Raw genomic sequence first — 72089 nt, 5'->3', positions numbered from 1 at the left:
GAAAACATTTAGTATTTTTAAAAGCAAAAATAGCTAACATTTCCTTCCACCTTTTCTGTTTCTTACAAACAATCAACAGAGACCAACATGTAAAAGAACACTGTGTATTTTAGAAGTCTCCGCATATTCCAAGTCCCAAATTCCCTGTGTTCAGACCTCCCATGAGAAATTACCACAACATTTTTAAGGATGTAGAAGGATGTTCTGGTTATGGTTAGTACCTCTGCATAGTGACATTTTTTTTTTTTTTTTGAGACAGAGTCTCACTTTGTTGCCCAGGCTAGAGTGAGTGCCGTGGCGTCAGCCTAGCTCACAGCAACCTCAAACTCCTGGGCTCGAGTGATCCTTCTGCCTCAGCCTCCCGAGTAGCTGGGACTACAGGCATGCGCCACCATGCCCGGCTAATTTTTTTTTATATATATATCAGTTGGCCAATTAATTTCTTTCTATTTATAGTAGAGACGGGGTCTCGCTCTTGCTCAGGCTGGTTTTGAACTCCTGACCTTGAGCAATCCGCCCGCCTCGGCCTCCCAAGAGCTAGGATTACAGGCGTGAGCCACAGCGCCCGGCCTGCATAGTGACATTTTTATTGAGAGTAAAGAGTGCTAAAGAAAGAGCCCTGCCCCCAAAAACCCATAAAATTTTTAGCAGTAAATGTACCTATTGTCTCCAACTTATTCTCAAATGGTTCTGGGAAAAAAATGTAGCATTTAAGAAAGAATGATAAAGCAAAAGTGGCAAAACATCAATAACCGATGACTACAGGGGACGTTACTTCTCTTCCGACCTTTTTAAAGTTTGAAGCTGTGTCCAAATAAAATGGGAAAGAACATGGATTAGCAGGTTGAGTACACAAAAGAGTTATTTACAACATGGGCTGTTCCCATACACGGGCTCTACCCTTTCTTCCCTCTGGTGTCCAAACCACCTTCCTAATCAAGCTCCTAGGAAGAGCAGTCTCTCACCTCCTACTCCCTGCTCCAAATAGCCTCCAAACGTGGTTTCCGTCTCCCTCTCCCAATTAAAACTGTTCTCACCAAAGTCATCCACGACGTCCTGGTCCCCGGATCCTCCAACACACGACAGCTCCCGTAGCATCTGACTTTTCCCGGCAGGGATGCGGATTCGACCTGCTGCTCTGGTCAGTCTCTCCACGCAGTTCTCTTCCTCTGACCCCTATTATCAGTATTTTGCAGCTGCACATGAGATCCACATTTTGCCCCAACTCTTGTCAACTTCCGGTGCACTGCCTCGAGGGAATCCTGACGGCCCCACGGGCTCAGGGAGAGCCGGCAGGACAGCAGTGTGCCCCCTGGGACTCGGTGTCCCCTTCCCGCTCCACCTGGAGTTTGACTTCCTGCTCTCAAGGTTCTCCTTCTGTAAACACATCTCCTCCTACCATTCCCACCACTTACTGCCAATGCTTATTGCCAAATCCTTACCGCTGTGTTCCAACTGCCTACGGTATTCAGTACGGCAACATGTACAGGTTTGTAGCCTGGAAGGAATAGTCTATACCATTCAGCCAGGCGTACAGTGGGCTATACCATCCGGATTGTGTAAGTAGACTCCGATATGTCCACACAACATTGTGAAATTGGCCAACAAGACGTTTCTCAGAATGTATCCCCTTTGACTATACATGAAATGAAGGGGGGAATCGCATAGACCAGATCGTGGACCCATCCCACCGTCGGCCAACAGTTGCTCACCACCCATCACCGGTGGGCTGCCACTTCTCTTTGACCCCTCATGGGGTCATCTCTGCATCACTCTCACCCTACATGTTCCAAACATGACAACATCTGCTCCCAAAATGCATCATGCTGTTTCACACCTCTGGATTTCATATGGTTTTCCTTTGGCTAAAAGTCCTTGTGCCACAGGCAAACTCCTATTTGTCTTTTAAAACTCTGTCCAGACATGAAGTCCTACAGCAGACCTCCCTAATCCCCTCCAAAGCACCTCCACCAAGATGATCTGTATGTGAGTCCAGGCTACTCATTTCACCATCTTTTCATCATGAAGCCCTCTCCCCCACCACGCTGTGACCAGATACATAGCTGATGGCTAATAAACGGTGAATTAATTTTATGTCCTTTTAATGACTCACATTATTTCTGCTTCAAAGTTCTAAGCTTAATAGTCAAGGCTACCTAATTTGTCCCTTATTTAGTTCTCCAACTTTAATTTATACTATGACCTATACATCTGTATCTTCCACTAAACCAACGTGCTCATGAACCACTCGCTCGGTGCTCAGCACCCGAGAGGGCCGTGCACGCCATTCCTCTTGCCTGGAAAGCCTCCCTGCTCTCGTGTGCGCGCTGGAGCTCTGTTCCCTTAAACCCAACTCCCACCTAGTGCCTTCATTCAGAGAACCCAGGACGGGGCCCCTTCCTTCACAACTGCTCAGTGCTCATCTAAACAGCTCGTTTGACATCTAGCCCCTGCCACTCATAATTGTTAATTATCTCTGAACATGAGCGCCATTTCTCCAACCAACACTGTAGTCCCTTGCAGGGCAACGAGCCCTGACTTGAGACATCTGCACGGCCCAAGACAGCATCAGCACCCTACACGTCAGGAGTGGAGTGACACTCTTTGCTTATCATGTAGGTTACGTGACATCTCTAGCCCCCTGTTAGACCCAGGGCCACTCTCACTACTGCTTTCCTCAGCCTTTTAAATCAGTATTCAAAAATATAGCAATGAATCTAACTTCTTTAAAATTATTTCATCATTTTAAACTATAATGAGAACTTTTCCTGCCATAGTCTTTTATAACATTGGGTATTCCCTTATGTCTGATCACCTTAAATCATACAGCCAAGTTTGTTTTCCAGAGAAACATTTCTTTTGTGAGTAAAAAGATAATTAACTTCATTTACTGAAATGGACTTTATTAAAGGTTCTATGCCTTAAAATACGAGACATCAGGATTAACTCTTACCAAATTTATGCTAATAACCTACTGCTTGTGCCATTTAGAAGTCCATTTTCTAAGCTAAAGTCACAGTAATAGAGCACTAAAACTAAGAAAATAAGAAGTGGACACAGCGCAGGTGCAGAGGAAAAGAAACTCGGTGCCACTCTCTAGGGGCACAAACTTAACATCTGGGACAGCTCTTATTCCTCTTGTCACTGCTTCACCCAAAGTGAAAGTATTTTCAAAGAAGCTGTTTCTGCTTCTTTGCTAATAGTAGCTTAAGAGCCAACTTGGGAGGAAGGAAATAGAGGATGTAAACAAATGGAAGACCATACCATGTTCATGGGTTGGCAGAATCAACATTGTTAAAATGTCTAAACTACCCAAAGTGATCCACATAGTCAATGCAATCCTTATTAAAATACCATCATCATTTTTTCACAGATATAGAAAAATAATTTTACAATTCTTATGGAACCAGAGAAGACCCCATACAGCAAAATAAATCCTAGGCAATAAAAACAAAAAGGGGAGTTATCAACTTACCAGACTTCAAACTATACTACAAGGCTATAGTAATTAAAACAGCATAGTATTGACACAAGAACAGGGACAGTAGAATGGAACAGAGAACCCAGATATAAACACATCCTCATATAGCCATCTCATCTTTGACAAAGCAGACAAAAACATACACTAGGGAAAAGAATCCTTATTCAATAAATGGTGCTGGGAAAACTGGATAGCCACATGTAGAAGACTGAAACAGGATCCACACCTTTCACCTCTCACAAAAATAAACAAACACTGTATATAAGACTTAAACCTAAGGTGTGAAACTATTAGAATTCTAGAGGAAAATGTTGGAAATACTCTTCTAGACGTTGGCCTAGGCAAAGAATTTATGAAGATGGCCCCAAAGGCAATCACAGCATCAACAAAAATAAATGGGACCTGATCAAATTAAAAAGCTTCTGCACAACCAAAGAAACTGTCACAAGAGCAAACAGACAACCTACATAATGGGAGAAAATTTTCACAAGCTACGCATCTGATAAAGGGCTGATAACTAGAATCTATTTAGAACTCAGGAAAATCAGCAAGGAAAAAATCAAACAACCCTATCAAAAAGTGGTCAAAAGACATGAACAGAAACTTTCCAAAAGAAGACAGAATAATGGCCAAACATGAAAAAATGCTTAACATCTCTAATAAGGAAAATGCAAATCAAAACCACAATGAGGTATCATTTATCTCCAGTGAGAATGGCCTTTATTAAAAAGTCCCCAAACAATAAATGTTGGCATGGATGTAGAGAGAGAGGAACTGTCTCCTACATTGCTGGTGGGACTGCAAACTAGTTCAACTTCTGTGGAAAGCAATATGGAGATACCTTAAAACGATACAAGTAGATCTACCATGGGATCAGCAATCCCATTACTGGGTATCTACCCAAAAGAACAAAAGACATTCCATAAAAGAGACACCTGCACTCAAATGTTTATAGCACCACAATTCACAATTGCAAAGTTGTGGAAACAACCCAAGTGCCCATCAATACATGAGTGGATTAATAAAATGTGGTATATGTATACCATGGAGTACTATTCAGCTATAAGAAACAATGGTGATCTAGCACCTCTTGTATTTTCCTGGATAGAGCTGGAACCCATTCTACTAAGTGAAGTATCCTAAGAATGGAAAAATAAGCACCACATGTACTCACCAGCAAATTTGTATTAACTGATCAAAACCTAAGTGGACATATAGGAGTAACATTTATTGGGTGTCGGGCAGGTGGGAGGGGGTGGGTATATCCATACATAACGAGTGTAATGCGCACCATCTAGGGAATGGACAAGCTTGAAGCTCTGATTCCGGGGAGAGAAGTGGGGAAAGGCAACACACATAACCTAAACATTTATACCCCCCTAATATACTGAAATAAAAAAAATAAAAAAATAAAAAAAAATAAAAAGCCAACTTGTTCTCAGCTCACAATGGCTCCATTCTGCAGCAGGGTACAACAAGGCCGTACTCAGAAGGAAGGGGCCACAACACCTGTCAGTGCTGTACAACCCCCCACCCTCATGCCAATGGGGACCGTTCCAGCTCCTTAAGGACTACTCTGCCTTTATATGATATCTTGGGCGAATGAGACCTTACAGGGAAGTGCTGCCATCAATATAGCATGAACTCTGGATTGGCAATTGCAATACTCTCAGCTGGAGAAAAAATCCACATCAATATAATAGGCATAAGAGGACCCATGCTTAAACATCTCTACGGGAACGCTGCTACAACAAACTGATGTGTGAAAAGAGATGTCTTAAAATAGCGATGCCATGTGAAAAATCTAGACATATTTCGGCTTAGTTAATTTCTAAGTTAAACCAGCTCTCGCACAGCATAATTAGCAAGCATTATTAACCCAGGTAAGTAGTGCATATCGGAAGTAAAGATGATAAGGACTGGAGTCCCAGCGTGCACAATTATCTGTCATTCTACGGCGAAATCTGCTGCAGGCGACATCTCTGCTGCCCAGAATCTCTGTCTTTCCAGGAGCCGCGTGTGAAGTCTCCTCTCCCCACAGGTGATTTCCAGTGCTGAGCTGAGCCGGGAGCCGCATCTACAGCACGCACGAGCCGCACTCACACACGCAAAGCTGCCTCTGCAGGCGCTTTGAGGGGAGAAGAGGCGTGTGTGGACGGCGTGGGGACTCGGGGTCTAGAGCAGGGGTGGCCACCCCCAGCCCCGGCTGTGCGGTGAGTCACGCTGCCTGCACAGCCAGGCCTCCTGCATCTTGCTTCTCAGGTACAAAGTCAAGGTTGAACAAGAGACAGAGACCACGTGGCCCTTTCCGGAAAAAATCTGCAGGCCTTTGCTCCAGAGCCAAGGAAAAGGCCAAGACTGGACAGACATGTTGGGAATCATCTGCGTACTTGGGAGTGCAGATGCAATTCTCCAGAAAAATAGGATGTCTATGGCAAATTAATTTGCAAGAGGTGTGGAGGGAAAAAGAACCAGAGCCACGCCTGACTGCTTCTGGAATAGTCCCCCTCTCTTCTTACTCCCATCTCCAAGTTCCATCCTCCCAAAGCTGCTCTCTTCTAAGTAAAGAGTAAGTACCTTAGCTCTTATAACCTGCTGGTAAGAAATGCCACGAGAAACAGGAAATAATCATATACAGCTTTTTCAAAACAGTTGGTTTAAGGCCGGGCGCGGTGGCTCACGTCTCTAATCCTAGCACTCTGGGAGGCCGAGGTGGGCGGATTGCTCAAGGTCAGGAGTTCAAAACCAGACTGAGCAAGAGTGAGACCCCATCTCTAGTATAAATAGAAAGAAATTAATTGGCCAACTAATATATATAGAAAAAATTAGCTGGGCATGGTGGTGCATGCCTGTAGTCCCAGCTACTCAGGAGGCTGAGGCAGGAGGATTGCTTGAGCCCAGGAGTTTGAGGTTGCTGTGAGCTAGGCTGATGCCACGGCACTCACTCTAGCCTGGGCAACAAAGTGAGACTCTGTCTCAAAAAAACAACAACCAAAAAAACCAAAACAACAACAACAAAAAAATGGTTTTAAAAAATAGTATTCCATTCTTTTTATCCACATATGTAAGAAATACATGGATATATTATTTAAGACTCTCTTACCCTCCAATGCTAATTATCTCAAGAAATTTCCAACATTAGACAGTAAGGAAAGTCATTTATATAATCCAAATATATATATTTTTAAATGCATGCACTTTGCTCATATGAAAACTTTTAAAATCTTTACTCACTAGCATCTTACAATGCCTTTGCACACAATTTTAATAATTTTTGACAAAGTATGTGTGTATCTGTTTTGTGTATGGTAGAAGCTGACATAGTCCTAATGGGGCTAGTTAAAGAAATCTATAAAGAAAGGCATTTTTATCCTCATTTTACAAACAGAAGCTGAGGTTTAGAGAGGTGAAAGTGTGCAAGGTCACCAGCCATAATGGTAGGAAAACTGAGATTCGAACCCAAGTCTGTTGGATTTCAAAGGAGTAAAACATTTTAATGATTGGAAAATGCTTATGAAAAGGTATTAAGTGAAAAAAATGGGAAAATCCATAAATACAGGATAACCTCAAGCATCTACAAAAATATGAGAAAGAATAAATTGGGAGGAAATATACAAAATGTTAAAGGTGATTATGTGAGGGATGGGATTCAGTGTTCATATTCCTATGGTAAGCATTTACTATTGCTATAAACAAAACAAATATTGCTTTTAAAATCAATGTTTCTAGAAGTATAGTCTTTCAGGCCAATGGAAAGTCATAGTAAATACTCAGTCAAGGCTACAGATTGCTCTACATTTCAACGCACTTAAATAACTGATGAATCACCAAGGAGGAGACTGTGAACTTAAATAAGATCCTAAGTCCCCCCCAACCACCGAATGAACAGACAGACCCCCTTTTGGCCAAGGGAACCCTGGAAAAGTTCTAAAACTCAGTTGCCAACCAGGAAGACAAGGGAGGTCAGACAAGACTCATCACACCCCCTCCCTTTCAGAGTTGTTCTTTGTAACAGAAGATACTACATCATTAACAGGACCCGAGGCCATGTAAGGCACAGACTGAACCACACCTGCAGCCATCAATTTAATTAACAGCTCATTTGAGGCCCCCTGTAACCCTAAAGCCCCCTCTTTGAGGTGTCCCACCTATCTGGGCCAAAGCAATGTTCACCTTCCATGTACTGATTTGTGATTTTATGTGTAATTCCTGTTTTTGTGACTGTACAAAACCCAACCGTAACCCGGTCAGCTCGGGCACATTTTCTCAGGGCCTCTTGAGGCCATGTGCTCCCGGCCATAGGTCATACACATTAGTCTCAGAATAAACCCCTTTAATTACAGACTTTGGTTTTTTTTTTTTTTCCTGTAACAAGTTGAATCTTGCTTAAAGGATTCTGCACTAAAAAACAAGAGAGCCCATCATGTGTGCCATATACTCAATTTCAAAACTGAAATGGACCTCAGAGACCTTCAATCCCCTTTACAGACAGACAAAGTAGGGCCTAAAAGTTTAAAGAACTTCCCAAGGACTTGCCATTTAGCTAGTGCTTTGACTACATCATATTAGAATGGCTTCCATCAAATATAGTTAAAATTAAAGGGTTCAAGCATTTAAAGTGGCAAGCTTCAATTCTTAGGAAAAATCATAAGTATGCAAGTCACTTCATTCCCCAATTGAGCCAATAAATGAGACATTTCTCATTATCTCGAAGTGGTTATCAAAATAAATGGAAGTGATTACTATTTCCTCACTGCCTTTTTAATTTCATTATATCTTCCTCTTCCTCTACTGCCAGACTGCTTGCCCCGCATGGCTATTTTCTATATTTGCTGCTGGAGCTCAGAACAACATCTGTGTATTCCGAGTGTCCTTCTCCAAGCTAGAGAAAGACATGATTCCTTTCGATGCTAGCTCACTCTTTCTTTCCCTTTCTTGGCAAAACTGGATCTGTGGATACTGAGAGAGAGAGAGACCTGGATTTTATAATTCTATTCTATGACTCTTAGTGGCAGGGAGAAGTGTTAAGAGAGGTAAGGGCCTCAAAAAAGGTAAAATGTTTTACAAGCTGTCTCTGTAAAACCCCCTCACCCTTCTGGGGAATTAAAACCTCCATTCCTGCCCGAAACCATTAATCAGAAGGGCAGGGGAATGTTCTTTGTTTTCTTCATATCCACAGGAGATGGCTCAACAGAATTGTCAGGGCAGAGGAACTGTCTGGGCAGAAGTCAGGAGATGCTACAGTTAAACAGCAATAGTCCAAAGATGAAAACTCCCTTTAAAGCTCTGTATCTCTGCTTAAAAGGAGGACAATGGCCCTTTAAGATGAGAGTCTGACATCCTCCTCATTTGCCAGCAAATTAACAAACTTCTCTTTCCTTTTCCTCAAACTACTTGTCCTCATTCTTAGTTCAGGTGCAGGGACAACTACTGAACTTTAGGTAACAGAGGGAGTCAGCATTTGTTTCCTGCCCCACCCCCCACTTTTCCTGCAGCAGGTGTGTGTGTGACACATGCACCCACAGTGACCCGAGTGTGCAGTTCAGGTACAGGTGGGCAGGCTTACGGAGATTAGGCAATACAGCGTCACCCTGCAGAGACGAAAGGGCAGCCCTTGCTATTCTCCAACCTCTGAATTCTGAGCACTGATCTAAGCAGGATCAAGAAATCCCACAGTGGGTTGTTAAACATTTCCCTCAAGAAACGCGGGTGAAATTCCATCACAGTGAACAGTTAGGAATTCCTGAGCCATTCTGCAGAAGTTGGAAAGTGGGCTGGGAACCTGCCCTAAGCAAAGGGAAGGAGCTCAGGAAATTTCACCCCAAAAATATGACTCTTTGGCATAAAGAATATTTTGAATTGAAGGCCATTCAAGATCAGAAAGCACTAGAGGAGCGGTCCCTCTAGCTGCCTAAACTGGACTAACCAATCAAATGGGCAACTGACTTTCCTTCCTCTCCCTGTTATCTCAATATAGGGAAGGAAAGAAGATTAAGAATGCAACCAGGCCAGGCCTAAATCATGTAAATATAATACCTGTCTCTCGGGTTAATTTAATTTGCAAAAAGACTCATTTACAGGTCAATCTGTTTCCCTGTCCATTTATCCTCCCTAGCTCCATCTGTTGCCCCTACACAGAATTACCTGTACTCATCTTCCCATCCCTCCAAAAGGAAAAAAATCTGAACTTCAATGGGATATTGGGTCATCACTGTGTGATTCTCCCCACATACATGGTAAATAAACGTTTTCCTCATTAATCTGCCTTAATTGTGAGTTGGTCTTAAGCGAACTTTCCGGAAAAGGTAAGTCTCCCCTCACCCCTACAAAGGTAACTCACTGAACTGTGTTTTCATGAATACCTTTAAGAACCTAAAGCAAACTAGAATAAAGAACTAACTTCAGGGCAGGAATGAATCGTTGAGGATCATCCAGTTTAATTCCACTAGCAGATGCACAGAAGGCATGAGGCACCAGCCCCGGGTCCTGCAGCCAAGAGTGACAGGCCTGAGCAGAGCAGGGGCGCCCAGCTCTCTTCCCTGGTGCTAGAAAACCCAGCCTCCAAAGACACGAGACAGAGCACAGCGGGAGAAAAGCCCTCTCTCGCAGCAGAGGAGAGTGGTGGGCTGCCCCACAGGGGCACACAGCGACACCCTGTATCCGTCACAGGCAGGCGCCCTCTTCTGTTTATGGTCGGGGGAAGGAGGGTGAAATGGAGGCACCTCAAGCCCAGGAAAGTCAAGTAAGGACACCTCGAGGGGACTGGGCCTTTCCTAGTCACAGAGAACACCGTTTAGAGATCCTCTTTGATTCTCCCACCAAAGCAATGAAACCGAATCAGACAGGTCACGAGGCTTTTCAAACCTCAGAGTTTTCTGAAAGGGGTGGCCTTGCAAAAATAACAGGAAAATACCTGATCCCACCATTTCCCCAGGAAATGATCAATCCTAGGAGGTCTCCCACTAACGGGTACCCTGCAGAGGTTCTGTTTTGCACAACTTCTGAAAAGAGCCAAGTGGATGCAAAAGAGATGTAAATCTTTGTTTCAAAATTGTTTTTTTGAGAATCTGCTTTCACAGAGTTCCTGAGTAAACGGCAGGAGAGTGAGCTCCAAGCCTCGACCGTATCTGAGCACAGAGACACGTCTCCTGTGAGAATCCTGTCTCCCAGGAAGGAAGGGCAGGAAACCAACTCTTGGACTGTGACATCCTGGCAGTCTGTGTTATCAACTGACAGCCATCGCCGTTTTCTTTCTCTTCATCCTCCCTAGGTTTTAATCAGTGAGCCAGTTGGCCTGGCTGCTGGCACCCCCTTCTCTTTCTTTGGGATGCCACTCCATCTCCCTGCTCTCTCTCCCCTTTCTCGCTCTTTCTTCTCCTCTAAGATGATAAAATAAACTTTACTTTTATGTCTTAATCTCTGCATGAGAAATCTTTCTCCACCCTCACGATGAGCACCTAACTAGGTTTTCCACCCTAACATTTTCTGCTTCTGTAAATTCCCAAATGGACCCAGGCACTCTAGCATAGAGTGCTGGTAGGAAGTGTAAGGTCTAGGGCAGACAATTTGGAAATAACTATCAAAGTTAAAAATCGGGCTGGGAGCAGTGGCTCACACCTATAATCCCAGCGTGAGGATTACTTGAGGAGGCCTTGGGAGGCCTAGGTGAGAGGATTACTTGAGGCCAGGAGTTCAAGACCAGCCTGGGCACCACAGTAAGACTTTGTCTCTGCAAAAAATTAGCCAGGTGTGGTGGCACGCACCTGTAGTTCAACTTATGTAAGAGGATTGTTTGAGATCAGGAGATTGAGGTTGCAGTGAGCTATGGTGACACCACTGCACTCTAGCCCGGTGAGAGCAAGACCTTGTCTCAAAAAGAAAAAAAAATACACACACACATACACCCCACTTCCTCTTCCAAGATGGAGTAGTTGTATTTCTCTCTATTCCTCCCACTAAATACAACTAAAATTCCTGGACATTATATATAAAACAAACATAAGACAACTCTAAGAGGTGGAAAGAAAGCAGCAGACTGGCAAGGGACACCAGGACAAGAGGAATGACATAGTGGTGACCCCGCTGGGTTTTCTTTTTGCTTCATGTATCTCAGATTAGAGCTGAAGAAATGGACAACCTGAAAATATAAACTGGTGCAGCCTGCTTGCTCCAACCAAAGGAACAGAAAGGGGCCCCACTAGCAAGACAGAAAACTTTTAGACCATAACGGCTATACCAGAGACAGGGACCCGAGACTGTGGCCCCTGCCCCATGCACAACAATAACAGCCAAGTGTGAGGCCTGAACTTCTGCCCTTGTGAAGCGGGAATGAGATGTCCCAACACCCCTGCCAGGGGAAGGTCCAAGGAGGCCAAGTAGGGAACTGGGAGTTTCATCTTCCACTGGCAGTGACCACCCCCCACCCCCACCTCCAGCCCCAGCCCCAACCCCACTGAACTATCCATAAAAACTATGTGAAGAGCGGGACTCCCACCAGCCCCCTGAATGTCAACAGAGGCTAAGTGAGGAACCTAAACTTCTGTCTCCACCTGCCAGCAACAAGGCATCCATCTCTAGGATGTTCCTCCCTTCCTGCCAGGGTGATGTCATCAGTCAATTAAAACAGAAATTTTAAATAAGATCTGGGGTCTCATAACGTAATAAGAAAATGTCTGGGTTTCAATTTTAAAAAATGACTCATCACACCAAGAAGATGGAAGATCTCAGACTGAATGAAATGAAGATAGTACATGCAAGCATCAAGATGACAGAGATGCTAAAATTATCTGACAGATTTTAAAGCATCTATGATAAAATTCCTCCATGAGTGATTATGAACACACTTGAAACACATGAAAAAATAGCAGCACCAAGGGAAACATCTCAGCAAAGAAATAAAAGATATAAACAAGCACCGAATGGAAATGTTAGAATTAAAAAATATAACAATGGAAATAAAAAGCTCAGTAGATGGGCTCAACAGCAGAATGGACGGAATAGAGGAAAAATTCAGTGAATTGAAAGAACAAAAGAAATCACCCACACTCAACAACAGAGAGAAACAGACTAGAATTTTAAACAATTAATAAAGGCACAGAACCTTGTGGGATTATGACAAAAAAGCAAACATTTCTGTCACTGGAGTTCCAAGGGAGAAAAGATAGAAGGCAGAGCTTTTCTGAAAAGTATATGAAGAAATGATGGCTGGAAAGTTCTCAAATTTGGCAAGAAACATAAACCCACAAATTCAAAAAGCTAAGTGAATCTTAAATAGCATAAACCCAAGGAAACCCATGTCAATGCACATCATAGTTTAATTTCTAAAATCTAAAGGCAGAAAAATTCTCGAAAGCAGGCAAAGAAAGATGACACCTACCTACAGGGGAAAAAACAATTTGAATGCCAGCAGAGCATTCGTCAGAAAACACGAAAGCCAGAAGAGAGTGGCAAGATGTTTTTCAGAGGTTAGAAGGAAACTGTCATCTGGAATCCTATAGTCAGTGAAAATATCTTTCAGGAATGAAGAGGAAATGAAGACATCCTAATGAAACTAAGGGAATCTGTTGCCAGCAGACCCAATTCAAAAGAATGACAAAAAGAAGGTTGTTTTTTTTTTTTTTTGAGACAGAGTCTCGCTTTGTTGCCCAGGCTAGAGTGAGTGCCGTGGCGTCAGCCTATCTGACGGCAACCTCAAACTCCTGGGCTCAAGCGATCCTCCTGCCTCAGCCTTCTGGGTAGCTGGGACTACAGGCATGCGCCACCATGCCCAGCTAATTTTTTCCTATACATTTTAATTGGCCAATTAATTTCTTTCTCTTTTTAGTAGAGATGGGGGTCTCACTCTTGCTCAGGCTGGTTTTGAACTCCTGACTTTGAATGATCTGCCTGCCTTGGCCTCCCAGAGTGTTAGGATTATGGGCGTCAGCCACTGCGCCCGGACAAGAAGTTTTTTGTAAACAGAAAGGAAGTGATAGAAGAAGGAACAAACCTTGGAACATCAGGAAGGAAGAAGGAAGAGGGATGCAAAATAATGGGGAAATACAAAAGCGTTTCTTCCTCCTCTTGAATTTTCCAAATTACATCTGACAGTGAAAGCAAAGAGTTTAACACTGTCATTTAGCTCCCACATATATGAAATGACGTGTTATGGACAAAGACATTTCCTGAATAATAGTGAATGGTTGGAAACAACTTAAATGTCTACTGGCATGGGACTGGTTAAATAAAAGGTGATGTAGCCAGACAGAAGAGTATTACATAACTATTAAAAATAAGGTTAGAAATTTGCATACCAGGTACGAAAAGAACCCTTAAGACATGTTGCATGGATGGTAAGCAGAGGCAAGGCAGTGTGTACTGCACGCTACCATTTGTATGAAGATAAAGACACATTTACATCTGTGCTTCTGTAACTGCAGAGACGTCTCTGGAGAGACACAGAAGCTGCGAGAGTGTTTGCCTGCAAGCAGAGAACTGGCATCTGGAGACCAGAGGAGGTTGCGGGGACAAATTTCTCCCCATAGTATCTTCATTCCTTTGCATTTTTAAATTATCTACTTAGTATTATCTAATTTTAAAACTTTTTAAAGGAAAGTGAAAAATACCCAACCTGAAAATAAGACCTAGAAGGATTCAGCTAAAGCTTGGGGGAAACATACAACCACAGCGAGGTGTTCACATTTACGAAACACGGCTACAGACTTTACAACATCCTTGAAATAAGCCTCTTCTCACTACAGTCCTATCAGCTTCATTTAAAAGGATATTTTTACTAATGAAACAATAATTACATGGAAAAGCATTCTATGTATGTTGGTCCTAAGCCCACAGCTAGGAAAAAATACGATTTCAAATCTCCAGGCCTTTGCCTGAAGACACAGGGCAAATGCGACAGACCCTATGTATGTATTTTGGCATTTCAGACTCAATTCCATACAGTGATGCCAAATACAAAACTTAAAAATGAATATTATAGATTATGAATCTGTAAACCGGGTCAGCAATAGGGAAGGGAAGAACAGGAAAAAGATGAACTCATTTTAAGCTTTCTGAAAATCCCATTGTCAGAATGGAATGGAATGGAAATAAACCATCGTGGAATGGAAAGAAACCAAAGTCGGGACTAGTTCTAAAGTAACATTTATCCGAGGATCTCAAACGCAAGCAAGAGCACGGCACGTGTGGTAAGAGCACAGAGCTCCTCGGGCGTCCTCCCACCGCTGTGACAGAGCCAGCCTGGGGAACGTGGGACCATCACAGCACTCCTCCCTGGAGCCGGAAGGAGCGGCACGGGACGCGGGCGTGGGGACTGGTCACCGGCAGCTCAGGTGAGGCGGGTCCTCTGGCAGTCGCCCACCGGAGACCCGTGAAACCCTCAGCCAAGTGCGGGGCAACGCGAGCAAGGACAGCGCGCAAACCCCACACTGCAGTCGGGGGCAAGAGCTGAGGTCGCAAGGGCTGGCTCTGACACAGGGAGGGCTGTGGTCGCTTTGTGCCCAAGACAGTCGTCCTGGACACCTGCCGGGGAGGAGGACACGTGAGCATCAGCCCAACACACCCCTCCTGCCCCTCTTCCCGGCACTCCAGGCCCAACGACTCCCTCCCTCCTGCCCACTGTCCCTCACGCCAGTGCTGACCCGTTTACCTTTCACATAAAGTGTTGTGCCCTATAATACAATGTGTGTAAGATTACTTATCCTCAGGTAGACCCAGTCCTCCATGCAGGTGGCCACGGGGCCCATGAGACAGCCGGTCTGAGACCCACTGGGCCACCCTGCTCCCCGGGGTATGGGGGGGGGCAGGTTTGTTCCACACGCCCTTCTTAAGCCCACATAAGGGCCTTCATGTACATTGTACCTTATTTCAGCTTCGCATGAGCCTGTAAACAGGTGGAATGCATACTTATTTTCACAATTGTACAGATAAGGAAAGTATTAATAATGACCTGCCACTTTCAATAGCCTAAGGAGAATGAAATAATCGAAGTTTATTTCCAGCAAAGAAGATCCACAGGCAGGCTCCTGTTACCCTTCCTTCTCTGTCACAAGATTGCAAAATGACTGACGACACTCACGTTGACATGCAAGGAGACACTGCCAATGATAGTCACTTCTTATGGTAAAAAGCATCACTTTCAAAAACAATGATTTCTTAAGACAGTGGAACCCAGATGAATGTATATATTGTGCATTGAAAAATCTGTGTTTCCATCTTTTATCCATAATAATGGACCTGCTTAATTATTCTACTTTGGAACACTGAACATCATTTCCCGCACCTTCTCTTTGACAGTAGATGTGTTGCACACTATTTGACAAGAATCTGTCAAATAATTGCAACTGACGTGAGATCTTATGGCACTGAAGTTTGAAAAGAAATCCCCAAAAAGTACCTTTGTTCAATAAAAATGAAAAGGCTGAAAAAAGTTCTAGAAGTTAAAAAGGATAAATTTTAAAGCTGGGAAAAAGAATACAAAGGAAAAAATATTGGATTTCACTCAAGAAGTTTTACGACAGAAGGGGGAGGGAGATAATCTGGGGAAAACTAATCACTTTAAATGACATGCAGCATAAGGAGACACTGACCACACATCCATGTGCCAAGTCCGAATCCTCCCTCGGCTGGTAAGACCAGGTGGTAATGGTGATGCTAACGGCAAGGCAGCCCAGTCCAAAATGTTTGATAATGTTTTACCACATTCCAGACACATTAAGGATCAAATAAAAAGGTGCTGACAAAAAGACAAGCAAACGCTGGGCGCCCTGCAGCACTGCCTACTCAGAAGGCCAGCGAGACCCAGAGGCCAGGCTCTGCCCCTGACCAGCTGTGACCTCTCCGAGCGCCAGATTCCTCAGCTGTGAAACCAGAGGATTAAACCAGATGTTCTGTCAAGGTTACCTTCCCGTTTTAAAAGTACACACACACACACACACACGTAAAAAAGAAACTGAGGGAGGTAACAGAAAATCTATTGGGGCTCTTGCCCTTTCTTACACTGTATAATGGAAATGTTTGTCCTTCACATTCTAATAATGGACTTTTCTTAGGGAGAAAGGAAAAGTTTACTACTTTTCAGAAGATGTGTTAATTTATAAACTTAGCCACGATTTATGAAACCCCAAATGTGAACTTGCTTGTGTTTTCATATTAAAGAGATTTTTATTTTGTGATCCCTAAGGTTTCACTAGAAACAAAAAATTATTTCTCTCAAAGATGACTGATCTATAAATTAGTATATCCTCTACCAGACATAACATTAGGAACAGATGAGGAAGTACTTAAATATTACACAAACAAAAGTATCGTGATTTTATGTCCAAAGCATAATGCGGCCTGTTCAGTCATTCTGAAATCAATACGGAAATTATATGAAGATCTGACTAAAGTTCAAAGTTTCAGTCAAAGGTAAGCAGTTAGATAGAAACCTTGGTTATTTACTTACAAAATTTAGACAATTCTCACTTATTAGGGCTTACTATGTATTATGCACTATCAGGTTCTTTCACATAAGCTCATTTAATCATTCCAACAGACTTCTGAGCTAGCTATTATTATTCTCATTTTAAGAATCAGGAAACTTAAGCTGAGAAAAATTAAAATATCTTTTCCCAAAGTAAAACAGCAAGTAATGGGGCCAGGATTACAACACAGCTCACCTGGCCCAAATCCAGTGCTCTTCTCCTACCCACAGATGATCAGTATTAGCTTATACGAATAAAAATGTGCCACATGACTCACATTTTGATACACCAAGAAGATTCTCACACTGATAGTCTCTCTATAATATGATTTCCCTATCTGTCCCAGTGCCCTTCCTCATTAGGAGAAAAAGGACCATAATTTTCCTGGCCACTGCACTAAGTAGTTTATCCACCTCAACACCAACAAATCCACGATGTAGACATTGCTGTATCCATTTTACAGATGAGAAAACAGAGGACGATAATAAAAGGCTAAGCAGGCCACACCCTGTAAATGGTAGAACCAGGGGTCTAACCCAGCCTATGGCCGAAATTATTAATATAATTTACTCGGCCTTCATTAATCTGGCCCCTGCCTCCTACCTCTCGAGGCTCACCCTCTCCCCCAACCCCAGCCTGACCGGCTCTCCTGCAGTCCCTGGACGGCGACAACACACAGGCCTTTCCCTCTACTCAACCCCCCACACCACTGCTGTACGCCTGACCCACCCTTCTATCTCAGTTCAACCTTCCTGTCTTCAGCAAAACCTCCCCAGAGCCCCAGTCACTGAAGGTTCTCTCTGTTCTAGATTCTCTGGGACCGCACCTGGCACTCAGCGCCACGGCCTGATGTGGGTGGTTAACGCCCATCTCTCCCCCTAGACTACAAACACAAGATCAGTGACAATTGTTTTTGTTCAACATTTTAACCCGATGCCTAGAATAAAGTACATAATATCCATTAAACGAATCAAAGGACAGCACGCATCTCGCAGAATGTACTTACATACGTACAGAGGGAATGAGTCCATCAAGGGAGTTGGGCCAAGTCCCTCTCCCCACCGTCATCACTAGGTATCAGCAGGTGTCGCACCAGAAGGAAGGGAAGTTGAGATGTCCTGGCTAAGTGGCCCTGGCCAAGAGCCACTGCCAGGCACGCCACAGGGTCCAGGACACACCTGGAGGGACTAGGATCCTCTCAGCTACTGGCACCTGACAGCATGTGGTTTGCTGCTCTCCCCTAAATCTCAGGGGAGAACATAACCTGACCTCAGCCTGTCTTACCAAGGACCCTTGACAGGTTCCTGCTGACTTTGTACCTTACTTTCCTGTAACTCTTAAAAGATGGTTTTAACCTCCTTGTGACCTATTTATTTACACACATATCTGTGGTTCACAACAAATTTTCCTTATACATGTAATATGTGTGTGCCCTATAAATGTTGTTGCATTTATATAGACACAGATTCAATAAAATTACAGAGTACTCAGAAGCCAGGCCGAACACTAAAGGTTTTCCATGCAATATTTCAGTTAATTCTTACCACATGGCTTTTAGGAATATTCTATTATCAGACCCATTTTAAAATGGAGAAACCAAGGATTAGAGGAAACATGTAACTTAAGCACCCAATGCCACAAGCCGGTAGGTGGCACAGCACCACTCAACCTGGCTGCACATTGGATTGGTCACACCTGGGAAGTTTTAAAAAGTCCTGACAACTATATGAGGATGGTTTTATATCTGGGTTCTCTGTTCTGTTCTGGGTTCACTGGTAAATGTCCTTGTTCTTGTGCCAGTACCAAGCTGTTTTGATTACTATAGCCTTGTAGTATAGTTTGAAATATGGTAAATTGATATCTATTTTGTTTTTATTGCCTAGGCTTGATTTTGCTATATGGGGTCTTCTCTGGTTCCATACGAACCATAAAACTATTTTTTCTATATCTGTGAAAAATGAGAATGGTATTTTAATAGGGATTGCATTGACTCTATAGGTCACTTTGGGTAGAGTAGACATTTTAATAATGTTGATTCTGCCAACCCATGAAGTATCTCAAGAATGGAAAAACAAGCACCACATGTACTCACACCAGCAAATTGGTATTAATGGATCAACACCTAAGTGGACGTATAGGAAAAACATTTATCGGGTGTCAGAGGAGAGGAGAGGAGAGGATGGGTATATACAAACATAATGACATGTGCAATGTTTGGGGGATGGTCACGCTTCAAGTTCTGACTTGAGGGGGGAGGGGGGAATGGGCAATATACGTAACCTTAACATTTGTACCCCCATAATATGCTGAAATAAAAAAAATTAAAAAAAAATCCTGCCAACGGGTGGCAGACCGGGGTGGGCTCAGGCAGAGCAGACGGCAGAGCCAGCGGGGGACTGATTCCACAGGTAGCACTGGAAAGAGCAATGCCTGGGGTGAGCCTCTGGGCAGGTGCTACACGCACCCAGAGAGGGTCACAGGCCCCACGGAGGCCACAACCTCTAATGCCCGCCCCGCTCCTCAGTCTGCCCAGGTGCCAACTATGTTCAACTGCCAACTTTCATTCTATGGAGCTCGCCCCGGAGCAGCCAGTGCTGTGGCTTTTGCAGATTTTCCCGTGATGCTTAACGCATCTGTGATGGGGTCTGCTGCATTTAATTACAGTTTAAGGCCCTCAACTATTAAAAGGATCTATTTCTGCTCTGCAGAACACACAAACATACTTTTAAAGAGTGCACCTAGGTGTCTGAGACACTGTTTCAGCAACTGTGGTTCCATCTATCTGGGCCAAGACAGGGCGCCCAGAGGCACAATGGCTTCTCATTACTATTCAATCTAACAACAAGGAACGAACAGCAAAGCCCATTGTAATACTCAGGCAGTGAAAACGTGGCTCCTTCCTTAGAACAAAACCAAGAAGTCTTTTTCTGTCAGTGTTTGCCCGGGCAGAGATGCTAATTTAGAACACTGCACCAGGGGGGAAGGGTTTCCAGAAGATTTCTGGCCTCAAGTTAACATTTACATTGTAGACAAAGCGGTCCAGGAATATAGACAGCAGCTTTAAAGTCAGTGAAACCACTGGTTCAGCATCAGGGAACTTCCAGATAACTGACACTTGAATACACCCCATTGGTGAAGAAATTTTAATAACATTTTTAATTACACACGATCCTGCCTTCCTAAACAGAGCATTTTAGACAGAATTTTGCCCGTTCTTGACAAGAGGCAAAATATTACAGTTTACAATCACGTTGGAAGGTGACGCCCACCCAAAGTCGTCACCATAAACCAAAGGGACTGCGTGTTGACACGGTGCCAGGGCTGCCGCCCTGCGGTGTGCAGTCAGTGGCAACGCTGCGTGGCGTGTGGACTGCGTGTCCTGGGGTCTCGGTTTGCATTTCTATAGTTCCTCTGTCTCCCTCTTCACCATCAGGCCTTCTTATTATAATACCCTGTTGCCAGCTAGGAAACCGGACAACGCAGCACGTTTGCAGAGGAGATTTCAGAACACAGGCTTCACTGCTACTCAGTGTGTGCACGGGACTGCGTGTGTGACAATGGGCTGTGAGCGTGCGTGAGCGTGCGTGAGCGTGCGTGAGCGTGAGCGCGCGTGAGCGCGCGTGAGCGTGAGCGCGCGTGAGCGCGCGTGAGCGTGCGTGAGCGTGCGTGAGCGGTGAAAGGGGAAGAGGAGCCGGGGTTTGATGCCAACAGGGCCCCGGGTGGCAGAAGACTGAGCAGGCTCCAGGGCCAACGGCCTCCCCAAGGGCGAGCGGGAAGTCACCGGCCCTTCCTGAAACCTCTCCGGGCAGCATAAAGGTGGACAAAGTGCCCTCCCAGGGGCAACCAGGGTCACCGTTGGTCACTGAGGGCACTGGCTGAGTCACTGACAAGGGAAAATCTTTTTGGCTTTTAGGTTTTCTGACTGCAAAAGCAATACATGCAACTAAACATTTCATCCCTACCAAAATATAAAATTTACAAAGTAGAAAGTCCTCACGATAACGTTACATTCCCTCCACCATGTACACTACGGCTTTCAACTACTAAAACACATTTTTCTAAATCGAATCGCTCACTTCACCCATGGTGTTCTCTTTCTACTCGTGTTGTAGAGGAACGCTGGTTCGTTCTTCCCTTACTGCTCCTCAGCGAACCTTTCTTACTTATTTTGGGTACCTTTTCCTATCTGCATGTATAAAATTCATTTCAAGCCACATATAATATTCCATTCTATGAACATACCATCATTTATTTCACCAATCTCCTAGTAAAGCGTGATTATAAACAATGCTGTGACGAATTCCGAGACCTTTGCAAACGTGTATGAGTATTCCTGGAATAAATCCCTTGGAGTGGAAATTCCTAGGTCAAAGCACACGAATCAGGTTGTATCCATTTATCAGACCTGATTGTTTTTATCTAACATGACAGCAACGCAATCATCTTCTGCCTATCCAAGGTTTCCGATTAAAACAAGAGAAACAACAGAGGAAGTCAGATAACCGCGCTGCATCGCTAAGTGCTGTGGCGCTGTGATCCCCAAGCCAGTCCTGTTGGAGCAGCAGCGGCTCCCACGCCAGCCTGGCCGCGTCTGGAGCAGAGCGACTGCGCACGCGTCCCGGGCACCCGGGAGGCAGGACTGCGCGTGCGCAGCCGGAAAAGTGAAAATTTCACAGCCACTCCCGGAACACAGCACCCGGCATCGGGTCCTCTTCAGAACCACAAAGAAATCCCAGGGGCTAAGGTCCCGGCCATTTTACTGGGGCAGAAGGACGTTCATAGAGGCAAAAACCACAGGTCTGTTTTTTCACAACCAGTGCTGCCCCTCACGTTGTCACCTGCTCTCCCCCAAGCTGGTATGGCTGCAGGACAGCGCAGATTAGACATTTCCCTAAAGTTGTACCCCAAAACGAACAGGTTCTCGGCAAAGGCTTGAGGGACTTTCTGAAAAACAAACAGGCCGGTCGCAGTGGCTCACGCCTGTAATCTTGGAACCCTGGGAGGCCAAGGCGGGCGGATTGATCGAGGTCAGGAGTTCGAAACCAGCCTGAGCAAGAGCGAGACCCCGTCTCTACTATAAATAGAAAGAAATTAATTGGCCAACTAAAAATATATAGAAAAAAATAGCTGGGCATGGTGGCGCATGCCTGTAGTCCCAGCTACTCGGAGGCTGAGGCAGGAGGATTGCTTGAGCCCAGGAGTTTGAGGTTGCTGTGAGCTAGGCTGATGCCACAGCACTCTAGCCCAGGCAACAGAGCGAGACTCTGACTAACACAAAAAACAAAAAACAAAAAAAATAATAAAATTGTACCCCAAAACAAACAGGTTCTCGGCAAAGGCTTGAGGGACTTTCTAAAAAACAAACAATACAGGAGTTTTAAAGCATGAATTTTCTATCTTTATGTGCCTGCAAAGGCACATTTTGGGCCATAAACTTTAATTCGCAGCTGGACTCTTGAAAGTTGCAAAACTGGGGTCTGGTCGTGCCACATGAGAGCAGGGTGACCCTGGGCAAGGACTCAATAACATCAGACACACCTCCAGGAGATTTCCCTACAAGCATCAAGCGAGATGATGATCAAGAAAACACTCTGTAGGCCATGAGGCACTGCGGAAATGTGAGGGGTTATTTGCTACCGTCATTATAAAACAACGAACATTTGAGAACTCACGGCGAGCTGGGTCCTGGTCAGAGTGCTCGGTGTGTACCGACTTATTCAGTCCTCGCAACTCCTTTTGGGAGATGAGGAAACGAGGATCTGAGAGTCAAGCAACTTACCCAAGTCTCCAAAGCCTTTAAATAGCTGGGCCAGCTTGTTGCGTTAACTCACGTGAACCGGCTAACTCAGCCTGGGAGCAATTAGGCCAGATGGAAAGAATATTCCAGAGATCAGAGGTTTCAGAGAGCCAGACTCTGGAGCCAGGTTTTCTGACTTCAGACCCTGATCCTCCTACTTTGCAACTTAATAACCCAAGGCAGTTCCTTACCTCTCTGTACCTTGGTTTATCATCTGCAAAATGGAGATAATATGATCACCTGCCCGACAAGGTTGTTACGGAGCTGAGTTTAAATTCACGCAAGACTGAGAGCAGTGTCTGGCCTATAGAAATTACTATACTTGCGTTCACTGTTAAGAAAGACACCTGAAGAGAATGCAGAATTACTTGATTCAGAACCAACGGGGCTGGTTATCTGGGCAAGAACAGAAAGCAGGGAAGTACTGGAAACAAACGATGTGCTGCAAAGAAGGACATCCTCCGCAAGGACAAGTGTGTCCGGTACAGCCCCAGGTCAGCGGGCTCCTGCTGGCAGAACGTCAGGCCACCGAGCAAGACCACCAGGGCGGCTCTGAAGCCAAAAGGGGCTGACACAATGTCCTGGACAAAAACCACCTGACTCTTTTGAATCCCAAATGGAGGCAAAAGAAAATTACAGGGCCTTAGACTAGAAGTGAGAAAATGAAGGCAGCCCGGGCAAGTTCTGTGTTATCGTGGTCAGGGGTTCTAGAAGAACACAGAAATGGGGCACGTGGACAGGCTGGGAGGCACTGGGGCAGTAACCTGCAGCACTGGGCAACAGCAGTGTAGAGCTGGGGCTCCCTCGATTAAAGAAAGAGCAGTGCCAAACACCCATGTCGTGTTAAAGACTAACTGTGCCTTCCCACTTTGTACAGCATGCAGCCAGAAACTTCTCGGGAAGAGAGAGTAACAAGGGGTCCACAAAACCAGAAATGCATACTAGAGAACAAATTTCCTGTCCTCTTACACTTGACCTTAGAGAGGTAACCCAAGAACAACACCTAAGTGGGCTGTCCCCGGGGGTAAAACATGAAATTGGGGAAGAATTTGGTGACTGTCTCATAACTTGCTTTCAAATTCTAGCAAGTGGTTCCTTTTTTCCCCTTAAAGTGCCTGTGAGTTGGGTGCATAAAGCAGCACCCTGTCCTGCACCCATTGTGCACCTACTGTAACCGCTCATTTATTGCATTCTAAAAGCATCTGTCTCCCTGCTAAAGGCGGGAACCCATTAACTTTATCTTGATTGCATTCCCAGAGTTCTCATTAGTTGCTCCTTACAATTGCAATGAATAAATCCTCATGACTCCATGAAGTAGGCATCCACTTCTCCAGTTTGAAGATAAGAAAACAAGCTCAGATGGGTTCATATTCGCTCAAGGTCAAACATAAAACAGTGGCTGGAACCAGAACTGAACCCGGGTCCTCTAACCTTGAACTTTGTGCTATTTCCCTCCAAATGACTTCTTTGACTACCAGTGGCTACTCTGATGAGTATTTTTTTTTTTTTTTGAGACAGAGTCTCGCTTGTTGCCCAGGCTATAGTGAGTGCCGTGGCGTCAGCTTAGCTCACAGCAACCTCAAACTCCTGGGCTCAAGCGATCCTCCTGCCTCAGCCTCCCGAGTAGCTGGGACTACAGGCATGTGCCACCATGCCCGGCTAATTTATATATATATATATTAGTTGGCCAATTAATTTCTTTCTATTTATAGTAGAGACTGGGTCTGGGCTATCCGCCCGCCTCGGCCTCCCAGAGTGCTAGGATTACAGGCGTGAGCCACCTCGCCCGGCCTGATGAGTATTTTTTAATTGATTTGAACTCTAAGAAATAAAAAAATTCCCATCCGTTGAAAGGAATAGGCGTATTTGTGGCCAGCGCAGAGCCCCCTGCTGGACACATGGGGATACTTCTACGTCCCCGCCCTGCAGTGGGACTTCAGCCCCTGAGCTAGCTGTCACGTGCCGCCGTTGCTGGGAGGCTGCATGTGGTGACTTGGGCCATGTGCATGCCCTAGGAAGGATTTCTGGGCATTTTAGTAACTTTCAAAATGAGGTCCTTGACCAGAGGTGCAAGTGAACTAGAAAGAGGGAGGAATTGATCGGGGAGGGCTTGTGTGTCCTGACACAGAGGCTGCTGCTGGCTACCCCGCTAAACCTTGGCGTCCAGTGGCCTCTTTCTTTGCTTTATTCTTCTCCTTAGCACTTGTCACTGTCTAATTAATAACTCAGTTTGCTGAAGATATTTATGTTATTTAGTGCCGGTCCTTCCTACTAGAATGCAAGTGCAGCCAGGGCAGGGATTTTTATCTGTTCCATTCTCTGCCATTTCCCCAGTGCCAAGAACAGTGCCCGAGACATAATAGGTGCTCAGTAAACACTTCTTATATTAGTTGTGGCCATCCCACCATCAGTGAGATTTTGAAAGTTGTCCACAGGTCAAAGAGTGTTGATAGAAACAGTGACAAGGAAGAGAATGATTCCTTCCCATCTGGACAGTGAGAAAACGTATCAGGTTTGATTTTTATGGATTATCACAGAAAGGGTGTTCTGGTATATGCTCAGGACCCGCAAACCAAAAAGCAAGCTAGTGGTGGAGTCTTTGCTTTCTTCACAGAGAACACCCAATTCCCAGTGACTACTGGGGACTTGTGTACCCTTCCTGCCTGCACGATCTTTCTGCTCAGTTTCTGAAGGGTACCTTCAAAAGATTTCCATGGAAACGTTAAAATAATACAATTTCAAACACTTAAAGGGATAATATTGTGCTACCCAGATCACTGTATTTCTTTAACATCCTGGACAATTGAAACATTTTTTTTGTACTTAAGTTATGGATCAAAACTTCTGTGGCCCGGGGGGGGGGGGGGACGACGACGACACCAAATGCCTTTGAAGCTGTGTACTGAGGCTGGGGGTCTTGGCCACATGTTCATGTCACCTATAAGACTGGAAAGGTGGACTAAAGAGATTTTAAAGTGACTTCCATTTCCAAATTTGCATGGGTCAGCTAGTCTGTGGAAAATGGAATTTTGGGGGGGTCTATATGTTCTCCATTGGGGCCCTGTGAAATGTGATGTAGCTAATTGCTTAATAGCCTCAGGAGTCAGGTGTTTGTTGACTGTTTTTTCATCCGACCTGTTTGCATTTGACAGGAAGTTGTTTTAGTGAATGGCTTCCCTGGCAAGATCTTGGCGGGGTCTTCTTTGGCAAGCACGCCCTCCTGTGGCTTGGGGAGGAGGCATCATCTTGTCAGGACTGAGAAGATAGATTTGTGTCCTTCCAATGTCTCTGAGAAGACGTCACCAAAGCTTATTCAAGTTCAAGTTCAGAACAGTGGTTGGAAGTTCTTTATCTCCTTTGGGACAGGAGCCACGCCTCTCTGCTTAGAAGAACGAGCACAAATGACGCAAAGACAGATCCCGGGGTGGGGGTGGGGCTCTCTGGATGCCATCTTGGCAGGGGGAAGATATCGGGATGCTGGGAAGTTGAGTTGAGCCGCAGTTGAAAATACAGTCCAACAAGGACAGCTTGGGGACCTTCAGAGAAGGAAAAGTCTCAGCTGAAGAAAAGTGTGTCCTTGTACCAGTTGCTAATTTTTAGCTATGCATCTCCTGTGTGTGTGGGGGGGTGTCTGTAGGTGTAGACTGAGGGGAGGAGCTACACAGAGCGGGTTCATCCTGGAGTTCCTACGCCTGCAGGGAAACTAGACTGGGAAACTAGACTGGGGGGGAAGTAATTGGTTAGAATCTACTTTGTTGGTAGATTTGCATATGCAGATGGCATGCAAATGTATGCCTGATGAATCTGTTGTGTGGGTGCAGATGCTGGACGCTTGCTTCCTATCCACAGTCCTGAAAAAGTCACGTAAATCCTGATAACAAGTAAAACGTTCATTTCTCAAATCAGATAATTAAGCTGTTCCTTAAACACACACACACATGCTGAAACAAAACAGATGTCCTCATTTCCCAGCTGACTTCCCTGGGGTCCCCTTCTCTGGCCAGCTTTCTGGGCTGAAAGATGAGGACCCACCGTCTGGAGACAGGGCCACTCCAAGAGCACTGGGCTTTCACTGGTACCTCAATCTTGGCAGCTAGTAAGAAGGAAAGTCCAGTTACTGGGGACACATTATTGGCTGGGCACAGTTCTGTATGCTGTAGGCATCTTCTCATTTATTCATCACCATGGTTTTAGGGCAGGCGTCCTCAAACTATGGCCCGCGGGCCACATGCGGCCCGCCGAGGATATTTATCTGGCCCACCGGGTGTTTTTGCCGCCGCTGCCTGTCCTGCTTAGCAGCCGACTCCTCCGGGGCCCACAGTGCGCATGTGTGGAATGTGGGCCGCACTCTCCAACGGCCCTCCAACGGTCTGAGGGACAGAGAACTGGCCCCCTGTTGAAAAAGTTTGAGGATCCCTGTTCTAGGGGTTGGGACCTGTGATTTTGCAATGAGGAAACTGAGCTAAGTAGCTCCCTCAAGATCACAGTCATGAAGCTGGAATTTTAATCCAGGCTGTCAGAACCCAGAGCTCATGTCCTTAACCTTGATATCAGGCTGCCTCCGTCGTAATTTGTTATCCAGAACAGATGTTTTCTAACATTTCTTTTTAGATGCAGATTCCTTTATTCAAGGGGAGTCCTGGCCAAAGCATAAAAACCAACCCAGATAGCAGTGGAGGTGTCTGACCGAAGTAGGAGGGGCAGGGAGAGGGTCTGGGTCCTCGGCCCCTCCTCTACTTTTTATGACCCTTGAGTCCCTGGGGTTCTCAGGGACACGTTTCTCTTCTGAATTGACCCTTCCTTGGACTCACCTGCTCTTCTTTCTATTAGTAGTAGATCTCTATCATTAAATGCAGTCAGGCCAGGCATAGTGGCTCACATCTGAAATCCTAGCACTTTGTGAGGCGAGGCCAAGTGGGAAGATCCCTGGAACCCAGGAGTTCGAGACCAGCCTTGGCAACATAGCAAGACCCATCTCTAAATAATTTTTTTAAAAAAATTAGCCAGATGTGGTGGTATGTGCCTGTAAGCCCAGCTACATGGGAAGCTGAGGCAGGAGGACACTTGAGCGTAAGAGTTGGAGACCAGCCTGAGCAATATAGTGAGACCCCCATTTCTATACAAAAAAATTAAAAATTAGCTGGGGATGGCAGCATGCACCTGTAGTCCCAGCTACTTGGGAAACTGAGGTGGGAGGCTCACTTGAGCCCGGGAGTTCGAGGTTACAAAGAGGTATGATCACACCATTGCACTCCAGCCTGGGCTAGACAGAGCAAGACCCTGTCTCAAAAAAAACAAAAAGTTAAATGCAGTCAGTTCTCATTATTCACAGATTTTTGTGTGTGCAAATTCCCTTGCTTGCCAAAATTTATTTGTAACCCAGAAATCAAACACTCTTAGTGTTTTGCTTTTGCAGTTATTTGCTGACATGCGCAGAAGCAGTGGGACATTTGTGTCACCCGACACCACGTGTCCAGCAGAAGTGGGGCGAGGCGATGCTCTGTCTTCTTGTTTCCGCTTTCATACTGTAAGGGACCATGTTTTCCCCATGGTCTATTTAGTGCCCCGGCTGTTGCATTTTTGTCGGCGATTTCGGCATTTAAAATGGTCCTTTGCACATTACTGGGCTGCTGTCGCATGTGCCCCAGCGCAGGAAGGCTGTGACGAGCCTTGCAGAGAAAGCACACGTGGTAGATGAGCTTCACTCAGGCATGAGTCATAGTGCTCTTGGCCATGAGTTAGGATATATTCAGTAAATACAAAATATATTAAATAAGGTGTCTTTGAACAGAAACGCACATAAAACACACTTATGAATTCATTGGTTGACAAAAGTTGTCACCTAACCGTGTGTTTCCCCAAGGAGCCGCTAGTATTCACTACTCCAGAGTCTGTGACAACTTTATAGCCGATAACTACCACAAATAAAGAGAATTGACTGAAGTTATCATGTTTTGAGAGCCTCTTAGAGGCCAAATATTGTGCTAGAACCTTATTTAAGTGAACCGTAATTCTATACTCTGTAGGTTAAGTATCATTCTCCCCAACTTACAGAAGGGAAAACTGAGACCTGAATAATTTGTTAATGTCACTAAGCTGGATCGAGGTGAAGCCAAGGCTGGATAGCATGTAGCTCTATCGTTCTCTTTCCTGTTTGTGAACTGCTTGCATTTTACAGACTAATCCCAGTTTGGCATGTTGGATAATTCAGTCACATCCAGGCTCCTGAGTGAGGCTGGTGGGTGGAGCACTGAGGTCTCCCAGCCTGTCTCTCTGCTCCGTAGACAAGCATTCGGGAACCTCCCCAAGGACGCTGGGCTGCTCTTGGGGACATCCAGGTGTTCATGCTCTGGCCACCTCTTCCTCTTCCTCCTCTCCTGTCCTGATCTGGCTTCTGGGAGCCACTGGGTTAGGATTTCCAGGTAAGGCAAAAAGTGGTCTCCTAGCAGGAGAGAGAGAAAAAAAGAAGACAGAGGGAAAAAGACAAGGATGGGGTAGATTTAGAGGAGGAAGAGCAAACGTGACCAGGGTGCGGAGGGAGACAGGCAGCGCTGGCTGTTCAGAGGATGCCCTTGAGCAAAAGGAAAGACACAGGTGGGCACCCCATGGAGCAGACCCTGAGATGTACCCTGTCTATTGCTGACACTTGGGTACATCGTTAAATCTTTAAGTCATTTTCACCCCTCTGGTCTTGTTTTGCATCTCACAGCCCCTCTGAGTAGGTGAAGGGCATATTTTTTCCTCTACTGATGAGAAAACCGAGGCATGAAAAACTCTAGTAATTTGCTCAAGGTCATGCGATTCCTAATTTATTCGACACTCCGGTTAGGCTGTTTCTATCTCACCGCACAATCCAGTAATCGCTCTCCTGGTATTTCAGTTTTTTAAGCCAATATCATGAACAGTCTATCAGGAGACAAAGAGACTATCCTTTATTTGTTGCTTGTACCATATGACTATTTCAATATTTTTACTTAACTACAGTTTCTCCAATTTCACAGCCCACGTTGAGGCATTTGACTAAAATGCAGCAAGACGACCGTTCCTTTCAAGGGGGTCAGAATGTTTTCCGTGGATGGGAGTGTGTCATTGGAGGAAAGATGAAAGCAGCTTTGTTGCACTCGTCTTCTGGGAATCTTTCTAGGGATATTACGAAAGTCAAGAATAGATCAGAAATGAAGAAAAGATAGGAATATAAAGGAATAGCTTTCATGGAAAATTGAAATCATTCCTTTTAAAGTTCACAATTTCCACCCTGATGATAGATCCCCAACCTTGCAAGATGGGTTCTTCCCAGATATAAAGGTGGCCGTCACCATAGGATTTTGATGCAGCTGTGATTGATGTCGGCAGGTCCAGACGGTGATATTTTATTACAAATTTAACAGACATTTATTAAGTAGATTCAATGAGAGCAGCCCCGGGCTAGATAGGACTGGGAGATTCAAAGGGAAGATGTAACCTAGGAAGGCTGCACGGGCCAGTTGGGGACTGAAACCCCACTGAGCTGAGCCATTGCACGTCCTCTACACGCTAGGTGCTTGCTTGCATTTCATGCCATCTTTTCACGTAAGCTTCTTGCAAATGCCAACAAGAATGGCATGATTCTCTTTATTGCAAGATGAGGATATCTAGAGAGATCTAGTAACTTCCTCCGTGAGTGAGGGGCTGCCCTGAGCTTTGCACCCAGGCCTTTTGCCTCCGAGTAAAGAGCTGTCATCACTAACCCACACAAGAAGCAGGTGGATAGTAACCGAGCCACGGTCTACAGTTGGGACATGCCACAGTGGCGTGGATTTCCGCTTGCAGCAAGAGTATAGCAACTCCGAATAAAGGCAAGATCCCTGTGGGTTAGTGTCATGGTGGGGTGGTGAGTCTTAGAGAAGACAAAACACGAACACTGCAGGGGCTTTTTGCAAAAGTGCAGTCGTTGTGCAAATGCTTTTTTAACAGAGAAATTTGCTTGACTGGTTAACAGAAGTTTTTCTTTCTTGGGTTAAAAGTAGTTGCTACTATTATATCCAGAAGCATCTGGCTGTCCTGGCAGGGACATATGAGCTTTGCCACGGGGCCGGGAATATCCCGAGAGGGTAAGAATAGCCCACGATGAGAGATGACTCGTGCTGTTCTGGTCACTGCAGTTGTCAGGAATGCTTCGCCTCAGAGGCAAACGGCTTAGGGCCATCCCAACTCGGAGACACGGAAACTCACCTCCTGCTCCCGGGCTCAAACCTTTGCTTTCGGATCTCTGACTCTCACCGTTAAGTCTTTTGTAGCTAAAAATCCATTTATTCCTGCAAAGATTTCCCACCTCCTTTGGAGAACACAGGACTCTGGCAGTCTCGAGTCCGTGCCATTTGGAAGCATGGAAAGCTGGGACTTTCTGGGGTTCCTCGTCATCACGTTAAACTGCAACGTGACCATTGTGGGTGAGTATTGGGACAGCCTCCAAACTCCTGGGCTGTTGTTGTTTTTGTTGTCGCGTTCAGTTCGAATCGAGTACTTCCTAAAGGGTTAAGCTATTTCCTCGTCTTGGGTTTGCCTGTCCCCCTCCCCCTTCCCGTGTCTGGCCGGGAGGAAGGGAGCTGTGACTTCAAGTTTCCTCCAATGTCCCCACGGTTGCTCCATCATGTAAGGAAGGGTGTGAGCCTTGTCCCCCACCCCCACCCCCCAGGGTCTCTTGTCGCTGACATGCGAGTGCTGAGGCTGAAGACTGAAGCAGGTGGAAGGGGGGTGTTTTTGAGTAACCCTTCTGTGGCCACGTTACCAGGAAAAGGAGCAAGACAGTGAAATTTCATAAGAAAGTCATGTCTGGATTGTGGCTTTCTTCTCGTTCCCCTTTTTAGGTTTGATTCTTGAAGCTTAACTTGTAAAGATAACTCATTTCTCCAATGCATTTAAAAGCAAATCTCTTTATCTTTCTAATAAAGAAAATAATAAAGATCTCTGTTTGATACAGATGAGTCTAATTTTCAGAGCGACCTGGGTGTCACAGAAAAATGGCTTGAGGAGAAAGGACTGATATATATGAGATGTGGTGGACACTTCATTTATTTTGTAGAATTTCAACAAAATCAACTTGGTGTTCAATGTCCAAGTCAATGATTTTTAACACACGATGATGTTATTCTTTGAGTCTGACAGCCTGCATTTATAACAGAGTTTTGTTTTTTTGATGCCAGATGATGTTTTCTCTATATCACCACGAAATGCAACGCTTACAAGTTATTTTGGTTGCATTTTAAGCGTGTTCCAAAACAGTTGGCCTCTGACGTGAAAATAGGGCTTTGAAGTTATTTTGGTTTCCTGGTTTGGTCTCATTCATTCATGATAAATTGAAGAAAGAGAAGCCTCATTAATTCATAGGAACTGGAAGAAGGGAAAAGAAATTCTGAACTATTAAAAAATCTGGAAAATGGAATGTTCTTTAAAAAAATTCAATTTCAAGGACCAGAGGCCAGCATTAAATAAAAGCCCTGTGATTAAATAGAGATCTTGGTGGGCCATTATCACAAGTAAAGATGACTAAATGAAATTAATAACTTGAATTGGCTCTACATTTACAGGAATATGCTAAAATCCTTTAAAAAGCTTATTCTCTTAAGGAGAGGAAGATCTTATTTAAATCATTAATCTGCTCGGCCAAACTTTCTTTCTAGACCTTTCAGTCCAGGAGACATTACCAAAAGTCTGAACTAGTGGAGTCAGATTAGAACATTTTTAGTAGATTACGCTTTTGAAAAATCTGCTCATCTTTAAGCATTTTATAAACAAGTAGTTTCGATATCACGTGTTGTAATGTAACATCAATAATCATTTTAATGCATGTTCCTGTATGGTTTTGGCCACCCTCTAGATTTCCATTCATTTTGAATGTTAATAATGAATAAAAATGAACTTTCATGGTCTGTGGTCGCATTTTAGGACGTCTCCTTTTGTGTATGTATTTTTTTTTCTTGATTCCAAGAGAGCACCAGGACTGCTCTTACAATTATCCCAAATAAACGAAGTTCTCATCAACAAAACAAAACAAAACAACCTCAAAAAACAAAACAATAAAACCCACGTAGGTTCAGTGCTCAATAACTATTTGTCAAATGCCTTAACTGGCTGGTTCTCTTGCTGGGACTCAATATGTGCTTATTAACATCTCAGTCGTCCTATGTCAGTCCCAGTAAATCCTTAAAAGCTGTGGCTGGGAGGGGACACGTTGATATGGTGGTGACGAGGCCATTCCCGCTGCTTCTGTCCTTAGGGAAGATCTGGCTTATCCTGATGCTGCTGCTGAGGGTGGCGGTGATCGTCTTGGCGGGGTACCCCATCTACCAGGACGAGCAGGAGAGGTTTGTCTGCAATACTCTGCAGCCGGGATGCGCCAACGTTTGCTACGACATCTTCTCCCCTGTGTCGCACCTGCGGTTCTGGCTGATCCAGAGCGTGTGTGTCCTGCTCCCCTACGCCGTGTTCAGCGCCTATGTGGTCCACCGAGGGGCGGTGCTCGCCGCCCGGGGGCCCTGCGGGTCGCGCGGAGCGCCCGGGGAACCGGACCCCTGTGACCCGGGCCCTGGGGAGAGGCGCTGCGCACGGCCCTGCAGCGAGCGGTGCCACCTGCGCGTGCCGGACTTCTCCGCCGGCTACATCGTCCACTTGCTCCTGCGGACCCTGATGGAAGCAGCTTTTGGGGCCTTGCATTACCTCCTCTTCGGATTCTTGGTCCCAAAGAGATTCTCTTGCACCCACTCCCCTTGCACCAGCGTGGTGGATTGCTACGTGTCTCGGCCCACGGAGAAGTCCATCATGATGCTGTTCATCTGGGCGGTCAGCGCGCTGTCCTTCCTGCTCGGTGTCGCCGACCTGGCGTGCAGCGTGCGGCGCAGGCTGCGCAGGGGCCGAGGCCCCCGCCGGGAGGCCAAGAGCCCCTGGGTCAGGGAGGAGTGTGGAGCGGGGTCACCTCCTCCCAGCCACGCTTCGGGAGGCCAGCAGGGCGGGTGGGAGGAAGCGGGGGCGCCCGCTCGCCCCGGCACGTGGTCCCCAGGGGAGAGTGCCAACGGTGAGCCCGGGGCACCCGGGCGGATGCAGCTTCCAGAGGAAGACGAGAATGAGGTGATGTCCTCAGCCAGCGACAAGCTGTCCCTGGCTTGCAAAGAGCCCGGGGGCACGCCCCACAGAGAGGCCACCCAGGATTCCGGGGGCAAAGGCTCTGTCGCCCGGAGTGGCCTGGCCGGGCGCTACTCACACAGCCAGCTCCAGCTACCCACCCGGCTGGCCAGCTCTGGCAGTGCCCCCCACCTGAGGACCAAAAAATCCGAGTGGGTGTGAACAAAAGAGGCCAAGCGGTGCTGAGTGCGCACAGCTGTCCCGTGCAAAGGGAAACGCCGGTGTAGACAGGACACACGCACTCACTTTGGCACCTGTAAAATCGTATCACTCAACTAAGTTCCCGAGGACATTAACAGCCACAAAGGCCAGCTGGCCTGAGGAGAAATGAACTTCACAGGAGAGACTCTGATATACTCTCCGTACGGATTTAATTTGGATGCCACTTTTTGTTGAGAAAGAGCATGTGACATTCAAATGCTCCAGTGAAACTAAAACAATTCATCGGAGAGTGTCAGCTTACTGATTGTGGTGAGGCTGTTCTATATGCGACACTCTCACTTGTTCTATTGTCATATTCTTTGTCATGTGCTTAATGTGAAGCGTGGTCTCTTACAACCATAGAGCTCATTCATGTTCTCACATTTTCTGGTGAATAATTATTATGAGTTTTTGGCTTTGTTTTTGTTTTTCTGCATGGATGAAAGAAACATCTGTTATGCATGCCATCAATAGAGAGATGTTACTTCTCTAAACCCCTTAATAAAATGAATGCTGATTGCATTGTAATATCACGCTTCATAGTTCATTGTGTTGGGGTCTGGGGGGGGGCAAAGTCTTCTATTGTCATTGTGTGTGGGTATAAGGCACACAGGCTGTGGCTGGCTGAGTTGTCCCTTGTGTGTGTTTGTTGAGTGGCTGTCCTCACTGTGTACAGGGAGTACTTCTGCTGTTCATGAGTGGCCATAGAGTTGTCGCAGGTGTTTAGTCCAGGCTTTGTCTGTGTCCTTTAGAGAATTATATGACTCAGATTGCCCTGAGAGTCTTCACGTCCCAGTGGAGCAGACGAGAGACACTTTGAGTGTTGTGTTCATGCTTTTTGTGTGTATCCGAGAAACAGACAACTGCCCCAGGTGTTGGGCTGGGCTTCTCATCGCGCCTCCCTGTACTTCTTGGGGTCAATCTCGTTTGGATCTAGAAGCTACCCAAGTGAAGGCGTGACTCTGAGTTAGACCTTTAGTGCTGCCCTAACTTGGGCTCAGGATGGCAGAAAAAAACCTGCTATGGGGCAGGATAAACCAGCTCACCTTTGTCAAGAGAGGAGAAGGAGCCATCTGGGTGGAGTTCTAGAATTGACGAATATCCTCTGGTCCCCAAACATGGAATGGCTGAGAAAGAAAAACCACCCTTCACTCCAGCAGATAATAAAAAAAAAAGATGAACCAATGTGCTCATGAAAATGATGGACACTTTGAACTATGCTAAAGACGACCTTGACAATGAAATATCTACCAGGATGGAGAATATCAGCCTGCTCCATATATCTACAGGATGTCAAAACAATTGATTAAAATTTCAAGAAAAGGCCGGGCGCGGTGGCTCACGCCTGTAATCCTAGCACTCTGGGGGGCCGAGGCGGGCGGATTGCTCGAGGTCAGGAGTTCGAAACCAGCTTGAGCAAGAGAGAGACCCCATCTGTACTATAAATAGAAATAAATTAATTGGCCAACTAATATATATAGAAAAAAAATTAGCCGGGCATGGTGGCGCATGCCTGTAGTCCCAGCTACTCGGGAGGCTGAGGCAGCAGGATTGCTTGAGCCCAGGAGTTTGAGGTTGCTGTGAGCTAGGCTGACACCATGGCACTCACTGTAGCCTGGGCAACAAAGTGAGACTTTGTCTCAAAAAAAAAAAAATTCAAGAAAAACTCAAAATTGGTTTTGGCATAAAGCTATTTGAATGAATGTGCCTAGTTTTGTTAAGTGATGGGAGAAGATCAAATCAATGAATATTGGTGGTTTGAGTCACGCAGGTACCGGGACAATAGCTGGGAGGAGAAGGTGGCTGGGGTGGGGCTGGGGCCACCGCTCCGGAGGGAACAGAGCATAGCCAGGCTGCGTTCCTTCCACCACTGGCGTCTGCCCTCAACATTAGGTTTACAAAGCAGTGTGATATTATTCCGGTGGCCCTGGGGAGGGATACCCTGGCCTCTCTGCTGATGTTCAAATGCCACCATGGGAGAATCAGAGCCTTGACATTTGTTTCATGGAAAACTGCAAATGCTCCTCAAAGCAATGGGCGCTGGGAGAGGAGGGGAGAGTCATGAACCGGAGAGGGGGGTTGGGGGGGTGCGGGTTCTTACACCATGTCCACCAGTATTGGCAGGTCACTTCTCTCCTCTGGGCCTCAGTTTCCCCATCTGTGTGATGAGGCATGCTGGCTAGATGATTCCGTAGTGCACTGCAAGTGTAGGACTCTGTAGATGAGATGCGGGGGTGTATCGGTCACCTGTCCCATAAGAGGCATTTAACCCTTTGCACTTGGATGTCGAGTGTGACTCGACACAGCATCGGTAGCAGCTCACACCATGAAAAATTATAGAGATTAAAATTACTCTTTGAATGTATCAATAATTTGAAATATTAAAAAATCCAAATAAATAGGTTTGTATGCAAAGAAACTCCAGTTTTTGTAAAATCTGGGGTATTTAAAAAATTAAATCCCAAGTAGAATAAATGAATCGAGAAAAAAGCAAGCGAGTGCAAAGGGTTAATAAATCTAGTCACCTGGTCTAGGGGGAAGGGAAGCTAAGCAGAGCCATTGGCTCAGGTCCTTGGAGGTATTAGGGCTGGAGAGAAGAGAAAGAAGATGACAAGGATGACGAGAACAGACTGAATTGGGCCTAGAACCCAAATCTCTTGTATTTTAAGACTGTTCTCTTCCTTGTAATCATTAAAAAAAAAAAAAAAAGGATCTTAAGCGGTCTAAGCGTATGTGTGCATGTGCTTTAGTTTAGCTCTTTGGACTTTGCATAGTGCAAAAGGCTTGCTAGATACTGTCTAGGTCTAACTTTTCTGGGACTTGAATTCAGAAATCCCTTCCTCTTCTCTGCAGGTGGATTCGAAGGCGGTCCAGCGATGACGGAACCCACTGGTAGAATCCAAACTCTGACCCAACACGTTTCTCTCTGCTACCTGCAGAGAGAAAAAAAAAATGCAAGAAAAGATTATGAAGATCAATGAGATTATGCTTATAAAGCAGTTCGTGCTCAGCCAAAAAAAGTATTATTTATGGAATTAATAAATGCGGCTCCTTTTTTTTTTTGGTAGGATGTTGCAATCTGCTGTGGGAACCTATTTGCAATTCTCTGCGTGTAATTTTGGTTTCAGGGAAGAGGCAATCAGGAAGGGTGGTGCTTTATAGATGTGGAGAGGGGACATCTGGGTTTCTCAGGCACAGACTTGCTGAAGATCTCCTGCAACGTACATGCTTCTCCCGCCAGGAACTTTGGGATTCCAACTCCAGGGGCTGGGTGAGCAGCGATCTGGTAAATCCTGCCAGCTGTATTTTGGTTGTGCTGTGGGATCAATGTTTCCTAGAAACGAAACAAATCCCTTTCCTCCCCCTGCCTTTGAGATATATGTATAGGTACTCTCACTCCTTTCTGTCAGTCATAGAGCAAATGTCTTCCTCGGGGAAATTTCTAGTTGTGTTCCATCCCCGCACTGTGACCCGAAAGACTAAATGTTCTCATTAGTTGAACCTGGATGAAATGTGTTTCACAGAGAGTTCGGGAAATTAAACGTTGAATGAAAAAACTAGATTTTGATAAAAAAGAGTTTCCTCCCTCCCTGGGGCACATGATGCGTTTAAAGACTGAGTGGGAGGCCAGGTGCGATGGCTCAGGCCTGTAATCCCAGCACTTTGGGAGGCCAAGGCAGGAGGATCGCTTGAGTCTGGGAGTTCAAGACCAGCTTAAGCAACATAGCGAGACCTGGTTTCTACCAAAAAAACAAACAAAAAAATAAGTTGGGTGTGGTGGCTACTGCCTGTAGTCCCAGCTACTGGAGTTTGAGTTTGCAGTGAGCTACAGAGTGAGACCCTGTCTTAAAAAAAAAAAAAGAAAGAAAGAAAAGAAAGATTTAGTGATTGTAAGGAGTGTGCCTATCTGGCATGACCCTGTCCCTAGAATTTAGTGTTTTGCTTCTGTTTCTTTCTATGAAGCTAAAAATAAACAAACAAGCTAACAAAAAACAAACCCACAACAATCGACTTATCACACGAGCAGCTAGCAAACTGAGGCAGGAAGAGTTCCAGCTAACGGTCCAATGCCACTCAACACCCCCAACTTCCCTGAACCTTAATCTTCTTGGAACTGAAATTGGCATGTCACTCACGCTGCCTTCCTGCATGGGCTTGCTGGGGAGTTCAGATGAGATGGTGGGTGTGGAAGTCCCCTGAGAGGGGCATGGCCAGGTGGCACCCTGAGGTGCTTCCTAGGCTGCAAAGTCACTGCAAACAGGTCTCTTTTGGCATCTGTGACCATTCAACACTTGCTTAAGGAGGACGATGTTCACAGTCCCAAGTCTTCCTGCACTCTGTCTTACCAGCAGGGGCCTCTCTTGAGCCATATTTAAGATGTGATATTTACAAGCACAGAAGCAAAATGTTAATTGCCTTCTGGTGGTACCCTTGACCATGTTTTATTACTCATTCTTTTCCCTCTCCTCCTTTCCTGTTTATCTCTGGCCAGCAAAAAATCAGGATCTCAGAATTCTCAGCAGTAGATCTGGGAATTCTATGAGGCTACTTTAATTACAGAGAGGGTGAGAAATCAGGGGATCACGGGAGACTGGTGGGCAATCTGGCCTCCTGGGAAGGAAGTCATTTAACAAGACAACGATTCACCCCTGTGGGGTTCAGAGGTAGCCCCTTAATTGTAATTTATTCTCTTTGCTTTTGCCCAAGGTGTTGGGTTGTTCTTTTCCCTGACTTTTCACATGTTCAGGCTGCAGGCTGCAAAGGTCTGGCTTGAGACAGATCTATAATAAAAGGTGACAGCAGAGACAGGTGGTGGCGAACCCGGTAGCTACTGCACAACCTGCCGCGTGACAGCTCAGGGGGCTGCCTGGCGGGAATGCCAACAGAACACAGATGTCTCCTCTTCCTTCATGTGGGATTCCTCCTTCCAGCTGTTTACTAAGCAGCTACAAAAACTCCCTCATAGCTGTGACCTGTCAAATAAAGCAGCTTCGAAGATGTTCAGGGCTTTTCCCCCCCTTGGTTTGTGAAATGACATGTTATTTCACATTTAAGAATCTTTCCCCCTTTTCTTGTTGCTTTGGAAAGCTAAAGTGCTCTTGATCTCAGAAATGGTATTTGGGAGAAGCTATTAAATGTCTACCAATTGGTCTTCCTCACCTGGGATAGATGATCAGACAAAAGCCTCAGGCATCATTAAAGTTTACGCTGAGCATATCTAGAGCCATCTCATGAAGATTCAGTCACTGTACAGAGGTGGTTGGTGGGATTGGCCATTCGATGGAAAAATTTTTAACAGTCTTATGCAACAGCAAGCTCATCAAATTTTGTCATGTGCCCCAAATGGTTCTTAAGGGACAATTTAAGGGAATGGGTAAGACATGCACTCGGTGGAAGTAAGCGCGATGTAAACATTGAGGAGGACTCATTCTGCATACTTTCTGAGCATCTATCCTGTGTCTGGTGCTTGGGTGAAGAATGGGCCGAGTTACAGGAGAGTGATAAGGGAAGACCAGCTTCCATCTGAGGGTGTCTTTAGAAGAGATCAGCAGGGACTGAATCAAGGCAGCATATAATAAAAAATTAAGTTTCATGGCTCAGGCTGGAATAGTTCATCATAAAATTTCTATATATATATATATGTATATATATATATATGTATTTTTTTTTTTTTTACAAGTAAACCAACAGTGAGTTGGACAGCAAAACTCCTTGCATAGAGTGAAGGGATTGGGCTGCCTCCATTGTGTTCGGAATGGGGAATGGGAGAAGGCTGCACATTTGGGGTTATCCTACCTGTGCATTTGGGGTTATCCTACCTGTGCATTTGGGGTTATCCTACCTGCACATTTGGGGTTATCCTGCTGTGCCCCTTGACCCTCTGGGTGACACTCAGGCACTTGCCCTTCACCGCCCTGTCCACCCAGGGCCCCTAACCTAGACTGTGTCCCCAGGAAGCCTTTTGAGCCCATTCCCCACCATGGAATCTTCCATCTGCCAGGGACTTTAGTGACTTGACTTTAACCAGCTCATTGTACACCTGAAAAAAATGAAGATCTAGAAAGGTGATATAATTCCTCTAAAACAATCTGATGGCTTAGCCACCTCATCCCAGCTGGTGTGGTCTCTTTCCATTGCTGCAAATTGCCTTCTCGAAGGCAGTCAGATAGATGGGATTATTGCTCGCAACAGATTAGCATGTTTACTTTCTGGGGGCAGTAGCAAGCTCACTGAGGGTTCAATGACCCAATGGACGTAATCTTTCATAGTGGCGTTTAGAGTAACGTGAGAGATCTGCAGATGACCTATAGAATAAGAATGAAATTGGTGTTTGATTACAAAATAGACCATCAAACATGTCTTGAAGTTAAAAATGTTGATAGACATCTAAGACCCCAAACGTTTGGAAATAATGCCCCATCCTCCCTCAATAACGTAATATCATCGTCTGTTTATATTCTTAGCCTCTTAGGCGTTAACATTTATCATTGTATTTGTATTTAGTTACATTCTGCTTTTTTCACTTGCTAGTAAATCATACACATTGCTCATGGTTCTCCAGTCTTTGTTACCTAACCGATTTGAATGATTTCAGAATAGTCTAGCGGGTGATGGTACACTGGTCACCTTCCCAGGCTGTGTTGTTGAGTATTTAGGTTGTCACAGAACAAAAAGCTTCTAGCTTTTTGATATTAGAAGATAACATAGCATGAGCACATAGGACTTATGTCTGGGATTATTTCCTTAGGATAGCTTTCCAGAAATTTTGTATTAATGTCTTCTCAACTGACTATTATCCTAGTTTCAACCACATGCAGACTTACCCTATGTGATGCTTCCATCATTTCATGGGTTGAGCTTAAAATGCTAACCTTGAAGATGCTGTTGCCTTCTTGGTGCTTTTTCTAAAACTTGGGGAACCTCCCTCCAAGTAGAGGGGGTATATGAGCTCTCTCCATGAAACCTGTCAATGACATTCCCCGCGGGCATGTTTAACAGAGCCCTAGATGGAACATGTTAATTATATTTTAGTAATTAACCAGTCATTAAAGTAGTTCTATTAGAGACTAATATTAGAGAATTTGAATTAAATAAGGATTGAAAAACTGGGCCAACTTTTCGAGGAACTTGATCGGCTAGATGTGTTCATACTTAACACATCTTCTGTGTTGTGCTTTTTTAAAACATGATTTTCCTCCATGCGTGAAGAAATTGCCTTTCCAGAATAAATTTCAGCCCAGATTAAACTCAAAAAACGAATGTTACCATTCCAGCCTGTGGATCCCAACTGCTCTGATGAAGAAATGGTCTTGCCGTGGTCCCTGGCCCCTCTGCCCGGTCTACTTTATGTCACCTTCGGGGCACTCAGGCCCATGCACGCCTGGGGAAGAGGGATGGGAGGAGGCAGTGTCTAGAAGGGACAGATGTGCAGGGGGCAGAAGCTACATGACTCTACTACCGGTTGGATTTGGGGGATTAGGAAGAGGGGGGGAGAACCCAGCTTGGTTTTCTTGGTCGTATTCACCCAAATAGGACACCCTAGAAGAGGAGAGAGGTGCTGATGGTTTCTTGTTTAGAGGTGCTGAGGCTGAGTTGCATTTAGGAGGAGATGCCTCGTAGGAAGTTGGACCTATTGGACCAGAGCTCAGAGGAGGAGTCATTCTGGAGACAGACTGGGGAGTAATCAACACAGAGCTGCGACCAAGTCCTCGGGTGTTGTCACCCACCATCTAGCCTCTGCATCAGGCAATCCCACACCTCCTTGGTGACCCCAGGCGTCAGGAAAAGTCTACAACACCAGCAAGCGATTGTCCCTACGATCACTCTGAAGGGAGTGAGTTCCCTTGTTTTCCAGTTTAAGAACAAAACTTTATAGCAAAGCAGCTTTGATTTATTTACCCTGGTCAATGGGACCGACTGCAGATCTGCAGTATTCTGGAAGTTCTTGAACACCCATGTTTACATATTTCTATAAAACTCCAAACTCTCGCTCTGTGTACCCTCTTCTGGCAATACCCAGTTTTCCACCCACAACCTCTGAAGGGATGATGGTCTGTACCCTATTCCCAGGTGGTCCATAGTGCAGCCTCCTTCCCCGGCCACACTAAGGACTTGTATTTCCATGTCATCGCCAGAAAGGGAGTGGTCTGGTGTCATACGCTACCTCATATGATGGAGAGAGAGCAAAGTTACTTTTCTACTTAACATTATTTTTACAGGCATGGGTTGCTATTAAGCCTGATTTTATTTTAAAATTGTCCTTATGACACTGTTTCCGTTTTTTTTTTTTTTTCATTGTTGCTGCTAGGTTGCACTTTTCTCAGATTAAATTGACTCTCTTTGGAAATACTGTATTGTTGAAATTTCAACGCGCTAGTATATTTTATTGCCCCCGTTTTGCTTTCCAGACACAAATGCACAACTTGTCCCCGGGCTAGTGAGCAGAGTTCTGGGAAGAAGGTGTGGCCGGACTGGGCTGCCTGGAGGTTGTTGATCTTTCTGGAAAAAATGGCCCAAGCACCCAAATTGGTGCCGTTATAAATTCACAGTCTCCTCCAGCCCCAGGTTTCCCTAGTTCTCGAGCTTTCTTATGCTGTCCATCAATCGTTTCAGCCTTTTCTATCCGCCACACACCTAGGCACGTGGCCTTGCTTCCTGTGTACAGAGAAGCCAACCAACAGGAGCTTCTCCACTGCCCACCACTCTCCACCCTGTCCCCGACTTCCGGTTCACAGTGCTGTGTTTCTCACTAGATTCTCGCACGTGGTGGGGACTTCCTGTGTGCGGGGCAGTGGTTTGTGCCCTGTCTAGGGACACCCCTACGAGGTGGGCGTGATCCCGTAGTGGGACCTGATGTACAAGGTGGAGACGCTGTGGTTAGAGAAATTCCCATGAATCCCAAGTTCCCCGCTGTAGCCCCGACACCAGATGGTGTGGTGTTGGGACCAGACACCAGGTGTTCCAGGAAGAATTCTCCAAATTGTTTTTAATATTGGAGAAACTTAAACTCCATGGGGCAAAGGCAGCACGTAGGGAAAGTTGGAAGACGTGCGATAAAGAGGGAATCTATAACAGCATAGTTGCTAGAGTTGATAGAGGACCCAAAAGGGAACAGGTGTGGGAGGACTGGCTTTGAGCAGAAGGGAGAAGTCTTCTTTGGAGACGAGGGGGAAGGAAAGGGTGGGAGCAAATAAGGATGTTCCTGGGAGCGAGAGGGGGTTTCTAGAGGCCAGAGTGGTAGGAGGGAGGGTTGAGGCACCAAGGATGGTGGCTTGAGAAGAGGTGTCGATTCTGGAATAGCTACTGTAAGGAACAGAGGAGGAAGCAGCCTGAGGACACACAAAAGAGATCACTTGGTGTCCCATGGTTGGAGGAGGAGGAGGGCATTTATTGAGTGCCTACTGCATGCAAGAGCCCAGAGCAAGTCATTCCATCCCCTTGGTAGCCCCATGAGTACTATTTTGCAGATAAGGAAACTGAGGCTCACTGGTAATTTTCTCACAGTCACATGGGGAAAGAGACTGGGGTGGGAGGATTTAGATCTTACCCCCCCAATCCATGTTCTTTCCCCACTGCCTCTTGCAAGCTTTTGGCTCATTGCAGGAGAAAAGCCCTTCCTCCCACACCGGAATCAACTCTTGGCTTGCTCAGTGCTCTTTAATCACTCCTTTTCTGGTCCAAGAACAGAAAGAAGATGCTTATGGTCACAGAGGTCCTGCCTTTGCCAACTGCTGATTTTGTTGTACTCAGAAGAGGATTTCCAAGCTGCTTGATTAACTCACTCTGCGTGTCTCTCTTGCCATCAAATATAGAGGAGTTCGTTTGCCTTTGGTCCTTTTATCAGATACCTAACTACCGTGCACAGACCCTGTATGATCTGGGCCTAAGTAACTTCAACCTTGAATTCTTATACAACTTAAATTTCAAAAGTGTTGTCAAACCTAATCCAATAGGTCATTAAGACAGAGGTGTGAAATGATATTTCTAGAACTCTCAGATTTTTTTTTTTCTAGGTGGGTAGGGTCCACCTATGGTTGATATTTGAAATTACCCATCAAAGGCTGAGCCTTTGAATGAAGTCTTCAAGCTGGGATACCTTTGAATCTCCAAGTGCCTTGGGAGGATGGCCTCCCTGAGTCAGTCAATCCCATGGTGTTGAGCAGGACAGATTAGAGGAATGATGGCGAGAAAAGGAGGAGGAGGAGGAGGAAGATGAAATGAGCGCATGCCCTGGACTTCCTGGGGATGGAGGGAAGAAACGGTTGGCTCCAAAGAGGAGGCAGGAGGGAGAAAAGGAGAAAAGATGGGAGTCACAGTGACAAACTTTGTGAAAGAGAAGCTGTGAGACAGAGGAGGGAGCCCAGGCAGGGAGCAGCGAGACAGGCAGGTCCTGGTGCTCGGGAGGGCTAGAGGCAGAGTTGCAGGGCCCCGAGTTTGGAATCACAGTGAGGCTGGGTCAGCAACATGCAGGGCAGGACACAGCATGGAACCTGGTGGCTTTGAACATCTGGGGAGTGGCAGCTTGCGTTTGTGTGCTCATGGATCAGAGAGGCCTAAAGGGACTAACTGATATGTCAGCAACTTTATATCTCTCAATGGCACCACCAAAGGTTCAATAGAGACTCCTGTGGGTCAGCCTAAGGTACAGCCTCCTTTGTAGCAGGACAAATGGGATGCTGGAAAACTTCTCTATGCAGGTCTGTCTCCCCAGTGGACCTTGCCAGTAACTGTGCATATATTTCTAACCACCAGCATTTCTTGAAACATTTTTATTTCTTAGGTACTGTTGGGCCAGAAAGCATATTCCCTATATTATATATATTTTTGTATATGTCACAGAAATCCTGATATGGACAGGACAGGTGCTCTTTTCTCTATCCCTTTCCTTGGGGTCTTGATGGGTTTGGTTAGCAAAGAGAGTAATAACACACTCTCTTTGTAAATAAAGAGATACAGTGTAGAGCTTACTACCTGAGAAACAAATGTGGAAGTCACAAAAGAGGAGACACAGAAAGAGGCTTTGGGTGACCCCAGGGACATGCCTCATCTACTTCTCAAATTGGTTCCCATGCCAAGTTCAGTAGGGTGTCTCCAGATTAGGCTCTGATCTGAGATAGCAGATTTAGGGGCAAAATTTAGGTCTGAGGAATCCCATGCAATAGGGGGAGGAATGGCGTCCAGTTGTTTTGGTAGAATTTTGGTTGTGCTAGCAAAATAACAGGGCTGATAATCCCAATGGTATTATCACCTTTTGTCGTTGACTTGAAATTTCTCACACAAGTTAAAGAACAGTTTACAGTGAAGCTAAATCAGTAACTTTAGGGGCCTAGAAAACTGGGTTATTGACTTACTTCGGACGTACTCTTCCTTTATTGACTTTGGAAACATCTGTGTTAGTCTTGCACTAATCCTTCTGGAGTTGGCACAACACGATTGCGCTGGCACGACATGATTGCGTTGGAAAGACTCATGGAATTCACCACATTTATCCTTTCATTAGGCTAAACTTGGATTTAAAAAGCTTCTGTGTGATTTGGAAAAATCCAATCTTTGGTCTCAGACTGCTAAACCCTTTGGGAATTTTGAAGTGCAAATATACAAAATCATAATGCATGGTAAGGTTCTGTTAATCTTAAGAGTATGTGAGTCATTTTAAACCTAGGGTATTTCAGACTTAGTCATTTCCTTCATACGAAGTCCAACTTTCCAGCATAAAAATTATAAAAAAAGTTTTCCAGCATATAGAATTACAAGCCTAAACTATGGAAACTGTGTATGGATGAAATATTGCAAATGAATGTGGCAACAGCATTTCTTTGTGACTCTGATTTCGAACGTTTTTTTGCCTCATCTGAAATTTTCTTCTCATAATCTTTCCTCTCTATTTTTTTCTTGCCTCTCCACTCTTGCTCCACTCTTAGTAAAACTAAGGTTTTACTGTGAGTTCATTTTCCCCACGGATCAGTTAATTTTGGAAGAAGAAAGTGTCTGCAGCAGAATCTGATATGTTTAATTCCCTCCCAAATTATGGCAGTCAGAGGAGACGCTGAATGTAATTCCCAGTTTTTTGTAGATGCTCAACAAATACGAATGGATAGATTTTTTAGAACAGAACACATTTAAAAAAAACAATAGAAATTTTTGCTTTCGAGTCCTTTTAAATGAACACTTATATGTTCATTTTTACAAACAAAGTGCCTACAGTTACATATTATTCTTCTAATCCCAGTGTGGCACGCAAAATAATGCCCCACCCCCTCCAAAAATGTCCACATCCTAATCTCTAATCCCTGCATTTTGTGACTATGTTCCCTTACAAGGCAAAAGGGGCCGTGTAGATGTGATTAAGTGAACAGGGAAGGTGGTACAAGTCACTTGCTTATACCTTCATTTCCAAGGACAGATGTGGGGTTAGACGAGCTGAATGGCTCTCAGTCCCACTGAGTCAGGACCTCTGGGGGTGAAGGTCAGCATTTCATACACGACAATTCTATCAGCCAACCAGAATCAAAAACACCAACCTGGATGGGCTTACAATTTCCTTCAAGATCAGACATGATATGATTCTGCAAAAATGACACCTTTTGTTTGATTCTACCAAACCCCTCCTAACACTGACTTCAGAATTTGCGCTAGCCAAATTTGAATGCAGTCCGGCTGCTTTAAGATTTAAATAAATATTTTATGCTTCTTAGGAGTAGATAGATTTTAAGGTAATAATTATGGTTTCTAAGAGAAAATAAATGATCTGCATAAGTTGGTATTTATTAGGTAATGAGATAACATGGCCTCTCTGAAATTGGCTTTAGAGGTGGTATAATACTCTTTCCCCCCGGGGTGAACATCCAGTCAACATCCAAACCAGGATCATGCCCTGGGATTTATTCTCCTACAGAGAGTCATTTCCAAAGTGAAATGTTGGGCTTGGCCTGGATTCTGGGCAGGACCAATGATGACCTTTTTTGCTATATAGGCAGGTGTCCTGTATGAAGTAAGGAATCTAGAGTGTTATTAGAAAAGGCCAGGAAATACTTCAATGTCTTTACTCCAAATCGATAGACATGCAAGGTCTCTAAGCCTTCTAAAAATGATCTGTTTGTTTTATTTACTGTCCCTACCAACTTGCCCATTTTTGCTTTGAAAATGCTCATAGAAAAGAAAACATAGGGGAAAAGTTTCATGACGCTGGATTATTTAAAGCACAGACAACCAAAGCACAAATAGACAAATGCGACTATATTAAACTTAAAAAACTTTTGTGCATCAAAGGACATAATCAAAATTTTATAGAGTGAAAGGGCAACCCACAGAATGGGAGAAATATTTGCAAATCATATATCTGATAAAGGGTTAATATCCTGAATATATAAAGAACTCCTACAACCCAATGCCAAAAGAAAAAGTCAAATAACTTGATTAAAAAATGAACAAAGAACTCGAATAGGCATTTCTACAAAGATGACATACAAATGGCCAAAAAGCATATGTATGAAAAGATGCTCAATGCCACTAATCATCAGAGAAATAGACATCAAAACCACAATGAGATAGCACTTTGCAACCATTAGGATGGCTACTATCAACAAAATCCAGAAAATTCTTGGTCAAGTAAAAAATAGTGTTTATTATATTATATTATATTATTATACATTATATATATTATATATTATTATATATAAGGGTTAAGTTATTAGCTTCCTTTTGGCTCCCACTAAGTATGGCCAAGAGATACTCTTTTGTGGTATCAAGCAAAGTTTGCATCCCTTTCTTGGGTTTGATTTATGATCCTTAGGCATTTTCTTACAGAAGTATGATGGGGTGTAACAGTTTAAAATCTAGAATCATGCCTGTTACACAGAGTCAGGCAAACCTCAGGGTTTACTTGGGAAAGCGGATCTTACTTTCTGGGGCTTTGGCTAAGGACTTGTTATTCCTTTCACGGTACCCAGAGAAAGAGCAGATTTCTCTAATAATGTTATCCTACAATTCTACAACTTCAGCGAAGTTCCAGCATTAGGTAAGATAGCATCAGATATTTTTTAAAGATAGTGAGGTGAAGATACACAGATCCTACTCACACTCAGGATCCCAGCTGACTCACCATTGGTTCAACCTACGCTGCCCGGACCACAGTGTGACCGTGAACTTGGTCTTGCAAAGTCAAGCCTGGCTTAGGTCCCTACAGGCTGAGCTTTCCTTTCCAGCTGAATTGGTCTCGGTAAATGAACACGTACTGAACAAAAAAAAGGACATTTTAATATCTTTACTAAGATATCACCATAATTGATTTCTGCTAGGTTCACAGGTCGGGTTTAATTTCTAGTTTAATAGAACCATACCCTATGCACACAGTTCTCCGTTATTTCTTTACAGGTGCAAAAGCAGGGTTATCTAAAACCGTGAAGTGAGATCTTTGATTAAAAACAACAAAGCATGAAGTTCTCCCTTTGGGCCAGGTGAGGGCACTAGTGTCCTCTCCCAAATCTTTAATATTTACCGCTCAAGGTGACAAGAAGGAAAAAATAACCACTTCTTTTTTACAGCAGTCAAGTTGGCTGAGGACGGCTACTTTTGCTTAGCTAATTTCCATTTACACATTTTGTTTTTCACTTTAGATCCCGACATCACATTTCGTTACATCCACTGGTTTTCAACCCTGGCTGTATATGAGAATTACCTGGATAGTTTTGGAAAACTTTGAAATCTCAGAGAGCAGCCCCAGAAATGGTGGTTCTATTAGTCTGAGGTGCAGCGTGGGCATTGGTAATTTTAAAAAACCAGCCCCGAGTGCTTCTAACACGTAGGCAGAGGTGACGACTACCTTTAGGGTGTTAGTTAATTAGAAAAGGGTTTGTTAGGAAGGAAAATATTGGAAATTGGTTCTCTAAGTTAAATTAGTGCATGCTTCACCTGGGTGATCAATAAGGTGATATAAGTAGGTGCTTTTGTCCTCTGTGAATAATAGTTGTCCCCTAGGCTTGATAAGGCTGTGGAGGTCACCACCAGACCACGGGAGGGTCCGCTATGATTCTACAACCAGGTAAACACAGCCCTGGTAAGTCGTTACTTCCGCTATGAATGTGCATCCTTAGGGATTTGCACAGAACAGTGGGACAGCAGGAAAAGCCCTACAGAGACAGGAGTAACAGGTAGGCTTGGTGGCTTTGGGGCCCAGGCATGCTCCTGACTGTGCGATTTGCAGTAAGTACAGTCATCTTGGGCTTTGAGTTCCTGACCTGCAAAATGAGGGACTGTACTCAAGACTTTCCGACACTTTGCTATGCATATGAAACTTAGGGATCTTGCTAAAATGCAGCTTCTGATTTGGTGAGAGAGATCTGAGATGCTGTGTTTCCATAGCTGCTAGGTCTTGCCTCTGTTAATTGTCTATGGGACAGCAAGATTCCCCGTGACGCCTGGGACCCCTCAACTCTACAAGTTTGTGATCCTGGCAGGTGACCTCTCAGATCTTATTTGGTCCTTGGCTAGTGTCTCTCCCTTCCCTCCCGTCCCCACGAGCCATTCTGGTTCTCAGGGACAAGACATCTTCATACATGGACTTCACGAGGCTGTCTCTTTCCTCATCCTTCTTTGAAAGCCTGGTCTTTCCACATCTCTGTGCTATGTGATCTTCCTCCAAAGCAGATGTTTCCCCCTTGCCTCCCTTTGGCTGACCGTGTTTTCCAGCGAAGTTTCTATTCCTTGGTGTGTTTCCATGAACACCTGGCTAAACAAGGTGGGGCCGCCTGCATCCTGCCTGCCCCGACAGCATTGGGGAGTGTCCCCCGGACAAGGCGGATGGACTTCTCCGTGGGAAATTGTCAAGGAGCACAGTCAGCAAGCCAACCACACTCCACCGCACAGTATTCTTTATTATTCATTCTTTCTTCCATGAAAAGTTTTGGTATGGTGGATCTTTGGCAAGCATCCCATTCGAAGTCAAAGATAATTTTTTTAAAAAGATATGCCATCGGATGTCAACACAGCTTAATTACATTTTTAGGATAACTGTTGTATGGAGGATTTAATTCGATTGAGGGTAATAAAAGAAATCTTACTGTGTGGCAGGGATGACTTGGGGGACCTTTTACTCATGACGTTTTAGGGTCATTAAGAGAAAGCATTCAAAAGTATGAGTACAAAATAATCATAGGCCCTCTGGGTGAGAACTGGGCATGGGACAGGGCCAGCACTCTGGGTGCTCAGGGTTGGCAAATGAATGAATTGAATGAACACACCTGTGCAGACTCCTGGCTCTGGAACCTTGTGGTACTGCCAGGTGGCAGTATAGTACCAGAGGTGGCAAGCTGACAGCCACAGGATTTGTTTTGAATCTCAACAGAATGTGTTTGCGCCCACCCTTTAAATTGCATCCGGAGTGCTGCAACTGCTCCTGATTTTGCTTTGGGAAGACAATCTGACTTCCTTTGCCCAAACTTTGAAGCATTCCAGGCACCTGCAAACGTGGTCAGTGCAAGTGAAGAAACTGCAGTGTGACATGGTTTGCTCCTTAAACTTTCTTGCAAACTTTCCCCTCTTCTGTTTTTATGGTACTTTCAAATCACATTTATTATAAAGCAAAAAGAAAGTGTTTCACATATCGTCTCCCACAAGCAATTTTAATGTGCTTCTGCTTTACTGATGATTTTCATTGTATTAGACTTTACATTGATCTTCTAGCTACACAGTGACCACATCAATCCCCCCCACCCCAGTATTTTGACAAGATTTTCAAAAACGAACACTTGTTTTATATAGTAATTAAAGACACATCTGTATAGCACAAATGAGTAGTGTTCATTTATCTAATGCAAATGGCCACATAGAGATCCTTCTTTCCTTCTTCCACCCCTAAAATCAATTTTGGGTTTTTGATTCCATTAGTAGCTACTATTTGGGTATTTGTGACTTGACTTTTAGCTTTAAATGCAAAGAAGCAGCACTGTGTTTTAATACCATTCTCTAAAATCAGTCTCTGGGGATGATGGGTGCAGGTCTTTTTACTGAAACCTGTTTCGTCTGTTTAATAAGCTTGCTTAGATTGAGCATGCATATAGCCACCTTAGAGAAGTTATCAAGTATAGCATTTTATAAGGATATATTGGAGAATGAAGCAGGTAAAAAGCTTCAAGGTTGAACATTCTTTTACTGTGTCATATAGTTGAAAATGTGTCCCTAATGAGAATACTGCTACATTAGAAAACTAATATGCTAACTAGTGGCTTTTAGCTCTCTCCCCATCCCACAGATGTGGCAAAGACTGTGGGAATCTGCCCTCAAAATTCTACTTTATAACTGAATATGGCAAGTTTATGGCTGGGTTATTATGTGCACTACGTGAGTCTCCCACATGAGTTAGTTGCAGGCCACTCATTGCTACTCCCAAGTTACAAAATAGTAATTCTTTAGTGAATAAAACTGCTGGGGAGATGAAGATTTTACAATGCCTCTGACTTTAAAAAACAAAATTGGCATGATAGCAAAGCAGGTGTTCTTATTGCACGTCTAATTTTAAAAATCCAATTAACACCAAGAATGACTTTGGAAAGTATTTGCAAAATGTTACTACCCCAAACTGCTCTTAAAGGCTTCTTACATAAGAAGAACCAGTCAAAGAAATAGTGTCTGTCTCTTCTATAGAAAACAAAAAAAATTTTTTTTAAACCACTAAAGGTATTAGGAAAAGTAACTACGACAAACATTTTAGCAGGATGTGCAGAACAAGTACCCTCCCAGCCCACAATGATTGATGTCCTGTCATTAGCAGGGTGCTGCCCATTTCTTATCTTGATTGACAGCTTAATAAGGGACCTGGGGCTATCTTTTCAGGATGAACACACAACCTTACCAATTACTTTTAAATTATTGCTAATCTGTCAGAAAATAACAAGCATAAAGGAATAAAAATATCCCCCAAAAGAGAAATGTCTGTTGATGCAGTTTTTTTTTTTTTTTTTACTTCCGGTGCTTTTTAAAGGTTCAGTTCAGAAAACTTGCCAGAATTTAGTCAATAGAATTTAGGCACCGAGGGTTTTTTATTTTTATTTTATTTTTTTAAAGAAAAAACTTGTAGTTTATAATAGTTCATTGGTTCAATTAGGGGCGAAAAAGAAGGGAGTTTTGTAATGCAATTGTCCAGCAAAGGAAAACGCTTTAAATTGGGGGATTATGTGAGCAGACCACCTGTAGGGCATTCAGAGAGCTTTTCTATAATGCTTCAACCCATGCCTAGCTGCCTGCAGGCTGGCTAACAATGCCACGAAAAGCTGTTTAAAAGGCTGAGCGCACTTGGGCTTCTGGTCTTCACTAACTGTTACAAGTCTTCCTCTCCCTCGCTCTCTCTCCTTTTTAAAGTAAAAGTCCCACATCCCTTTAAAGGAAGAACTTTAAGGCTCCGCGGTGGCCAATTGGTTTGCACCAAGAGAAGCTCGGGCCGCAGGGAAAGAAACTTCAGACTATACAGCACATTTGGAGAGGAGAAAAGATCAAAGTTTTGCAAACTCAAAAGACCAAGTTCCCTACAGATTAACCCTATTCATTTAGCCCCTCTTAAAGGAATGATGTGCTGAGCCACTAGGCAGACAGGTAAAAAGTTCAACAATTGCCAAAGCATTCTTCTGCTAATTCAACAGCCTTCTGCTCAAATAAATTAGCTTAGTCTTGACAGAGGAACAATAGCTTTTTCTCTAGGAAAAGAAGCACATTTGGTACACACAAGCACTGAAGGTTATTAAGATGTTAACCCGTTAGTTTAATCCATTAAAGAGCCCCTGCTCTGCTACCAGATTGTCAAGTGACTTATACTGCAAGGGGTGATCTATGGTTTAAAACATTCACTTCTACCCTTCGGCAGTGTGTTCGGTCCCTGGAAACCCAGGTGAAAATCACGGACTCGAGAAATTAAATGTGGGGTTTTGAAACCTTTAGTGATATTACACAGGATAAATAACAAGGCCTTAGTAGGATTGTTGCCTTGCAGAAGTTCCATTTACAGACAAACTAAGGTGAGAGTTGTTATCCATGGATCAGAAAAGAGCTACCAGGAGAGACACCGTCTTTTGGGAAGGTGCAAAAGCTCAGTTTTGACTTCAGTTCAACAATGATATTGGCTTAGCTAACAACTTAAGAACTAGAGTTTAACAGGTCGGTTTCTCCATGCCTAAGGTCAGGGTACAGAATGACAAACCAGAAAAATGTCCATATATTTTTTTTTTTACCCCCCACTTGTCCTAAACAAGTACTTTAAAGGTAACAGCTTAGAAGAGGCGGGGGAGAGGGCGATGTTTAAATCATTTATCAAAAGTCATTTTATTGACAAAATAGAATACTTATATCTGTTCTTACAGGGGGTAGCCTCTAAACTTTTTACAAAAAAATGTACACATTGTATATCTTTGGATATATACATATTTTACACATTTTTACAATTTAACAAATAATTATATAAATACATCCTCTAATGTAAGAAACCCGTATTTACTTGGGGTGTATAATTAAGACATTTCTTGTTTGTTTATTTAAGGCATTTGCCTGGTCATTAAGAATACCCAAACCATGCAATCCCATTAGGTCGCGGCCGTCCCTCCTCCAGGGTGTGTCAGGAGTAGGAGTTTACGTAGGAGAGTCGGGGGGTGGGGGGGGGAAGAGGTCCCCCAGGTGACATCTGTAGACCTGGCTGCAAGCTCAGCAAAGCGCAACCAGCGAGGGCTCCAAACCTCGGGTTCTGAGTCCACCCTCCCTGGCCGTCAGAAATTAACGCCTGTGGCGGGAGGAGCTCCCCGCGCATCAACCGAGGGAAGGGGCTGGGTCTGGGAGGCTTCAATGCCAGGTACTTTGTTCTAAGCGAGTCATTTAAGTCCCAGCTAATGGATACCATTAAGAGTTCATTATCATGCTAATAGCAATCAACACTGAGAAGGGGTGGGAACCTCAGCCCGTCAAGTGTCCCCTCGCTGCACTCGTCTCCTCGCCCCTCCCCCACCTCTCCTGGGCGCCCCCCCCCCTTCGCTCAGACCTGGGACAATGGCATCTGCTTTGGATAGGACACGGAGCTGGCCGTGCCAGACCGCCACGTCAGGCCGGTGCTGACGTCGCTGTAGAGGGAGCCCCCGCCGCCGCCCGGCCCCCCGCCCCCGCCGGGCCCCGCGCCGCCCCCGCCCCCCGGCCCGCCGCCGCCGCCCCCCGCGGCCCCCGCGCCCGCGCCCCCGCCCACCGCGGCGCCCTTGCTGGCCCAGCAGCAGCGGGTGCACAGGGAGCGCCAGGACTCGAGCGTCTTGCCCGACCAGACCCACACGCCCGAGGTGATGCCCACCACGAGGCACATGAAGTACTTGAGCATGAAGACCGCGTAGTCGGGCCTGCGCGCCTGGTCGGGCTGCAGGTCCCGCAGGCACGGGCAGTTGTGCGTGGCCTCCCAGCGCGGGCGGTTGTGCTGCTCGTAGAAGAGGCAGGCGACCACGACGGCGGCGGGCACGGTGTACAGCACCGTGAAGAGGCCCAGGCGGATCATGAGCTTCTCCAGCTTGTGCGTCTTGGTGGGGCCGCCCTGCTGCTTGATGACCGAGCGGATGCGGAAGAGCGACACGAAGCCGGCCAGCAGGAACATGGTGCCGATGAAGAGGTAGATGACGAGCGGCGCCAGCACGAAGCCGCGCAGGTTGTCGAGGCTCTGGTTGCCCACGTAGCAGATGCCCGCCACCGGGTCGCCGTCCACCGAGCTGAGCGCCAGCACCGCGATGGACTTGACGCTGGGCACGAGCCACGCGGCCAGGTGGAAGTACTGCGAGTAGCCAGCGATGGCCTCGTTGCCCCACTTCATGCCGGCCGCCAGGAACCACGTGAGCGACAGGATCACCCACCAGATGGAGCTGGCCATGCCGAAGAAGTAGACGAGCAGGAAGACCACGGTGCAGAGCGCGGGGCCCGTGGTCTCGTAGCGCACGTGCTGCTCCACGGCGCCCAGCTCCTCGTACTCGCCGCGCCCCCCCGGGCCGCCCGCGCCCGCGCCCGCCGCGCCCGCGCCCGCCGCCGCCGCCGCCGCGCCGCCCGCGCCCCCTGCGCCCCCCGCGCCCGGCGCGCCGCCGCTGCACGCCACCTTCTCGTGGCCCGCCACCAGGCGCACCAGGTAGCCGACCGACACGAAGAGGTAGCAGGCCGAGAGGAAGATGATGGGCCGCTCCGGGTACTTGAAGCGCTCCATGTCGATGAGGAACGTGGAGACGGTGGCGAAGGTGGACACGAAGCAGAGCACCGACCACAGGCCGATCCAGAAGACGGTGAAGGCGCGCTCGTCCTGGCTGAAGAAGGGGTTGTGGCAGGGCAGCGCGCAGTTGGCGATCTGGCCGGTCTTGACGCGGTTGTAGAGCGGGTGGCGCTCGCTGGACACGCTCACCATGGGCGCGCGGCACTGGCACCCCGGCTCGCAGGGAGCCGCGCCGCCGCCAGGGGGCCGCGCCTTCCCGCCGCCGCCGCCGCCGCGAGCTGGGGGCGCCGCCGCGTCCCCGCCGCCACCGCCCCGGCCTCCGCTGCCCCCGCCGCGGTGCGGGGGCCTGGCCCCCGGGGGGCGGCCGTGGCCGCTGCCAGAGGGCGGCTGCTCGCCGGGCGGCGGCGGCGGCAGGCGGCGCGGCGGGCTGGGCGCGGCCGTGGTGAGGTCGGTGCGGTTGTAGTCCATGCACAGCGTGTCGGGGTTGCCCTGCTCCGGCAGCCGGTCGCAGCGCATGCGGTCGGGCCAGGCGAAGCCGTACTGGCGCATGAGCGGCGCGCAGCCGGCCTTGGCGCGCTCGCACACCGAGCGGCAGGGCGGCAGCGGCTTCTTGTAGTCCTCCAGGCAGATGGGCGTGTACATGCTGCACAGGAAGAACTTGAGGTCAGGCGAGCACTGGATCTCCACCAGCGGCCAGAACTGGTGCACCTCCAGGCCCGCCTCGTCCTGCGTGTCGTGGTTGAACTGGTTGGGCATGTAGGTGTAGTTGTAGCCGATGCCCTTGCACAGCGGCACGGTGATCTCTTGGCACGCCAGCTCCTTGGCCGAGGCGGCCGCCGCGCCGCTTGAGCGCTGCAGCAGCGCCAGGGCGGCCAGCAGCGAGGTCACTTCCAACAGGTAACCCCACTCCATGCTGCGCGCCTCGGACCCGTGCCCTCGCCCTGCAGGCGGCGCGCACAGGGGCGCAGGGGGACCCAGCGAGAGAGCCGGAGAGGAGGAGAGTGGGGACCTGCCGGGTCTCCCTCCTGCCTCTCCCGGGAATGGGGGGGTCTGCCGATAATCTAGCCCCTCTGGGGGCGCGTCCGCAGCCTGGGCAGGAGCCTTCCGCACCTCCTTTCCGCCGCTCCAGGGATTTGAAGGTGGCTGCGGGCGCGCGCCACAGTCCCGGGGTGTCTCTTCTTCTCACTCCGGGGCGCGCTCAGCCCTGGCGGAGCGGAGTGGCCGGCCCTCGGCTCATCGTCCCGCACTCGCTCGCTTCCTCTCCCGCGCGCCCGGCCACTTCTCCGCGCAGCGCCCGGCGGCGGTGACTTTGCCGGGCACGGAGGGCGGCGGCGCAGTAAGTTTCCTCTCCCGCCGCGGTGCGCAGTCAAGATGGCTGGGCCGGGCTGCTGGCCGCGCCGGGTCAGCCCTGGCGGCCCCCGCTCGGCCCCCGGGGGCTCATGCCCGCCCCCAAGGCCGCGCCGCTGCTGCCGGAGTTCGGGACCCGCCTCTGCCGAGACCGCCGCCCGCGCTCTCCGACGTCCGTCCGTCAGTCCGTCCTCCGCCGGGACAGACGGACCCGCCTCCGGTGAAAGTCCGCGCCGCGCTCCGGCCGCAGTCGCACGCGGTGCAGGCAGTCCCCTTCTCGCTGGACACAGGCAGATCCAGGCGAGGAGGCAGAGCGGACACCTGAGTGGCGCGGCCCGCGCCCAGCCGCCGCCGCCTCCTCGGCGGGAGCAGCGCCCTTCGCCCAACTTCCCGGCTCCAGCCCCGCTGGCGCCTCGCGGCCGGCTCATGAATATTTATACGGCGCGGACTCGGTCTCCGCCCCCCGCGCGGCGCGCCAATCGCAGGCCCGCGGGGCGGGGCCTACGCGCGGTCCAGGCCCCGTCGTCCTTAAGGCCGTCCCCGAGCGTCCGCGCCGCCCAGCGCGCTTTCTGCGGATGGGGAGTTTGGGTAACCTTGGGATTGACCGCGGAGAGAGCGCGTTTGCCGCCGCGGCCCCCACGGCGCTCCGTGCGTCTGGGGTCTCGGTTCCAGGTCCCCGAGTCCGCACTTGGGGGCTGGGACGGAGTTTCACGGAGGGCCACCTCCCCGGCCCGTGTCAAACCAGTCGGTCCCCTGCCTACTGCCCTCCACGAATGCCGGGTCCTGCGGCGTGGGGGTCCCGCGCATCTCCGCGGGCGGAGCGGCGCCGAGGCCCCGCGGCGGGCGAGTGCGCTGGGGTCTGTCGTGGACCAGCGCTGCGGGGGACCAGGGGAGGGGTGTCTTTCCTGGGGTTCTCAGAACGATAGTTTGTGAGGTTTGGAGATATGGGGCGGGGGCAGTGGAGCGGCCGCGGCTCGCCCTAAACGAGGGGGCTGGCCCGGAGGAGGTGCCCGGAGCCCAGCCGCGGGCGCGCGGGGACGCGGGGGACAAGTGGCCTCCCGGGACTCCGTCCCGCCCGCGCTGCGGGACCCGAGGGGGTCTGTTTCCTTCCCCGGACAGTGGGGCGATCACAGATCCGATCTCAAAGGCGGTTTTGACAGTTCGTTGAGATGACATATGTAAAGCATTGGGACACAGTGCTTTCTCAGGACACATCATTCCATTTCCCCTTCAAACATCCAAACCAGACAAAAACTTAGAAATAGGACAGGGTGCAAACTCTAGCTGTCGGATTCTCTCTCTCCGCCTCGTACTTTGCAAACATAACGTTCATCCATCCGAAGTTCACATGCTCTTGCCAGAGCTCCCGTTTCTACGGCGGGGGGCGGGCTGCGCCCGGGCGCGGACCGGGGACACGTGTCCGCGCCCCGCAGCCGGCCGCGCTGCTGCCAGCCCCGCCGGGCCGGCCCGCGAGCGCCCCCGCCGCCCCGCAGCCTCTGAACCGGGCCGGGGCTGGGGGACGGAGGGGGGGCGCGGGCGGGCGAGGGCCGGCGGCCTGGCAGGTTCATTTACGCTTGTTAGGGCGTCCCAGGGGGTTGTCTTTCTCCTAGAATGGAGTGTTTATTTTTTAATTGATGTGCTGTTTCATTTAGCGCTTGTATGGAACTCATGCTGGGGCTGTAATTACTGTAATCTCGGGAACAAGCATTTCAGTTAGCCAGGAGGGTGGCAAAAGACACTCTCTCTCTCTCCCCCTCCTCTCCCTCCTCCCCTCCCTTCCACTCTCCTCCCCCTCCTCCTCTTCCTCCTCCTCTTCTCTCTCTCTCACTGCTCTCCCTCCTTCACGCCTTCCTCTCTCCTCCTCTTCCTCTTCATCTCTCTCTCACTGCTCTCCCTCCTTCCCGCCTTCCTCTCTCCTCCTCTTCGTCTTCTCTCTCTCTCTCTCTCAACTCTCCCTTCTCTCCTCCCTTCTCTCTTCTCCTCCTCCTCCTCTCTCTCCCTCCTTCCCTCCTTTTCTCTCTCTCTCTCTCTTTTTCCCCAATATTTTTGCGATTAGCCAGGTTTCCTACCGGAACAAGTAGAGCGAGCTAGAGAACAGAAGTTGCTGGGGGCGTGGGGACAGAGAAAAAGAATTAAAGGTACATTTGAGGCCAGTTCAGGATTTGTAGGGTGGGGCTGCTGGTGGTAGTAGTTGGAGGTGATCTGTTTAAAAACAGTTGTCACAAAACAAAAATAACTAGCAGTATTTGTACAATATATTGCTTGAGCCAATGGAACCTCTACCTTCCTCTCTCTGCTGTCCCTAGCTTAGTTTAGCAACCTCGTTATTGGACCCCATGACAAGTAGACAGGCAGAAACGCTTCTACCCCGTTTGGGGCAAGTTCTGTGTGTTTTGTGTTTATGTTTCTAGCCATATCCACCAGGCTATGGTTATACCTCACCATCTTCTTCTTTTTTATTTTTTTTGAATTGAAGTCTAGTTAGAACCTCTTTTATACTGAAAAACAAACAACACTTCCTTCCCACTTTTGTTTTGGAAAAACTAACTCCATAGGAATTCGAAAATCAAAGGCTTCAGAAATATTAGATGATTCAGCAGAAAATGGACTGTTCAAAAATGCAGACTCGACCTTTACTTGGTTGGGTTTTTTTTGTTTTAAAAAAACCTCTCTCCTGCAAATTGAATTCCAGTTTGTGGTATGTTGAATGTGGATGGTCACCTATCTCTTTCGTTGGTGCCTTGTTCATGGAGGGCTCTTCTCGGAAAGCCCCCTTCAAGACCACCAGGGGCGCTGCATTGCCCAGACCACGGATGGGAGGAGCCAGTTTCCAAAAGTAACACAGATGGTGAAAAGTTTCTCTTGCCTTTCTTCCTCCGGGAAATGTCAAATAGTGAAGTTTAGAATTACACTATATAAATTTGCTAGAATTATGTAAAAGCAAACTGACATTTGAACACTGAAGCTGAAAATAGTTGATTCTGGCTCTTAATTGGCTTTAAAATTTTTTTCTTTTGAGACAAGATGAAAGGTTTGATAATGTGGAATGTGGAAATTTTTGCTAAGTGTATTAAGCTTGCATGAAAAAAAAATAAGCAGACAAAAGTTCAGACTTTCAAAAATCATGTTATCAGCTATTTGGGAGATCTTACTGATTTGTGAGGTTAAAACCACTTACGTAAAAATCATGAAAAATTTACTTTTAATTGAGAGGATATAAGAATAGAATTTTACATTTGCTATAAAATTAAATGGCTACTTGACAGTCTTTCAGTGTAGAAAGGAGAGATTTAGGAAGCCAATTAGTGTATTGGCAATGATGAGTTTGCTAAAAGAAACCAGAACCTTTTATCAACTTTGCTGGGTAAATAATGATATTTTCATTGTATGTAACGCAGCTGTTTTTTAGGGGAGGAGAAATAGCTTTAGTAGTGCCATAAATAATGTAGGAAAGTTTCTAAAGGGATTTCTGAACAGATGTCTTGTTACTGAATGGCTTACAAGCATAATAATATCAACAGTTGAAGACAGGGATCTGCCTCAGAGGAGGGAAGGTTTTATTAAATATTGGATACCAAGTTAGGTAGGCGACTATCAGTCTATCATCTATCTCAAATTGAAGAATCTTTGGGGAAATTATGTTTCAGTGGATTACAGTTTTAAAATCCAATATAAGAACCTCAATGTAAAAGAAGGCCTTATATATGCCAAGAAAATGATACATTACAAAGATGAAAAAAGGAACTCTTTAGTAATTAACAGAATTTCACAGGTGTTATATACAATGCCAATTGTTTATTCCAACAGCTTATTTTCTTTCAGGAAAACAACCCAATACTATGTTATGAGAGCACATCAAAGTCTATCAGCTAATATTGGGGTATCTTTGTGTTTCAAAAAATCTGTCTTTCAAAAGATTATGTCTTGAGTCATCCACTCCATAAATGGAAGGGGAGTTAGAGGTGAACTGGTCTTGCTTCAATCTCTACTACATTTAAAATGAGTGAGATTATATTTACATTCTTCCATATTACATTAAACTCTATGGAAAGTCTTTTATATTTTTCCCAACTGGGAAGAGGATCCTGTTGGAAGGGAGTACTCTTTGCTGTGTCTGCTGTAATGAGGCCAAGGTGAGGATGGTAGCAATTACTGAGGCAAATACACGCCCATGGCTAGGATCCAATGCTGGCTTTGCACATAGTTGCCATTTTGGAAAATGGCGACTGCACTGTCATTATTTCACTTTGTGATTATTTCCTAAAATATGTTTTAAAAATCAACGCTCTATTTTTTTTTCCTCATGCACACTGGAATATTCAGCAGATGTTGAAGTTCTTATTGTAGGATGCATTTTGCATTAGTTTGGGAGCCTTCAGGTTGTTCAATAAAGACCTCCTCAGTAAAACTGGCTTAGCCAAGAGAGTCATCTCACATATCAATAAATCCAGAAGAAGAAATGTTGTTGTTGATTCCTTCTGTGACTCAAAGATGTTAGGCCTGCAGGTGGGGCTCTAAGCCCTTGGCTTTCCCTTTGGTTACATGGGACCACCCACCACTCCATCATCATGTAGGGGGGTGGCCAAGGATGGGGGAGGGGCAGAACCTCCCACTCCTTCCATTAGGAAAGAAAACCCATAATGCCCTTGGCTAACTTTCTTAAGAGAAAGCACACTGGTCTGAACCTGTCACTCGGCCACTCTTAGCTGCAAGAGAGGCTGTGAAAATGAAGATCCGGGGAGCGGCTGATGACAGGGGAGGGAGGAGGGACATCCCACAGTGTCAGCTGCAATTTACTATGTGAAAGAAATTAACTTCGAAGCAGTATCATTTAGTCAACATGCCTCTTCCTCCAGCGTATTTTGTCAGGGTTATGAATTAAGTATGATCTACATCCAAGAAAACCTTGATTCTGCATTTTTTCCTTTTTGAAGTTCACATAATACAATTCTCAATATAGTTCGTGTGAAATAAATGTCAAACAGTGTACTATGTGTTTTATTTGTAATGTGTATAAATTGTGTAGCATAATTTCTTAGTTCCTTTTTGTTAAGCTTTCCACCCTTACCTCCTCTTTTGGGGACTTCATTAAAAACACTGATATAAATCTGGAGTTTCTTTTTTCCTCTTAGGCCCTATACCATGTGACTTTTTTTTGTATTGAAAAAATTAAACATATGGCAGGAGAAACTGTATTGAATCCTGCCCCTGAACTGCTTATGGATGTGCAAGAACTTACATATATATTGGTTTAGGCAAGAGTTTACAACATCTGGTAACAGTGATCCACTTTAAATGGTGGTCTGAAACAATAATACAATTTTATATCAGTAATACAAATAATTATTAGGGCACTCAGGGTAGGGAGATGGTGGGGTTGTGAATGGCATTTCTTTCTATTTCATGTTTGTTTTTTATCAGATTCTGGTAAACAGATGTAATTTTGTTTTTCTAGAGGTAAAAGCACTTGGTTTTTCTTTTCTTGTATGAGTCTTGTTTGCTCTTAGAAGCAAATATATTAATACTTCTATAAGGTTAACCTTACAGTTTGCTCTACACAAATATAATTTTTGGTAAAATAATAATATATAAAGATAAAATAAGAATAAATTGATACATTCATGTGTTGAGTTCATTGAAATAAATCACAACATAAATAGGATTTCTTGGCAATGCTTTCTTAAAACATAGTCTAGTTGGGTGCAGTTTGAAAAATTCTAGTCCAGAATGCATTCAAAATATATTGTTACATGCAGGGAAAAAAAAAGCAGGATATAGAACTGTATGGTATTGGCCCAATTATATTAATACATATACATAGAAAAAAAACTAGAAAGAAATTCATCAAAATGTTACCTATAGGTATGTTTGAGTGGATAACTAGGAGTAGTTTTTATTTTATTTGTTTATAATGGCATTTCCCTTTTCTCCTTGCATGGATCAAAACCACCAAAGGGCAAAGATTGTGCCTTTGGTGTTTTTTTCCTCTCCATATAGGTTCTATACCATGTATCATCATATTTTGTTAAACTGTCTGTTTTAGCTGATTCCCAGATTGACTATTGTCCTTATCTTTGGTTGGATTCTTTGATCCCACTGCTTCAGGGCTGTCCTTTCTGCTGAATGGGATGAGGAGGAAAAAAAGACTGTTATTGGAGGGCCATAGAATTGGCCTTAGAAGCAGAGCTCTCCATGGTGCCAGGCTTGTCTGTCCTTGGCACAATGTCTATCTAGTTTCACTCTTGGCTGTTTAGCCTGTTGTCCATGACATTAAGTTTGGCCTCATGGTGTTAACTATTGACATACCAAACTGAGCATTTCCTTTTCCTGGTTATGGGCAAAGTAAAAGTGATGGAAGAAGACAGTGGTGGCATAGAGGACATGGGCATTGGTTCAGTGGTCCTGTGGAAATCCGGCTCGGCCACATGCCACCCACAAGGGCAGGTAACCCCCAGCCTCTCTGAGCTTCATTTCCTAGTGCTCAAAGTGTGGAATGACACATCAATGGTCCCTCAATGGTCATGAGAGTTAGGTGAGGTCAAAGCTAAAAACACAGTGCCTAGAATTTGCTAGATGAGTAAAACCACACAATAGCCTACTCTTAATGCACAGAGTGGTAGGAAATGTATCTGTGACCACAAAAATCACTGTAGGATGAAGTTACTCTGACCTTTCATTTTTCTTAAAGGCAGGAAGATATCTTTTATGTGTCTCATTCACAAATTCAATAAATATTTATTTAGTACCAACTGTTGTTGTTCCTATTGCTGCAGAACAAGGATCCCCACACTTAGTAGCTTAAAACAACCTTTTAAAATTTTGCTTGTGAGCTTGAGGATCAGAAATTTAGGAAGGGCTTGGCTAGGCTGATCTTGCTTGGATTTTGTTTGGGGGCTCTTCTTTAGTTGCTGCCAGATGTCCACAGGACTGTAGTCATTGGAAGCCTTGATGGAGCTAAACAATGGAGCTGGTGACACTCTTCTGGCTGCTCATTGATGCTGGCTGTCAACTGGAGTGACAGCTCTGGTTGACAAGTGTCAGCTCCTTGCATGATGGGTCATTCCTCAGAGCAAGCATCTTAAGAGAACCAGGTGAAAACTTCATGATTGTCTTTATGACTTAGCCTCATATTCACATTTTTAAAGAGAATGAGTCTTGCTCTGTCTCCCAGGCTGGAGTCCTGTGGTGTGATCGTAGCTCACTACAGCCTCAAACTCCTGGGCTCCAGCAATCCTCCTACTTCAGCCTCCCAAGTTGTTGAGATTACAGGTGTGTTACTAGCCCGGCCGCCCAATGTCATTTCTGCTGTACTCTTCTCGTTGAAGCCCTACAAACCTGCTCAGATTCAAATCAGGGGCATGGAATTACCTTAAAATGGAAGAAATGTCAAACATTTTGGGGGCTGTAGCTTGAAATTGCCACACCAACTAAGCTCCAGGCCCTATTTTAACTGTTAGGGCTATAAAGATGGATTAAGACATTGTCTCTTTTACAAAGAACTCACAGGGGACAGCCACAGAAAAATAACTACAGTGCTGTTTGGTAGACATTTACAAAGCACATGGAAATCATACTAGGGAACAAGTAAATGTTCCTAAAAGAGCTGGGAAAGGACTTCATGAAGATTTTGAAGAATGACCAGGAGTTTGTTAATTTGAGGAGTGGAGGAGGGTTATGGGCATGTGATAGAGCATTTACAAATCACAAAGTTGAACTTGGCTTTGGGTTCACTGTTCAGATGAAAGCAAGTAAGTTCCTTGAACAGAAACATTGTAATTTTTATTCAATCAGTTGATACAATTTGTATGTTTGAATATGTTACATTTGGAATCTATAGAGTTCAGTATCTGTTACAATGTTTTCAACTTGGAGTGCAAGGGTGTCTGCTCCAAGGCAAGACTGTTTACAGTGCATGGTAGGAGACCAGCATCTGTTTGGGTCTAACTTCTGCTGTCCAAGGTCAGATGCTTTATAGTTTCATGGTCATTGAAGATTCTTACACTCTTTCTGTGTTAATTATCATCAAAACTTAAGTCTTTTCTCCTCCTCCTTTCCCCATAACCTCACGCAGGTGGGAGCTGTTAATAAGGTTCCAGTTGATTTTACTAGAGCAATGTGTTTTGCTCAAGAGTATATTTCTGCTTTAAGAAATCCAATTGCCTCTAGGGTCTCTAGGCAAGGCCAGGTTAGAGAATGGCTTTGTCTAGCAGAACAAGCTAGGTGGTTTGTAGTGTTTGCTCAAGTGCCTGTCTTCCCACAAACTCCCTGCGGGGTAATTACTTGCAGGAACACCTTACTAAACAGCTAGGAAGCATAGCTATTAAGGACTGCCAGAGATGAAAATTTATTTCTCACCTGTGTGTTTTGCAGAACCTCATAGGGTTGAGTAATAAATAAGCTTCCAACAACCTACAGAGAACATAGAATTCAGGGGAATCATATGAGCGTTTCAGTCTGTGGCTATGTCCAATTCCCTGTAGCTAATGCCTCCAAACAAGACAGTGTCTAAAGAATATACCCTCATGAAAGTACAGTTTATTTGTTCTTTATATTTCCTCTATAGCACTTTGTATCCATTTTACTTTCTGTTTTTGCATTATTCTCTGTTCTCAGGAAAATATTTGTGGCACAGTGAGGCATTTGTTTGAGCACTGTTTCTGTTTTGATCTTGGTAATTGTCTTTCTTCTGTAGATGCTAGTGTGGGAGGCTCCTTGCTTACTAAGTCTTGCCTACAAGCATTTAGTAGAATGAGATTGCTGGACTTGTTCATACAGGATCTCCTACCACGAGATTCCCCTATCCTACCCAAGTGAGCCAGATTCACCTAGGTGGCTTTTTACAATTACACATTTGATTCCACTCCCATTTGAGAGTCTCTGCCTTTGTAAGCAACTGTCACTCATGGTGGAGAATCTTTCCTCGGATATGTTGGAATTAAAGCTTTTGGCTACTTTGGGGGCTGAAAAGGAAGGATTCATGATTTTCCGTGTTGGTCTGTCACACTGTTGATTATTAAATCATTATGTTTTCCATTGGGATCCATGTGGTCTCTGGGCTCCTGTTTCAAAAAATATGTCTATCCCTGCAAATACTGTGGCATTGTTTCTTCATTTTGTGATCTCATGGATCTCATCCTCCAGTCTTAAAATTCAGAAGCCAGAAAGTTTCACCTGATGTTCTATCTGTCAAAAATCTGAAAGGATTCATTTTCCATTAGCATTCTCTTGGAGTTTGGTTTTGCCTCGTGGTGGTAATAAAATACCAAGGTTTCTGCTGGAAGGTAATCTATTGGAATTATACATCCTGATTTTTTTTTTTTGATTAGAGTAAAAAATGTAGGTATAACTAAACAGAGTGAATCCTAACCTATAATTCATAATTGCAGAATGATGAATGTGAGCCTTGTTCCTAAATTCCCCAAGTGAGCAATAAAAACCGCACTTAGAAAAATGAAGTTTGGATTCTATGCTAATAGTAACTATAGGGAATAGTCACTTTGCTCAAGAATAAGAGTGACCAGAATAAGGATGGAAAGTAGTTTGATCTGTTTTACATTGTTAATGTATTGGAGGATAGCGAGAGCAAAGATGGGATGAGTAAGGTTGGAATAGAATAATAATCTTAGCTTCCACTTATAGCGGGTCTTTTATGTGTCAGGCTCTGGGCTTGACCTTTTTTTTTTTTTTTTTTAAATCATTTTGGATGTTTTAGCAACTAGTAACAGTTAATCCAACTCCAACTGGCTCATACAAGATGGAAATTGTTTTCTCATACAACCAAAAATACAGAAGCAGGGTAGCTTCCCAGGTTGGTTGATGCAGATTTTCAAAAATATCATCAAGGGTTCAGGTTCCTTCTGTTTCTCTGCACTGCTCTCCTCAGGGGTGTTGGCACTGGCGACCTCAGAGTCACAAGCTGTGCTGTAGCATCCTGGCATCTCCCCAGAAGTCTGCTGGCAAACGTTATTGGCTGAATTAGGCTGAATTCCTGCTCCTAAACCAACCACTGGCAAGAGGCATGGGATTACCACAATTGGCTTAAAGAAATCAGGTCACTCCATCCCTGGAGCTGGGAATTATTAATAGTTCATCTTGCTCTGAAGCACCTGACCATGGGGAAGAAGGTGAATACCTGAATGAAATTAAGGTTTATAAGAAAGAAGGGAAGTAGGGATGGACATTGGATAGGCAACTAATATTCTGCCACATGGCTACATTAATTTCTGTCTCTATCTGCATCTTTGTTTCTTTCTTTCCTTTTTTTTTTTTTGAGACAGAGTCTTGCCCTGTCACCCCAGCTACAGTGCAGTCATCTCATCACAGCTCACAGCAGCCTCAAACTCCTGGGCTCAAGCGATCCTCCTGCCTCAGCCTCCCGAGTAGCTGGGACTACAGGCATGTGCCACCACACCAGGCTCATTTTTCTATTTTTTATAGAGATGGGGTCTCTCTCTTGCTCGGGCTGGTCTCCAACTCCTGAGCTCAAGCGACCCTCCTGCCTCGGCCTCCCAGAGTGGTAGGGTTACAGATGTGAGCCACCTCGCCCGCCAACTATTTTAAAATATTTTATAAGTGGTATTATATCTCTCCTTTTATAAATAGCTTTATCAACTCAACAGTTTACTTAATACTGATTTGGTTAAAATTTTTATACTGATTGTAATATTCCGTTGTATGATTAAACCACATTTTATTATCTGTCTCACTAGCGATGAGTAGTGTGGGTGGTTTCCACATTTTCACTGGTACACTTAGCGTTTCAGTGAGTATCTTTGATTGTATCCCCTTGTGTATGTGTTGTGGAGTTTCTCTAAGGTAGCTATCTGGAAATCGAATAGTGGTGGGTAGTCTGTACTCATTTTCAAATGTACTAAGTATTGCCATATTGCTCTTCAAAGCGGCTGAACCAAGTTATGTGCTCACAGAAAACGTGCATGAATTTCTGATTTCCAACAGCTTCACCGACCAATACTTAGGAGATTAGACTCTACCTGTCGGATGAGTTCATGAAAGAAGCTCGTTGTTCTAATCAGTGTTTCTGATTGCTAATGACACTAAACACAGTTTTATATGTTTTTTTTTACCAATTGGGTTACCCTTCCACACCTATTCTTATCCTTTGCTCATATTTTTCTCCTGGGTTGTTTTGTCTTTTGTGTTTTGATTTGGGTAAGCTCTAAAAATATCTTGGATATTTATCTATTTGCTTTGCAACTGTTTCTCTGAGTCTAGGGTTTATCATTTTATTTTATTTTATCTTTAGTAAAAATCTTTAAATTTTTAATCTGCTCAAATTTTCCTTTATGGGTTCTTTTTTTTTTTTTTGTCTTATTTGATAAATCCTCCCCTCACATGTTGTAAAGTTATTCTGCAATTTTTTTTTCTAAAATTTTGGATTTAGAAAAATTTTCTTGTCATACTTAGGTTTTAAACCTTATGGAATTTATTTTTGTGATTTGTGTGAAGTCGGTAGCCAATTTTATTTCTTTCCATATGTATTGCTAATTAAGACAGCAACATAGTTATTGAATAGTCCATTGTTTCTCTTCATTTATAATGTCATCTCTAGATCTTACATGTAGTGATGTTTGTTTCTAGGGTCCATTCAGTTATATGTATCTATCCACTATTTCTGCGCTGTAACACATATTTTAATTACTAAGTCTTAGCTTCTGATAGAGGAGGAGACCTTGATCTTCCTTGTCAAAACCTTCCAAGAATTTCACGACTACTTTGTCACAAGGTCTGTGAAAACTCTGTCGTATCTATGATTTTGTTTCCTTTCCTCATTATTTCTAATTATTTCCCTTGAATTATTTTGCCAGAAGTTTGTGAGTCTTTTATCAGTCTTTTCAAGGAATATGTTTTTGGTTTCATTTAATCTTTCTAAATTTTACTATAATTTGTTTATTGAACTATGAATTATTTAAATTCTAATTTTTATTGCATTTTCATTAGAGAACATGTTCCATATGGTCTAGATTTTTTTTGAGACTTTTTTAGTCCAGTGTCAGTTTTTGTATATGTTCTATATGTGGTTGACAAGAATGTGACTTCTCTAACTTTTGTGTGTTCTATATGTGACCATTGAGTCAATTATTGAGAAATGTAAGTTAAAATTTCCTACTAACATTGCAAATTTCTAGTAAATGTACTTTGGTTTTTTTGTTTGTTTGTTGGGTTTTTTTGTTTGTTTTTTGTGGTTGATTTGAGGCTATGTTGCTAGGTACATAAAGGTTCAAAATTGTTATATCTTCCTGGTGAATTGTTCATTTTATGATTAGGCAATAACCTTTTTTATCCTTAATAATTCCTTTCCATCACCACTTAAAATTAATTTTGTTGATGGTTATATGTTTCTGTGAGGTTGTATTGTTGTTATTGTTAGTATTTCTCAGATATTTACTCCCACATTATGCTACTTTAAGTTTTTCTGTGTCATTCTGTTTAAGATGAGTCTCTTGTTAACAACCTATAACAAGATTTCCAAAATACAATTTGTAAGTCTCTATATTTTATTTGGGAAGTCTGATTTCTTTATATTTATTATGATTACCTTACATCGTGTTTCATCAAATCTAAGATACCATAGACTGTAAGATGCAACATAATTTTTGGTACCACTAAGAAAGAAAAAAAATGTCTGTAATTAAACAGGGCTATAGTGCTTACTTTGAACTTATTCAAAGTAAGGAAAAGATCCTCTAAAAGGGATCTTTTAGAATTAATTAGAAATATTTTAAAAATCATATATTGACCTTATGAATATATATAAGTGAAATAAATGAATACATTTATTTCTAAAAACTGTTACATTGAGAGTCTAACTGTTCTGAATTAGGTTTTGATTCAGGGTCACCAATATTCATGTTTTTCCAGGCTTTATCACTTTCTGTGCTGTCAAGAGCATTTGGTGATGTGGCATTTCTCAAAAAAAAAAAAAAAAAAAAAAGAAAGGCCATTAGAATTGACTCTTAAGCTAGCTTTAAAATTATGTAGAATGGACTTCTTTTTGAGTCCAACTTTGGGAATGTTGTTAAACCTGTTTGATTCATCACTTTCTCCCTCCCTCCCCACCACTGTTTGGTTCTTAAGAGTTAAAAATACTGCTCCAGTATTGTTTTCAGGATTTTCTTCTGAGATGTCAACACCCATTATGTAGGTTTTAACGCTGGCACTTTTGATGTCCCTGTGTGCATGGTCCCTGACATCCACACCACAAATACTGCAGGGCTGACAGCAATTTTGACATACCATCCATCAAAATATGTTTTGTGATTTCAGAGATGTTAAAATGGGGACAAATGTGCACGTTAGAATTGATGAAATGTTTTATGCTTTATTTACATATAAAGATATAAAAGTTATTTTAATGCTTTATTCTGCTTTCTCTTTGACATGTCTTTTTTTTGTTTGTTTTTTTCCTGAAATATTTCCTCCTTCTTTCCTGCTTTTTATTAGATGAATCTGTTTTCTTTAGTCTCTTTTACCGGACTGGAAACTACACATTTTATTGTTATTCTTTTCCAATAACCTTTATGTTTTTTAACGTCCACATTTGACTTGACAAAGTCTAATCAATATCTTTATGTGCCTCTTTAATAATTCATCAAATTGATGGCTTTGACTCTACTCCCTCCTTATCTTACATGCCATTGTTTTCTAATATCATCGTATCCACTTGTTTTTAATCATGCCAGTTGGTCACCATTATTATCATTTTTATGATTTTTTTTTTTTTTTTTTTTTTTTGAGACAGAGTCTCACTTTGTTGCCCAGGCTAGAGTGAGTGCCGTGGCGTCAGCCTGGCTCACAGCAACCTCAATCTCCTGGGCTCAGCGATCCTACTGGCTCAGCCTCCCGAGTAGCTGGGACTACAGGCACGCGCCACCATGCCCAGCTAATTTTTTGTATATATATTTTTAGTTGGTCAATTAATTTATTTCTATTTTTGGTAGAGACGGGGTCTCGCTCAGGCTGGTTTCGAACTCCTGACCTTGAGCAATCCGCCCGCCTCAGCCTCCCAAAGTGCTAGGATTACAGGCGTGAGCCACCACGCCCGGCTATGATTTTTTTAAATGACCAATACTTACACCTCTAACAAGGTCCTTCCTTAACTTTGCCCTTGGGTCTCACTTCTTTCTTCTGAGTTCAATTTCCTTCCTCCTGAGATACATCTTTTAGCCTGAACATGTCTGTGTCATGCCCTCACTCTTAAATGGTAGCTTTCATGGGTATAGAACTCTTGTGGGAGTGGAATGGGGGGAAGGCTATGTGGTTTCTGATACCAGGTGGGTAGTGTAAATCAGGTTCTAAACCTGCCCATACCCTCACTTCTAAAAATAAGCGTATTACTCTGTGCCCTGTGTAGGTTAGCAGGCAGGGATTTTCTCATTTTCAGTTCACTGAGATGGAAGCCTACCCATGGTTCTGGTTTAGTTCTACATGTCAGACCCACTTGGCACGTGTAGTGGGTTCACTTGCTTGCCTTCAACCTTTATTCACCCCTCTTTCTTTTCATATACATAGCTTAATTCAGTGAACTTACAGGCCCCTCTTTCTTGATTGCTATTGGGGAATTTCTCTTTCTGTCTTCTGAGTTCAGGTCTGCATTAAATCTTTACCTTGCATTTTCAGGTGTTTCGTGGCAGCGATATTTCTGCATTAGCCCGGTCTGCCTCTCCGTGGACCCTCTGAGAACACTGCATTTCGTCATTTTACAAAACATGTTTCAAATGCTTACAATAGTAAAGACTATATTTAAAAAGTGAAAGTGGAGGGCTTTTGTTTTGTTTTTGTAATTTCTTTTTCCATGAAACATTGGCTTTTTGCAAAATATGGTTTTTAAGCTACTGGTGTACGGTATGGCTTTGAAATTCATGGTTAAGTGGCTGCTCAGACATGAGATCCCAGACCTAGAGGGAACAGGACAGGCTGTAGGCAGGGGCCTCAGCTGAAGGTTTGCCAGCCTTTGGCAGGTGCATACCTGTGGTATCAGAAGCTACCTGCATGGTAGGCTTGGGGCTGTCACCTCCCAGGATAGCCTGCCAAGGCACTTCTCCAAGCTGCTGATTTGCAGCTTCAGACAGGCTAGACAAGAAAAAGTGGTCAGGAAAGGGCCAAGTAGTTAATCATTATGTAGAAAGAGGAGAGAACATTTTTTATATATATATTTATTGGCTAGTTATATATATTTTTCACATGAAAGGGAATTAGCTGATGATTTTTCAGTGGCATGATATCAACAAAATGAAAAGTGAGTATAAAATGATGTAGCTAATTTGACTCTTTCTCTTTTAAGAGTTAGCTTTTGCTGTGTAATAGACCACTCCAAAATCTAGTAGTTTTGAGGCAATAAACACTTATTGTTTCTTACATCTTTGTGAATTGACTGGGCAGTTCTTCTGGTCTGGGCCAGCTCAGCTGAAGCTGGGTTGTCTAGGA

At 45.0% G+C, this 72089-nt stretch overlaps 2 protein-coding genes across 2 annotated transcripts; one reads left to right on the top strand and one right to left on the bottom strand.

Annotated features, from left to right (window-relative positions):
• The first annotated feature begins 31103 nt into the window (after positions 1–31103).
• Positions 31104–34057, top strand: GJD4 (gap junction protein delta 4). The gene is made up of 2 exons (XM_012765725.2): positions 31104–31167; positions 32994–34057. The coding sequence occupies exons 1-2, from the start codon at positions 31104–31106 to the stop codon at positions 34055–34057; spliced, it is 1128 nt and encodes a 375-aa protein (XP_012621179.2).
• Positions 34058–53003: 18946 nt separating this feature from the next.
• On the bottom strand, positions 53004–57055 carry FZD8 (frizzled class receptor 8). The gene has a single exon (XM_012765668.3). It carries the CDS (start codon positions 56208–56210, stop codon positions 54105–54107), a length of 2106 nt encoding a protein of 701 aa, XP_012621122.3. The 5' UTR covers positions 56211–57055; the 3' UTR covers positions 53004–54104.
• Between the last annotated feature and the right edge of the window lie 15034 nt (positions 57056–72089).

Source organism: Microcebus murinus, chromosome 25 (genome assembly GCF_040939455.1).
Source record: "Microcebus murinus isolate Inina chromosome 25, M.murinus_Inina_mat1.0, whole genome shotgun sequence".
Lineage (NCBI taxonomy): Eukaryota > Metazoa > Chordata > Mammalia > Primates > Cheirogaleidae > Microcebus > Microcebus murinus.
This window is presented reverse-complemented; position numbering and strand designations above follow the sequence as displayed.

Excerpts from the sequence above, each read along its gene's own strand:
- FZD8 (XM_012765668.3), bottom strand. The coding sequence starts at position 56,210 with ATGGAGTGGGGTTACCTGTTGGAAGTGACCTCGCTGCTGGCCGCCCTG.
- GJD4 (XM_012765725.2), top strand. The coding sequence starts at position 31,104 with ATGGAAAGCTGGGACTTTCTGGGGTTCCTCGTCATCACGTTAAACTGC. Across the intron at positions 31,168-32,993 it reads CTGCAACGTGACCATTGTGG|GGAAGATCTGGCTTATCCTG; the intron begins GTGAGTATTGGG and ends TTCTGTCCTTAG.